The following is a 72,089-nucleotide window of genomic DNA, read 5'->3' as shown; positions in this document are numbered from 1 at the left end:
TTACTGTCCTAATTCTTCATTTGTAGGTCACCAAAGAAGAGGGCTAATAAAGTTGACGCACAAGTGATAAAGGGTGAGATGACAAAATCATCTGGGAAATGGTATTATCAATTCACATCCTCAATATTTATTAGTGTTCTTTGTTCAAGTACCATTGTATGCTAATCATCTTATGCCTAGAATTGCAGAGGTTAAATTATGTCAATACTAAGGTTTTTAGCATCAATTGGTCATGCTAAGTATAATAGTTGTATCATGAATCCTTCTGAACCAATATGACTAAGATTCTCGGAAGAAGACTAAACCATATCATCTGTCTACTCCCTCTTTATATAAGAGTTTTTCAAAAAATGAGAATGAAACATTGATTATTACTCCCCCCTCAATGTAAAATTCTCATTGATTGCATTTTGTAAAGTTTTAAGTCACTATCAACCTCTATATCATTGTATTCTTCTTATCATCAAATTACACAACAATGAAAATATGAACGATGACTTCTTCACATGAACTTGACAATTATAAATGCTACACCTTAATAAATGTTTGGGCTTGGTCTTTACCATTCGAGCTTATAATACAATACATTGGCTTCATTTGTATTTGGAAGTATTTATTATGTTTGTTCCAAAAGTCATTCTTCATTTGCCAATATGAAAATGCGACTATCATGAAAGCCATAGTCTTATAATTTGTAATTTGTATAATGGTATAAAAGCTTGGTTGTGGGTTTGAATCCATTGTCCCCATGACCCTCCTTCCCATGACCCTCCATTTCAATTAGTTGTAAATCGAAAGGAATTATAAGTAAACTATATCAATATAATAAGTAACTTAGTAATTATATCAATATAATTTAATTACTAAGGAAATGAATTTATTACTCTAACATATAGTACATTATTTTGTTGACAAAGGTGTTGAATTTGATGCTTAATAGATTTACATACATGTGTAATAAATAATAAGTGTTGTAGCTTTGCGATCAACACTATAAAATGAAGGATGTCATACTACATTCACAGAGGTACCAAAATATTTTATTTGATATGGAGACAAAAGAAAATGTGTATTCTTCATAACTGCATTTGAGTCTCATGTATTATCATTTTCAGCTATTGACATCAGAGATACCTTTACATCTTCATCATTGTATTGATCAACGAGTCCTTATTGCACTCACTAGTTCTAAGCCAATGACTAAGGTATGAAAGAGTTTACATTAAAATTTCATTAGTACTAAAATTCAATATAAAATTCATAGGCACAATCGAGTGGTAACTTTGATGGTTTTTGTAGGGTCTTACTATTCTTGACCATCAGTGTATCCCTGAGGTGTATATAAAGAGGAATTATCAGCTAGCTATAAGAAAATATTAAGTTTTATGTGTAAATATATTTTATTTTTTTATATAAAATAGTTATTTATTCATATATAATTTTGATTGTAACATGTTGAGTTACAGAAGATTCTAGACTAATGGACTAGTGAGCATGTTAGTAATACCTGGTTATATACATTGGTCATCTCTCACTTGTTGGCAATTAAAGACAATTAGGAATTTATTTTGTTCCCCTAGTTGGAAAGAGTATATATCTAATGATGTACATTTTACACCTATATGGCATTATTGGGCATATGTTTTGTATAATTTTTTCTATGTATGTCATTTTTTACATATATTTCATGTATGACATTGTTAGACATATGCTTATGATGTTTCAAATTTTTTATAAATGAATTATATGATATTGTTAGACCTTATGGAATCAACTATGATTTTTGTTATCACATTGGTTTGATTCTTGTATTCAATCAATCAACATATTTTCCTTTTAATTCTTCCACATTTGGCATATCCATCTAACAATGAACTTATGATACTCCCATCAAGAAGTGCATGATTGCATGGTTTTATGGTGGATGTCCCTCTCTTTTTTAAATTCAAATTTTATTCATCTACATGAGTAAGGGAGATCAATTCCATTTCTTTCAATTTTATTTAAAGTTCATTGAAGTTTTTTCAAACAATGTGATTAAATAAATATTATTCAGCATTTACCTCTATCATCAAGGTTGATTCATTCGTCCCCTTATTTTACCAAATAATTTGGATGAATCACCCATGGCTCCTTACATTTCTTGAAGAAATTTTTCAAATACTTTGCAACATGTCTTCTCTTCTTCCATATAGTTCATGTTCATTGAAGACATTTGGTCAAACAATATATATGCTTTGTATATTCTCACAACACCAATAGTCATCGTACAATGCTTACAAGATCCATAGTTGAAGAGAAGCTATGTGAAGCTTCTAGAACCATGGACCTATACTTAATTTAGTATTATTGCATCCATGTTACTTATGAAAGTGGAACTTTAACATAGATAAGTAGGGAAACCAAAATTGAAAGCCAAACTTAACATAGAAAAGTAAAGCAAGCCTCAACTATATTCTCATTAAACACTGTGAATTCTAATATCTTTGACGGGGCATATCTCGAAGCTCATGCAAGATATGGATGAGGTTCTAGTTCCTACAAGACCATGTTGCAGAGACCTACAATAACCTCTCTCAGTTTTTGGAGATCGCATTTTATTTTCATTCTACAACGCCATCTCGGGTGATGTTGAAACTTGCAGTGTTGGCGAGTACAAAGTTGCCAATTGCCAAATCTCTCATATTTCATCGTGGGATCAAACTGTCTGCTCCATTAGCTCTGAGTGGCCAGGTAAACCCTATACCCAACCTCATCTTGTCCCCTTCAGTGCTCAAATGTTCTTAGGCATGTTGAACCGGAATGTCCCTAAGGGTCACTAAATGCAACATGGCTGCAATCTTTGACGGGGCATATCTCGGAGCTCGTGTGAGATATGGATGAGATTCCAATTACTAAAAGACCATGTTAAAGAGACCTACAACAACCACTCTCACTTTTTAGAGATCGCATTCTTTTTTCATTCTACAATGCCATCTCAGGTGATGCTAAAACTTGCAGTGTTGGCCAGTACAAAGTTGCCAACTACCAAATCTCTCATCTTTCATCGTGGGATCAAACTGTCTACTCCATTAGCTCTGGGTGGCTGCGTAAATCCTATCACCAACCTCATCTTTTCCCGTTCAGTGCTCAAACATTCTCAGGCGCGCTAAATCAGAATGTCCCTAAGGGTCACTAAATGCCACAGGGCTGCAATCTTTGATGGGGCATATCTCAGAGCTTGTACAAGATATGGATGAGATTCTAGTTCCTACAGGACCATGTTACAGAGACCTACAATAACCTCTCTCACTTTTTGGAGATTGCATTCCATTTTCATTCTACAATGCCATCTCGGGTGATGCTGAAACTTGCAGTGTTGGCCAGTACAAAGTTGCCAATTGCCAAATCTCTCTCATATTTAGTCGTGGGATCAAATTGTCTACTCCATTAGCTCTAGGTGGCCGGGTAAACCTTATACCCAACCTCTTCTTGTCCCCTTCAGTGCTCGAATGTTCTCAGGCACGCTGAACTAGAATGTCCCTAAGGGTCACTAAATCCCACAGGGCTACAATCTTTGATGGGGCATATCTCAGAGCTCGTACAAGATATGGATGAGATTCTAGTTCCTATAATATCGTGTTATAGAGACCTACAATAACCTCTATCACTTTTTTGAGATCGCATTCTATTTTCATTCTACAATTCCATCTTGGGTGATGTTGAAACTTGCAGTGTTGGCCAGTACAAAGTTGCCAACTGCCAAATCTCTCTCATCTTTCGTCATGGGATCAAACTGTCTACTCCATTAGCTCCAGGTGGCTGGGTAAACCCTATCCCCAAGATCATCTTGTCCCCTTTAGTGCTCAAACATTCTCAGGCACGCTGAACTAGAATGTCCCTAAGGGTCACTAAATCCCACAGGGCTGCAATCTTTGACAGGGCATATCTCGGAGCTCGTGTGAGATATGGATGAGATTTTAGTTCCTACAGGACCATGTTGTAGAGACCTACAATAAAATATCTCACTTCTTGGAGATCACATTCCATTTTCATTCTACAATGCCATCTCGGGTGATGTTGAAACATGCAGTGTTGGCCAGTACAAAGTTGCCAACTACCAAATCTCTCTCATCATGCATTGTGGGATCAAACTGTCTGCTCCATTAGCTTTGGGTGGCTAGGTAAACCCTATTCCAACCTCATCTTATCCCCTTTAGTGCTCAAACATTCTCAGACACACTGAATCGGAATGTCCCTAAGGGTCACTAAATGCCATAGGGCTGCAATCTTTGATAGGGCATATCTCGGAGCTCATGCGAGATATGGATGAGATTCTAGTTCTTATAGGACTGTGTTGTAGAGACCTAAAATAACCTCTCTCAATTTTTAGAGATCACATTCTATTTTCATTCTACAATGCCATCTCGGGTGATGCTGAAACTTGGAGTGTTGGCCAGTACAAAGTTGCCAACTGCCAAATCTCTCTCATCTTTCATCGTGGGATCAAACTATCTTCTCCATTAGCTCTAGGTGCCTGGGTAAACCCTATCCCCAACCTCATCTTGTCCCCTTTAGTGCTCAAACATTCTCAGGCACGCTCAACCAGAATGTCCCTAAGGCTCACTAAATGCCACAGGGCTGCAATCTTTGATGGGGCATATCTCGGAGCTTGTGTCAAATATGTATGAGATCCCAGTTCCTACAAGATCATGTTGTAGATACCTAAAATAACCTCTCTCACTTTTTGGAGATCACATTCCATTTTCATTCTACAATGCCATCTCGGGTGATGCTGAAACTTGCAGTGTTGGCCAGTACAAAGTTGCCAACTGCCAAATCTCTCTCATCTTTCATTGTGGGATCAAAATATCCACTCCATTAGCTTTTGGTGGCTGGTTAAAACCTATCCCCAACCTCATCTTGTCCCCTTTAGTGCTCGAACATTCTCAGGCACACTGAACTGGAATGTCCCTAAGGGTCACCAAATCCCACAGGGCTGTAATCTTTGACTGGGCATATCTCAGAGCTCGTGCAAGATATGGATGAGATTCCAGTTCCTATAGGACCATGTTGCAAAGTCCAGAGATCAGCCAAGGATAAGGATAGCATAGTAAGAAAATGATTATTTATCTGGTGGATATAAGTCTTTTATATAAAAAACCATTTATATGCATAGTAAAAGAACTGAATATAGATTTGAGACATATTGATCACCTGCAGTCTGATCATCTTCACAAGTATGCAACTTTTGTTTCAATATTTTGTGCGAGTTTATTTAACTTTCTTTATGAGGTCATTTATAAATGGGATGTTCAAAGGTTGAGTTCCTATGGGCTATCAATACTTTGACTATACTTTAAGTCAACGATTATCAATATGGGAAAAAATGGAACTCATTGTATTTTGAAGTACTGAGAAGATGGCCTTGCCCTTCCCTAGGAGTTTCAAAAATGGGAGACATTAGGTAAGAGAGTGAAAATTTTACTATTGCTTCAACGCACATGACACAATTGGAAATGAAAATTTTGATGCTAATCATTTTGTGATAAGGGAGAGAATAGGGATGATCATTGTTACTATCTCTTTAGTAGTGGATTTTTGTTTTCTCTTGAATTTGGTGGTGGGGGATCAGTGGTAATTCTCCTTGGATATTCCTTCTTATGATGTTAGTGACAAGTGTTACTCTTTGAAAACACTTGTATAATCTTTTTTAAATTATTAGATAAAAACAAAGAATTGTAAGTATTAAACATGATTAGCCTTTAGTTCCTAGAAGATCTTTATTTCCCCATCAATGCATTTAGAAAGTTAAGTTTTAAGAAGATCATAAATAGAAAAAATTAGAGAAGCAATTTAAACATTTGTATTGATTGGAAACATGTGAGTCTTGAGTTTCCTCTGCCTTTTAAAGAACGTTCCTTAGATAGCATACCTAATTCCACATTCCATAAGAGTGTCATTGCGCTAAAGATTTAGGAAACCAACTGCTCTAAGATAAAGCTTCCTGGTCAATAATAATCTAGCCCATTGAGGTACATAATACTTCTCAATTAAACTTGTGTTAATTCAGTATTAATTTTGTAATTAACTACAATTTCAGTATCTGTGTATAGGGGGTGACTGAGAAGCTATTTGAAGTCCAATTTGAAAATATATTTGTAAGGATCTCGACCAAAGTTCACAACTTTGATGATTAATACATTCATTTAGGCTAGAACCTCACTACAAAAAAATAATATATAAAAAAGGTAGTGAATAACGTCATGTCTAGACCCAAATCAACCAATGAAAGTCAAATCAGCATAATCTGGAACAACAATGTATGCATTGAGTGGGTTGTCATAGAAGAGCTTCAGAATAAAATTCATGTCTAGAATTAAAAGACATTAAAGAAAATTTATGCTTGTGACGCAAATGGCCATTCAAAATTGAATATGATTACAATATGTGAAATAGCATTACAAGAAATTGTAATGCTCTTGTGAACATCGTGTTAATTCTTGTAAGAATCCCTAAGATGCTTGTTATACTCAAAATTTTGTTGAAATTGAATTAATTTTTATCCTGTCGGTTAATTGGCTTAGGGTGATATATGCTTCATGGATGGAATAATGAGTTCATGATTAACTATGTATTAAGATTCATAGCATCTTCTAGTTATTTGCAAAGGAAATTTATAAATTAAGCTAATGTCATATGGCTTGCTTGAGAAAAATGTCAGTGTACTTATTGATGGGTACTAATGACTTTCCACATTTAGTTCTTCAATATCCTATTTGACAAGCTTTCCATAGACATTTCTTTGCCATACTAAGTATTTTTGAAAACATATTTGAGTAGAAGCACTATAGTAGATACTACATGATGTTTTAACAAATAAAGTAATGGGTTAAAGATTATTATTTCCAAGGTATTATGTCATAGTATTTTAATTGTAATGATCTTAGAATAATGATATTCTTGAAGGTAACTTTGACATGTAGCAAGAAAGACAACCTACAGCCAAGGCTATATTGTGCCTACAACCAAAGCCATAAATGCTCACAGCCAAAGCCACTAGTGCACATAGCCAAAGCCATGGATGCTTATAGCAAAAGTTACAAGTGTTCGCAGAAAAATCCATGAGTACATGAATTCGATGATCACAATTGTTTAGAACTATTCACCAAAAATAGCTTCTTTGCAATTTTTGAGAAATACTAATAAAGCAAAAAATAACATCTACTAGTTGGTAGACATAATGGCAACTCTCTAGCAATTGAATTTAATTTCATACATGCACATATCTAATTTAATGTCATACACAAACATATCTAATTTAACATCATACATGAACAAACATATAATATAAAATGATAACCAATAATGTCATATACATTAACAAACACATAATATATTATGATAACCAATAATGTCGTATATGAACAAAAATATCATATATTAACCAATAATGTCATACATCAAATATAGAATGTCATATGTACATCAAATGTATGTTGAATATGTCTCTCTGATGCCTATATATATACATGGGGAAACAAACAAGTCTCTCTCTCTCTCTCTCTCTCTCTCTATATATATATATATATATATATATATGTATGTATGTATGTATGTATGTATTGAATATCTCAACTACATCTTTTCCTTCCCACGAGGGGAAGGAAACAAGTCTCTCAACGTCCTCTACCGTTGTGTGGAGGGAGATAGTGGAGATGGCGGGGCCCTCCTGACACACTCACTTGACCTCTTGTTGAGGCTCTTCTCCAGGTCCAACTGATATAAAGAAAGTAGATATGAATCAATATTTATTATACTTTGAAATCAAATATATGTACACCCAAAATCAATTATTTTCCTACTACCAACAAATAGTCACTCTGTAAGTCCACCTCAAATGCTCGTGGACAATCAGGCGTGACAAGACCCTACAACAATACAATATATATATATTCACTTATAAATAACATTAGAAATATTGAGATTAACTATTATAAAAAACAACTAAAATGAAGAAAATTATTTCATACCTCTGTTAGTGGCTGTGAGCTAGCCATAGCTGCAGCCACTCCACTATCAACAGACTGTCATAGATGAGGAGGTGTGTCTGACATCATGAACTGCATGTCATACAATACACGTTATATCTAACATGAAACATGGAATAAATATAATGAAATGAATTAAATTAACATGAAACAATTGTACCTGTGTGAAGCTCGTATGATGTCTTTGCTCCGTCTCTGTGGTAAAGGTTGAGGGTCCTATGGAGAATTGATGCACATGCATGATTTTTTTTGTCAATCCTTAATATGATTACGTAATAAATATATGTATTAATTAAAATGATTAAATTGATACATACCTCAGGACTCGTCGAAGGGACAAAAAATGGGCCTGGAGGATCGCTGCTAGGCCCAACAACACTTTGACCCTAAATTTTGAACAATGTCAATAAATACTAATTAATTAATTATTCACTATACATATAAAATGTGATCAAATTAGTAATTTACCTGTGTGTCAATGCCAAATGTCTCGTTCAGGAAATCATCGATGACAAGCCCATCATTCACAGCATCTCTGGCATGAGTGCCAAATGTGCATTGGGATATGCATGAAGTGCACATGTGACCGTGATGCATAGAAGGCTCCCCCTCAGCTAATGGGCTCATGGAATGGATGAGGGTCTGCGTCAAAGCATTAATGGTCCCTAGAGTGCTGGCCTCTACATGTTCCTTCACAACTGAAGGAATAATCACATGCTCGTGTTGTGGATTGACCACAGGTGCCCTAACTACATTAGGGTCATGACGTGCTCCTAGCCTCTCAAATGATGACCCCCCACCTCTACCCTAGGAGTCTAACATATCAAAATAATTGGGGATCTCCCCAAGGACAAACTCACAATATAATTTCTTCAAAAAATACATGGGGACCTTGTGATTTTTGCAAGGAGGGGCATCAAAAACCATCCACCATGTATCCCAAAAATTATTTCTAATAGCATCATCTATGCACCAATGGATGGGGAATCATTTAGTACCCTCTCTAATAGTATTTGGCTCACCAGGTTTTCTAAATAATGCACATATACTACCTTTTGATATTTCTTTTTTTTAACATCTTCATATGACAATTTATTTGCATCGATTTTTTTTTTTTCATCCCTCTTAGCCTACCAAATATCTAACTGACCACTAACTGAGGCTATCTGAGTGTTAATGGATTCAAGGGATGATGCCAATTGAGCCCTCATTGGATTGGTTTGTCCGGATTCTTTCAACCGAGCAATGAGTCTTTCTAATTCAATTTTTCCTCTCTGTATTTCATTTCTTATATTTTCTTGTGTGCCTGGTGGAGGTCTTGCAATTGGTTCGGGTTGTGGAATTTGTTGTTCTTCTTGAGGAGGGTTTTCATTTTGAGGTTCTTGAGGGTTTTGTGGATTTTTTTGTTGATTATGGACATTTCCTGATAAAAAATCAATTGAAATCCAACTAAATAAACAAATCTAAATGAAATATGTAAAAACCCTACAAAAGAATATCAAAAACCAATAAAAGAATATGGAAAACATATTAAACAATGCAAAGTTAAGTTTATATCACTTACTTCGTCGTCGTAGGTGTGCTCGTTGTCTTGGATTTCGTCGGTGAGGAGGTATTTTGGCAAATGGTGGTGAATTTTTGCTGTCAAAACCGCATACACACGGTTGGAGAGCCAAAAAACAAAATGAAAATGATGGGTCACGAGTCTGTAGCACATCATATAACTTTTTGGAAACTAGAATAGTGGGTATGTGCTATAACGCGTACGCACTATGGCTTGGGTGACCCAAGCCATAACGTGTATGCGCTATAGTATGTACACGCTATCAAAAATTAGAAAAAAAAAAACTTATCATCTTTTTGGCACCACAATTTGGTGCATATGCCCCTCAATCTTTCTACTCTAGATGGTATAGTACACCTTTTTACCAAGCTTGCAATCCAAATTAAGTAATTGGATGTTGCATGTGATAACTAGAATTTAGCTCTAAGGATAATAATGGATGTCTAATAAATCATTTTTGGAAAAACACACCATAATTGTATAACCCATTTGACATTAGTTTTAAAAAGGGGGAGAAATAAGAATGGGGGAGAAATATCATATGGGGGAGTATGAACAAAGGGGAAGATACACTTTTTTGGTAAGAAAGCAACAAATAGGTACATATATCACCTAAGAGACAGTATATCAGATTTAGCATATTGAATTCAAAGGAAGCATAGATTTTGGATACAAATCAAACACATTAACTAAGGGGGACTTATAAAATTTTGATGTATACAAGTTAGTACTCATGTCAAAGTGGGTGATTGTTGATCTCAGTTTTGTTTTGACAAGTGAGTGTCAACACACTTAATCCATTTACATGCCAAACTAGTAATGCATGCCAAGCACAATTTGTAAATATTAGACCATATCGAGCCACTCATGTCCTGAGTCACTCAAGCACTAACCAAATAGACCATGCTAAGTGATTTAGAAGCCAAGTAAATAGTGGATGTTGAGTGATTCAAGAGCCAAGTAAACAATGGATGCTGACTAATACAAATGTCAAGTCAAAGTAAAATAAAGATCAATGCATGCTAAGCATCAAAGACTTCATATGCCAAGTGACATAGTTTTGACATTTTTTTTTTTAATGTAACAAACAACTATGTAAACCATTTTTGAGCCAACTTAATATTATATTTTGATATTATGGATATAAGGGAAAATCTATATTGGGATTCCTTATGCAATTATATGTATCCAATCAACAAAAGGAAAGGTTTAGGTAAAAATATGGATGAATCTTTGTCATAGATTCATACCTAACCCTAAGCCACCTAAGTCTTCTTAAGGAGAAATAAAACCTAAACTCTTTATGAGAGAGGAGAGTGAATGTGGAAGGAATTGATGGTGAAAACAAAATAGTTTCCATGTAGAGGATTCAAGGTGACTTAGAAGTTATGATGAAAGAGTGAATTATAGAATCAACTAGAGAAGAACATAGGATATTGCAAAGGATACAACATTGAGACATATGATCATGAAGGATCAATAAGATATTATGTAGAGGTAATCTTTCGTCAGGAAACCAAGTGCCAACTGTAGGATTTATGCTAAAAAATTTTGACAGGTAATTTTAGTTAAATCTCTTAATAGAGTAGTCCTAATAGGTTGTATTAAATCCTTTAACAGGGTTCTTACTTAGTTGTAAGTTGAATTCCTCTAATAATGAATTCTTCTAATAGGGTGTTCAAATCCTCTAACAAGGTGAGACCTAATAGTATTTGTAAGCCTTTGATAGGGTAGATCATGTTTCATGTTCAAGTCATTGTAACCTTCATTGGATAAACTTTATTACTACTATAATAAAGATTTGTGGGTGTCATCCCCACCCCAGTTTTACCTTCTCACTTGGAGGGTTTTTGGATAATCATATCTGGTGTTATGATTGTAAATTGTTTCATGGTTATATGACTTAAATGCATATGCTTTATATGCTGTTTCAGCTTACTTATTGAATACATGTGATGAATTTATGGTTAAATTTTTATGGGTCCAAGGTTAAACTACTAATTCACCCCCACCCCCCTAGAAGTTTACCTCCCCTCTTGTAATTCCAACAGCAAAGTGGTGAGAATGTACTCAATCAAAGAAGGAGCTTTTTTTCCCACAATGTTCAGATGTGAATATAAGTGTTGTGATCTAATAATTTATGATGGAAGTACTAACAATCTTTGTCAGGAACAATGGTCAAAAAGTTGAAGCTAAAGAGATAGAAACACTCACACCCATACCATATTGTCTGGGTGATAGATGACCACAAGGTCATGCAATGTTCAATGATGTTCAAAATTGAAAGCTACTAGGATGAGGTACTTTGTGATATCATACCTATGGACATATGTCATATGTTATTAGGTAGGTCATGGTAGTTTGACATACATGTTGTACATGGTGGGCAAGAAAATACCTACACTCTAACAAAGGATGAAGTGAAACATAAGTTGAAATCATTGAAAGATAAAGAAGAAAATGTATGTAGTGTTGCCAAATTTTTTTTTTTTGATGGAAAGAGTTTCTCAAAATAATAAAGCATGAGCATATGTGGTTTTCCATAATTCCAAAAGATAGTAAAGAAGAATTAGAGGAGGTACATGCAAAAATTGTAGATATGTTGGTAGAGTTTGATGATATTGTTTCAAATAATGTACTTGATAGATTACCCCCAATGAGGAAGATCAATCACCAAATGGATTTAATTCTAGGAGCTAGTTTTCCAAACAAGGAAATACATAGAATGACACAAAAAAAAAATGAAGAATTGAACATACAAGTTCATGCATTATTATAGAAGGGTTTGATTTGAGAGCATCTAAGTCCATATGTTGTACCAACCATATTATCACCAAATAAGAATGGAGGATGGAGGATATGCATAAATTCTCAACCTATTAACAAGATCATAATCAAGTAGAGATTTTTATTGCGAAGGATCGATGATATTATGGATTATTTGAGTGGGGTTGAGTATTTCACAAAGATAGATCTGAAGAGCGGGTACCATCATATTTCTATCAAAGAAGGTGATGAATAGAAGATTGCTTCCAAGACAAGGGAAGGACTATATGATTGGTTAGTCATGCCTTTTGGGCTAACCAATGCACCAAGCACTTTGTAAGAATTTTCTTTAGGGAAAAATTCAGCCAAGAGCTAAGAACTCAAACACAAGCACAACTATAGACAAAAAATAGAGAGTATGATCAGAATGATGATATATTCATTCAATATGAATTAAGAGTACACTAGGAGTGCCTATATATAAAGGCCTCTAAGATGCATCTAGAATGCCTTAGAATTAGCTACATGATAACTCATACAAGTACGCACATGTCAACTAGATATGGGTTATCCTCCATTAAGCACGGAAGTAAGTGCAATGATGAGAGTATAAGCCTACAAGGGTGTAACATGAAAATTAGTGTTGTAGACAACATGTGCTAAAAAAGAAGTGCAAATAATTGTGTTTTCAAAATGAAAACTCAGAAGGCTACAAAAACTTGTAAGTGTCTCATAAAATAAAATAATGTATTAAATGAAATAAACTTAAGTAAGTGTAAATAGTAAATACATATTTACACCAACACCCCCCTTTAAGTGCAACTTAGAGAAATTCCCTTAAACTTATGAAAACTAGGATGAAATGCAAGATGGGTCCCGATTACTAGACCACATTTGGTACCCATGTACATAATGAAATGCAATCTCTCATAAAGCATTGAAATAGGGAAAACCCCATGGGAGAAACCCTCCCACAAAAAGAGAGATGAAAAGAAAGATACATGGATGGATGGAGTAATCAAGACACCCCCATTATGAGATACATCCAATATATACAAATGAGAAGAATGAGAAGAACAAGACCTCGTAGAGGATAAAGTCCCCTTCATAAGAAAGAAGAGGAAGAGAGAAAAGGTAGTTCCCCCCAATGAATAATGTTGACCATTGAGTGCTACTCCAAGGAAGAAGCTTTTCCATGAAAGCAGAATGATGTTCCTCCCCTTTGGAAGAAACAATGGCAAAGGTACAATCCTAAAGATGTATGGTGGCCTTGAAACCTACTCAAGTGTCCTTGTGTTGATGTTGATGGTTTTCCCTTCCAACTATGCTAAAAAAAATGAATGAAAATCTAGTAAGGATGTTTGTTGAACCTATTCCAATGAGCCATCTATCTCCTCAACTAATAAAGAGACATCCAACAACTACTATTCATAAGGATCCACAATCATGCCAACTTGTAAAGATTGATCATGTAGAGAAAGGGCATGAGGGTTAGAGTGAGCCCTCACAACAACCATAGAGAGAACATTTTCATCACTAAGAAGATGTAAATCATCAAGGCTATCTCCCAAGTCTATGGTGTGTGACTCCACAAACAAACCTCCAATTTCTTTCATGTAGTCATCAACTCAAGCTAGAGTTGGAAGATGATGTGTACCATGCTATGCTAGACATTTCACTATGGCAATGTAAGTATGTAGACTATACTAATGATGTGACCACTGACTAAAATTATCAATAGAACTCCACATGTCTAAATCTATTGAAGCATTATCATTGGTGTCACTATCAGTTTCCATTGTATATTAAGGATAAAGAGAATTAGAGGATAAGCTGGGTGAACTTTCATCAAAGTGAACATCCTTCTCCACAAAAATCTCATGAGTCTCTAGATCCATTAGTCTGTATGCCTTTTCATTGTCTTCATATCCTATGAAAGTACAAGGCCTAGGTGACAGTTCCTTGCATCCCCTAGAAGATAGGTTTACCCATGCTAGAAAACCAAAGACTCAAAAGTGACTCACAACTAGTTTTCTAACACACCATGCCTCAAAAGGAGTTATTCCATCTAAGGCATTATGAGGAGACCTGTTAAGTATGTGAGTAGCACTGCTAATGGCTTCAACTTCTAATGTAGGATCAAGAGACATGGATTTTATCATGCAACTTGCAATGGATTTGAGAGTCCTAATCCTTAGTGCTACAACTTTTGTCTTGTGTGGAATAGAATGCTAGTGGGTTTTGAAGATCAATCCCTTCGTGTTTGCAAAATTCTTTGAGTCTTCTATTGATGCATTCATTCTTATTATCTACCTGTAGAACCTTAATGGCTTGCCTTGATTTGTGATCAACATGAATCTTGAATGCTTGAAGCTTATGAACCACTTAACTCTTGTGATTAAGGAAGCAGACCCATGTGAATCATGAAAAGTCATCAACAAAAGTAAGGATGTAGCAACCTTGGCTAACTAAAGTCACTACTAAAGGACCTACTAAAACTATGCGAACCAACTGAAGAACAATTGGAGCTCTTGAAGATTTCCCTTTATCATACTTCTCTTCGAGATGCATATCCACTGAACATGATGAACACTTACCCTTATAAAAGTTGATGTTAGGTAGACCTTTGACCATGTGTTTTGAGAAAATTTGCTAAAGAGAGAGCAAGGAAAGATGATAAAATCACTCATGCCATAGTTCAGTTTGTTAAATAGAGTGAGTCAACAAGGCTTGAGAAGGAAACTTAGGGACAAAGTGGGAGAAGGAATAAAGTTTCTTGTCATGATTGACTTTCTCTACTACAACCAATGAACCATCTCTAAGACTGTGCACCATCACTAAATCTAGAAGGAACTCAACTTTATGACCATCTCCAAGGTGATTGATTTGGTAAATTGATAGGAGATTAGATCTAAGGTTTGGAACATAGAGAACATCTTTAAATTCACCATTGTCCATTTCCACATGTCCTTTTCCTTCAAATTCTATTTTAGTATCATCTTCCACAAAGATGTGTGGTACCTTTGATTGTGTCAATGAAGAAAGTCTCCCTTTGAAGAATCCATATGATAGTAGGCACTTGAGTCAAGAATCCATTCCAAAGAAGAACTTGTGTTGGCGATAAATGCTTGCCCATTTCCTTTTGAAGAGGTTTTAGTTGAATCCTTGGACGAAACTGGCACTTGAATTTTATTCTTCCTGAGTAGGTTTTGCAACTCATTGATTCTTTTAGTCTTGCAATGATGCTCATTGTGATTTGGACTTTTCCAGTATGCACAGAAAAGTTTGTCCTTCTTTTTATTGCTTCCCTTCTTGTTGGAAGAAGAATTTCCTTGCTATGAGGAGGATTATTGTGTCTTAGATTGTGATTTTTGCTTCCCTTGCTTCTTCTTATTGTTGCTTTTCCCTCCTTGACTTGATTGGTGCTCATCACTAGCCACCAATGCCTTGGTCTTTGATGTCATGAGAAGTCCCAAATCCATGAAGTGAGATTTTTCAACAATCAACATCTCTGCAAATGCATCAAATGTAGGCTTCTAGTAAGTAGTTCCCATGATCAACTTATGATTATTAAAACTCAAAACAAAGGAAACATACTTTGAAGGTAGCCTCTTCAAGATGCGATGAATTAACTTTTCATCCTTCATGGGATTTCCACAATCTTTAAGTAGTTCCCTATACTCATTGCCTTTTTTGATGTAATCTTGAATTGTTTCAAAGTTCTTTGGCTCCAAGACAAGTAGACGATCCTCAACCTAAAATCCCTTTTCTTCATCCACCTTACCATACAATGTTTCAAGTTTATCCCATGCTGATTTGGATTCTGTACAATTGATAACATGAAAGAAGAGATCTCTATGTACACAATTCCTTATAGATCCTAAAGCCTATTGGTCTTCTTGTTTCAAATTAATGGGTTCTTTAGCATTAGTGGGTTTGGGTACTATACCATCAACATAAAGAACATAACCTTTTTTCATTAATCTACACTAGGTAATATCTTTCCATGTAGAATGATTATGGGAAGTTAGAAGTGGACACTTAGGTGAATGTATGATGCAAAAATGAAAAGAGCAAAAAGAGAGACACAAGAACATAGTACAGACACCCCTTTTCACTCAATCAAAAGACCCCCACAAAAAAAGATGCTTTTGGCACTTTATAAGTAGTGCTTGTACAATGGACCACTTATCAAAATGAATAAAGTGGACGTTCTAGTTTTTCTTTTCCAACTGCATTTTGAGGCTCAAATATTTCACTGAGCACTGTATCTTAGATGTACAATTTTTTTGAAAAGTAATCAAACCTTTACAATGTAGAAAAATCCCTAGTTTTGAAAGTGAGATTTTTATCCAGAAAATCCTAGAATTTGACGATAGATCTAGAAATTATATGAAAAATAATGCACTTTCAAACAAAACAAAATATATTTTTATGTTCAAATGAGCCAGTATGAAGTGTTTGAAAAATCCTTTCACCAAAACCAGAAACGAACACAACCACTAGAAATTTCAACAAATTCTATCCAATTTCAAAAAAAATTACAACAAATTTGGAGTCTAGATGATAGAGTTATGGCTTCTCAAAGTCAAGTTGCCAAATCAAAAAGTAATCTAGAGAGGGGTCTAGTAGAAAAACCACTATCTTAAAATTGATGGTTGAATGACCGTTGCAATAGTTGAAAAAAGACTAGCAATGAAATGTTGAAACTAGCAAAAAATCTATCTGGTCAGACATGTCAAGTGGCTAGACCATATGGATGTGACGTGGCACTTGTATGGTCGCACAGAAATCATAGACATGTATAAGGAATGAACACAAAGACTGCTATTTGTAGTGGCTAGAAAACTTGAGGCTAGGTCAAAATTGAATGTCATCAGTGTGGTTTAGAAAAACTAGTAAGTGGGAAGATAATCCCACATCTAGTGTGTGGAAACACTTACGAGTGTTTAAAAAACACAAACTACACCATAGAAAATAATAAGCCACTGAAATTTTTTTGACTAGGTCAGTCTAGGCCTTCTTGCTAGAGTCTATGCAAAATTTGTCTTCAATGGGGTGCAAAAATTAAGTGCAATGCTAGCTAGATTTATATTGAAGATGATCATTGATTATAATATTGTCTAACAAAATAATAACAAAGGAATATTACTCTGTTTAGGCCTAGGATCTTATAGCCCAGTACCTAGAAAAAATAAATCTACTACCTACCTTGAGGGCAAAAAAAATTCAAAAAAATATAGTAAAAAATGTAGAGAATTAAATTATAGACTTCAAAAATTAATCAAATAGATCTACAAATGACCATACTCAAAATGAAAATTGAGGCCTTTGGGTGCCAATATGAAATTTTTTTTTGCCTCATGGTCAACTTTGGCCTAGGGTAGATGAATTTATATTCAATCTTTACTGAATCAGCATTCCAAATGCAATGGCAAGGTCAAATCTGGCTCTAGACACTCTCAATTTTTGTAGTACTCCAGATTCAGGCTGAAGTGTTGAAACAACAATGTTATCAAATGGCTATGTGATAAGAAAATCTCCAAGCTTTGATACCATGTAAGAATTTTCCTTAGAGAAAAAATTAGCCAAGAACTAAGAACTCAAACGCAAGCACAACTATAGACTAGAAAGAGAGAATATGATCAAAATGACAATATATTCATTCAATATGAATTAAAAGTACATTAGGAGTGCCTATATATAAATGCCTCTAAGATTCATCTAGAATGCCTTAGAATTAGCTACATGATAAGACATAAAACTAGGCACATGTCCACTAGATATGGGTTATACTCCATTAAGCACAGAAGTAAGTTGATGATGAGAGGATAAGCCTACAAGGGTGTAACATGCAAATTAGTGTTGTAGACAACATGTGCTAAAAAAGGAATACAAATAATTATATTTTCAACATGACAAATCAGTGAATGATACAAACTCCAATGTTGTAGGCACCATGTGCTGAAATAGAGTTGCATACTTCTATGTTGTCAACATGACAACTCAAAAAGGTACACAAACTCCTAAGTGTCTCAAAAAATAAAACAAAAAAATAATACAAAAAAATAAAACAATGCATTAACCTAAGTAAACTTAAGTAAATGTAAACAATAAATATGTATTTACCCCAACACACTTTCATGAGGCTCATAAATGAGGTACTGAAGGGTTTTTTAGGTAAGTTTGTTATTATTTACCTAGATGATATTTTGATCCTTATTATGACATTGGAGGAGCATTTGATTCATATTTTAAGGTGTTTGGTAAGTTGAGGGAAGAAAAGTTGTTGATAAACGCGAAGAAGTGTAGTTTTGTAAAGAAGGAGTTAGTGTACTTGGGATTTGAAGTATTGATAGAAGGTTTGAAAATGGACCCAAAGAAAGTGAGGGCTATCCTTGAATGGCCAACTCTAATTAGTATGATAGAGATAAGATCTTTAAATTGACTAGCTAGGTTTTACAAAAAGTTCATAAATGGTCTTATCAATATTTCTAGACCCTCGACTAAAGCAATGAGAGGGGATAGGAAGGAATTTAAGTGGAGTATAGGAGTAGATAAGAATTTTAGTTTGTCAAAATAGAAAGTTATTAAACAACTTATTTAAGAACTTATTGATTGTAATGAGGCATTTTAAGTAGACTTTGATGCTAGAGGTATTGTAATAGAAGCTATTTTGAGCCAAGAAGGTAGACCTATTGCTTATTTTAGTGAGGAATTGAATGATGCAAAAAGAAAATGTTATGCCTATGATGAAGAATTTTATGCTATAGTTCAAGCATTGAAGATGTAGAGACATTATCTTCTTCCTAAGTAGTTTGTTTTGTATACTAATCATCAATATTTGCAATATCTAAATAGTCAAGGAAAATTAAACAAAAGGCATTTGAAGTGGGTTGATTTTTTGTAGAGATATACATTTTTTTTGAAACATAGGAGTGGGAAGTCTAATAGAGTTGCAAATGCTATTAGTAGAAGACAAATTTTGTTGATATAAATGTAGATAGAGGTGGTGGGTTCAAGAAACTTAGTACTCTGTATGCAGATGATCCTTATTTTGGTGAAGCATGGAAGGCTTGTATAAAACTTGTTAGACTTGACATTAAAAAATGGTTAGATTTCATGATCTAAGATAGTATGTTGTCTAAAGGAAGCTAGTTGTGCATTCTCATAATTTGAATGAGAGTGAAACTCATCAAGGAGAAGCATAGTCGATGATTGTTTGGACATTTTGGCAAAGATAAAACCATAGCTGCAAAAAGATGTGAAGAAGTTTTTACAGAGTTATAGAGTATGTTAGATGGCGGAAGGACTGGAATAGAATATAGTGTTGTATTAGCCATTACCTTTCCTAGAGACACCGTGGGAGGACATCAACATGGATTTTGTTCTTGGATTACCAACAACTCAGCAATGACATGATTCTATTTTTGTGGTTGTTGACAAGTTTTAAAAGATGACAAATTTCATTCTTTGCAAGAAGACTAGTGATTTTTTTCATGTGGTAGAGTTATTTTTTATAGAACTAGTTGTGAGACTACATGGTCTTCCAAAGAGTATAGTTTCATATCAAGATACCTAATTTTTTTGATACTTATGTTGTACAATGTAGAAGAAATTGAAGATAGATTTGAAGTTCAATTCATCACATCATCCACAAACTAATGGACAAAAAAAGTGGTGAATAGGAGTTTAGGAAATTTACTAAGATGTTTGGCTTGAGACAAGCCAAAGGGATGGGATATAATTCTAGCACCTAAAAAATTTTCATATAATAGTTTGATCAATCAGAAAAATGGTAAATCACCAATCCATATTGTATATGGGAGCAATGCCAGATATGCTTCTGAATTAAGGCAATTAGTTAAAGGAGAGATAAGTAGTGTTGAACTAGAATATTTTGCTGAACATTAGAAGAATATTCATAAGGAGGTGAGGAAGCACATTGTAAAGATGAATAAATAGTAGAAGGCTAAGGAAAATGTTAAAAGGAGGTAAAAGTAATTTTAGATTGGAGATGAAGTTGTGGTTCATTTGAGGAAGGATCATTTTCTAGTGTGTATGTATAATATGATGAAGATGAAGAAGCTTGGACCATGCAAGATAGTGAAAAGGCATGATTCTAGAAATGCTTATGAAGTAGAGTTGCCTGCTCATTTTAAAATTTCACTTGTATTTAATAATTCAGATTTGATAAAGTATTATTAAGGAGGTGATGGAGATGAAGTTGCTTAGAAGTACAATGAAAAAAATGGAATACCTTAACAAATAGAAAGTGAGGCCAGTAGAGGAATCATCATGGCTAGCATGAGAGGATTTTAACTATTTTGGTTTTCCTCTAAACGCCTAACATGTGATAGAGTCACTTCTCAAATTACCCTGGGTGTCTGATGTAGGAGCATCCTAGCTATAAGAGAAATCTTGCATCTGTTGGAATTATAGATGGAGTAATTGAGGGGGAGGGGGTGGGTGGGGAGGGGGTGTTTAATCAATTACAACAAAAAAAAATCCATAGATCCCTTAGATGTCTTAAACTTAAATACTACTATTACTCAGTAGCTATATAGAAAAATGTTCTAACTCAGTAGATTAACTTGTTACTAATCTTTAAGCATTCACAATTATTAACATGCATGCAAAAGTAAAATACATGAACACAAGAGATGCTAGATTTAACGTAGAAACCTAATATGAGAAAAACCACCAAGTAACTAGCTACAAATTTTCACTTTTCTCAAGTGAGCCTTGTTAGGAGCCAACCCTGTTAAAGCTTACAAAACACACTATTAGGTGTGACCTTGTTAGAGGATTTAATCACCCTCTTAGGAGTGGCCTTGCTAGAGGACTTTAGAATAATTTAGTAGAACTGTCCACCTTGTTACAAGATTTAAAAATGGTTTTTAAACCAACTTTACTAAGAGATTTAGGAAATACCGGTACAATGGTGAGAAAGTAACAATAATTGACCTAAATGAGATTCAACTAAACTTTTTTATTATAGATCTCTGCTCTACTTCAATAGATCATCATTGATCAAATACAACTTTGCTACTCCTCAAGGATATTCAATCCTTCTTCAAATTTTGCTTACACTTTCTCTTCACACAATAAACTCATTTGCATGCTCATTCATTACAACTAGAATCCACAACTTGACCTTTTATTTATACATTAGAAATTGTCAAGTCAGCTCATTTAAAATTTACATTTACCAATAAACCATACATCAGTCAGCTATAAACATTACATGAAACAAATAAACTTTATTTTCCAAAATAATGAAATCCTTCATTGGCTGACCCAGCTCAGTAAACACTACTCCAAAAATGATTTCCATTGTTAAGCAAGTGAAGCTCGGTAAATACTACAAACTTTGCAAAATCCTTTGGAGACTGAGTGAACTTAGTAAGAACTAACTTTCCTTCACTAACTTGTGAGCTTGGTAGAAATTGATTTTTTCCATAGAAGCCTTCAATGCCTGAGTGAGCTTAGTAGAAACTATCATCACAGTGTAACCTCTGGAAATGCTCGATAGACTCTATCTTTTGCCTTGCTGACCAACTGAGCTTGGTAGACTTTGACTGATAACTAATATGACATTTGTGTAACATCAAAGAGAATGCACATTTGAACAATCGTATCCAATAGCATCACCCAAAAATATTTTTATTTTTAGTATTTTTTGTTTCAATAGGGACTAGTAGACATGGAGTTACTATGTCAAAGAACTTGCTATTCTTAGTAAGTTTGACATAAAAACTTGGAATGTTCCAATTTTCTACATGAAGGTTCATATAAGAATTATAAGCCTAACATAAAAATTGCATTGCTCTAGCTTAAGGATCAGAGAAGTTATTGCAGATTTTTGGTGGAAATGTATGGAAAAAAATATTTGAGCTTAGTTTTGGAGGCTTTAGAGGCCCTGAACAAGGTCTAAAAACTCGATGGAAGGACACTTATGCAATTCAAAGCCTTTACATTAGGAGTTATCATTTTGGACAAGTGGTTATAATAGCTAATTGAAGCAACAATTTGAGAGTCATGGCCTTCCAAAGTTGAGCTACCAAAAATTTCTAAAATAAATGTCAATGATGTAATTAGCTGACTATATGTGTATTTTTAGGGTTTTTTGGCCCTAGGGATTAAGTTTAAATGTCTAGAACCTTCCTAGGCAACATAAAATTGCCTATTTAAGAAAGGAACGAACATTATCTAGAACAAATTTGGACGGTAGTTAACAACATAGTCTTGTAGATTACTGTAATGAAGGCATCCATGTGAGTTAGCATATTGTACTTGTGAATTTTGTAATTTAGCATTTGTAGTGATAATAAGAAGTTTATATTTTGTTTTCACATTTGTTGTTATTTCTTTGTTTTTTTTATGTGTTTATGTTATTAGGTGTTACATGCTTTATTGGATTATCACCTTCAAATTTACTTTGAAAAGAAATCCAAATTTTGTGAGATAGTCATAAAGATCTTACCTATTTGAATTTAATTTTAAGAAGAGTTTATAATAGTACTTCTCTTGCCAACATATTGAACATGAATGCATCTTTATGTGTTTCATCACAACCTTCAAACTTGTTCTTTTCAATCAAATCCTTTTACTATTACTAATCAACTAATAACTTGGGTCCATGCATAAAAAAACAAAATTCATCTTTCCTTCCAACACTCATAGGTATCATAGTTAAATCAATCAAACTCCATACTTTCTTTCCTAAAACCACACCATAGATTTTCTTAAGTTATTAATTTTTTCTTTCAAAAAAATTATGCTCATATATCAATTGCAAGAAAGTAATTTCCACCAAGATAACTAAGGGTTGGGGGGGAGGATGTAGGGGATGAATCATTTATATGTAATTAAAACAAATCTAAATATCCTTATTAATTCAAAAACATGTAAAAAATAGATGGAACAACCATAGAATGATAACCATTAACCAATAACAACATATTTGTTAACTAGGAAAACCTTCTATCAAAGGGAAAACCTCACTAGGTATGGTACCCACAAAAATTATGTGGTAATAATAAATTTCCTTGTGAAAGGATGCACCTTGTCAGTAGTCAATGAAATACATTCAGTACATATCATGCCATGTTAGGAGACTTTAAGTCCTTGTTAGGAGATTTCAATATTGATAGAATTTTTTTAACCATATTAGGAATTTTTAAAAAGACAAATGGATGCACTATCCAAATAGCTTCAATACTATCCTCACTAAATAATAATATGGTATATTAGCATTATCGAACAACAACTTCTTTGCTAGATATAGTTCATTTTTAGCTCATTGCGCCTTAACTGTGTGAACCATTTCTCTTATCTAAATTGTATTTACATGTATGTTCATACAATATAATATCTTATTGATTCTTAAATATTCACACTAGATGTTACTCTCAAGTTTTCATATCATAAAATATTCTCACTGATAATTATAATGCACACTCTACCGTAAGGAACACATCTTTCCTTTCTATCAAGTGCTAAAACAAATTATAGATTTGGCCTTGAGGCTTTCCGAATTTACAATAATAATATAGTACCAACTTAAGATATTACATTTACACATTGCATTATAAAATAATATAATTTTTACATTTACTCTCAAAATAGAGCACACAATCCCCATAACTCTTCATGTGCTACTCATCTCAATATGCATAATTAACCTTAGCGTTTTCATCATGTCTTTGACCTTTATCTAAGTTTGGATACAATACAACTTATCTTTGTTAGGAGATACAATCCAAACACCGTTAATTGCTACCAAGGAACACATTTTAAATGATGTCTTCATCAAATCAATCATAGCTTTGTCCAGTTTTTATATTTCCATATGCACAATTAATTGTAGCATCTGTACTCTTCGTATAACATTATCCAAACCACACATAGTCTCATTTTCATTCCTTGGACCACAATAAGAAAAAATCTATTTGTTTCTCTACTAGTCTTCACAAAATAACTAGTACATTGAAATCAATGAAAAATACTATCATGAATGCAATAAAAAACCTTTGAATCATGTCTCCATCAATGCTATGATACTCCTCCATAGGAATACCATCAAAATTCATTCTTAGCATTTGAATCATATGATAATAACCCATGTTCACCCACTTTTGAACAACCTCATAACGTGACTATTTGACATCTTAATTTACATGTACAACTCGTACATTTTCCTTGCATCTTCTATTGGTTCTTCCTTTATGTTGATAAAACTAATAAGATCTATTTCATTTTTATATGAATGGAAACATGTACAATAAAATACCCCTCTTAATGGTCCTTCTCCTCTTCCTCTTCCTCTTTAATCCCTATTAGTTAGATCACAGGTGTATTTAAAATTATTTCCCACTTGATTCTAATTGGTACTCACCTCATCACTCTTTCTTTGATTTTTATTTCAGCTTCCATAAGACACTTCATTAGATTCTCCAACAAAACCTTTTCTACCTTACTTTTTTTCAAACTTATTTTAAAAATTTTCCTCCACTCTTAATGAAAACTAGAATGCCTCTTCTATACTATACATTCTAAGTATACTTAACTCATAATGAATTATTGGCCTTAACCCATTGAGGTAATGAGAATCTTTCTCCTTTTCAATTTTCACATGGCACATTCTTAGGAGGAATTGTTAGAAATATTTTGTATACTCATCATTAGATCTTCTTGCTTTCTCAAAACCTTGTATTTATTTAGTAGATCAATTACTTAATTAGTAGGATTAAATTGTCTCTTTAATTACTCTACCATCCAATCTCATCCTGTAATTTTCTCCTTTCATTTTTTATTTCAATCCAACTAAATATCCTGCCACCAAATATTTGCAGGACCCTTCAATTTGTCATTTATAAATATGACCCTCACGAGATCTTCAACATCTTCATAATTAAAATATTACTCTAATTGATTGATCCATTACATTGGCTCTTTGGAGTTAGTATTTACCAAGAGTATGGGGTCTTTAATCATGAGTATTTTTCAAATCCTTAAAATGGTAATAGAAAACTTGTTTTCCTCAATATCTCAAGCTACTTCTACCCATTCATTCTCAATATTCTATTCTTCTTTAAATTGATCCCCACTTTTATCTCTCACTATAATATTTATTCTTCTAAAAATCTTCTCTTGTAAATAGTTAACTTTTCTATTGAGGGCTCTAAAACCATCTTCTATCACACAGTTGCATTGTCCACCATACTTTCTTTGTAGAGGCATATATGCAATTATCACTTGGACATCTCACAACCAAAGTTCTAATGAAAAACACCTCAAATTTGAAAATATATATACACATCCTTGAATGTTTACTCTTATACTAGTGGATGAAGGGTACTCCCTTTAATAAAACAAAGATATAATAGAATAAAGAAATGACTACAATTTTCAAGAATAGAAAATTAGATTTTTATTATCACCAAAAGTATAAAATTACAAACTATGAAAATATAACTTGGATGTCACATGGGTGTTTTACTTACAATATCCTATAAGCTAGAGCCACCAAAAATATCACCCAAACAATCCTATACATCCCTACACACCTTATTTATATAGGAAATTTCCCAAAACTAAATAATATTCTAAAATTTATAACCCTATACCTTGAGGCTAACCAGCCATAAAATATTATATTTGTTCATAGTTTATTACAATAAAATAAGATACAATAACTTTTGAAACTCAAAAAATATTTTGAAGAAAATTTATTTTTATCCATTTTAGGTGGTATAACTTTTGAATACCATAACTCATCACTAATTTCCTTGATTGAATACTATGACCCCATTTCAAAAATTCTATGAACTGTTCTATAAAACCTAACTTGTGCAAGATCTAGTTAGTTAAGATTTGACCCATTTCTAGAGCCCTTAAAGCCTTCAAAATTAAGTTCAATATTTTCATAGCCTTTTTCAAAACTAAAAAGTATTTATAGATTCATAAATAGAGTTGACATTTCAATGAAACTTTACAAATATGTTGATATATCTAAAATTATCCTCCAAGGAATAAATTAAAATATTTTCAGCTTGAAAGAAAAAATTAAAAAAATAATAAACCACCAAAAATAGAAAATGTGTACAATAAGATAGCCCTTAGTAAAAAACCAATCAAAAATATTTTTAGCTACTGTATTAATTCCCTTACATCCAAGAGGATCCTTCATCATAAGTGTACCATAAAGAAATGATTCTTGCATTTTACATTGCAACGATTACATTCACTAGTCGCATGTATATATACATTGAATGAAACATTTTAAAGGAAGGAAATAGTCACTTAGGATCAGAAACCTAGATCTTTAGTGAGAATGTTAAACATATTATAATATTCTTTAGGGTGAAGTGAAATAGTAAAAATAACCATTGCATATCAATATTTCTTAATAAAAGGTCAATTATTTTTAAATTCGAGGATCTAACTCTTGCTAGAGAATGTTGGTATCAAATCTAAGGTTCTATAATCATCTTGAAGAGTTCATAGACCACCTATATGAATTGTATAAATATTTAGAGATGGGGAAGGAGATGTAATAAGATCAATTGGACAAGGAGCATTATCCTTTAAGGTTAAACTTGAGAGAATAAAGTTATCATGGTCACCTTTTTAAATAAAGCCTAATTTGATTTGAGATGTACCTTGAATGGAATAAGACAAAGAATTGAGGGTGTGATCCTCTACTTCTAAGGTAATCTTATGGGGAGGAAAAAAATAACTCATCAATGCCTCTCCCATACATTGAACATCAATTAACTTCCTAGGAAGTGGTTGATTGTGATGATAAAGGGTCATGTTATCACCAGCTTGTATCAAGATGGAAGGATGAGGAAGGGGACAATCCATATCCTTATCCAAGGGTTTATCCCAAATATGAGAATCATCATTGGGAGGAATATTGCGTTTAAAATGGTACACTTTTAGAGATGAATAATCATGACTAAAAATAAATTCATTAGGGAGATACATATAGTAGAATGATCAACATCATTAATCAAAATGTCCCCTTTGAGGGGAGGTGCTTTGAAGGAATGCACACTTTTTGTGATCAAATATTTTTATTTGTAGGATTGATGTTGGGAAGTCAAAATTAATTATGGAAATAAATAAAAGTAAGAAAAAATAGATCATGACATCAATGAAAAGGAAATAGGAAAAAGTTTGAAATGCTTGAGATCAGACAGAGGTGGTGAATTTACATCAAATGAATTCAAGATATTTTGCAATGACAAAGGAATCAAGAGACAAACATCAGCCCCAAGAACTCCCCCAAAAAATGGAATTGCAGAGAGATGAAATAGATCTGTGATTGACTGTGCCAAAAAATTAATGATGGAAAAGACTATTGCTCTAAAATATTGGAGAGAAGTTGTAAGTGTGGCAGTTCATACACTGAACCGAGTACAAGTCAAGAAAGGTACAAATGCAACACCTTTTGAATTATGGTATGGTCACTCACCCAATGTAAAGCATTTCAAAGTATTTGACTGCAAATGTTTTATCCTTAAAGATGCTAGAAATGGAAAATTTGATGCAAAAAGTGATGAAGGCATATTCCATGGTTACTCCACTAGAAGTAAAGCGTACAAGTGTTTAAATACTAACTCTAACAAAATTGTGGAAAGTGTAAATGTAAACTTTGATGAGCATGTAGATGTCCAAGTTGAAAAACCAATGAAAATGGATGAGTACAAAACCTTCATGTATTCTTATGAAGGAATTCCTATTGACAAAGATACTGCCAATCAAATTAGAATTCAACCACAAGTTTCAGTTTTAGCCGAATCACAACTAGTGAATGCCAAGTTGCATTCAGAAGTCGAGTTGTAGAATGAAGAAAATACTCATTCTGACTCTGAAGTTAGTACACATAACAAAGATGTAGAGCTACCTAACAATGAAGTGCATAGTGATCCTGAATCTGAAAGATCAAATATGGAAACAAGGACAGAACCAAGATTGTCCAAATATGTGAAGAGGCATCACCCAACTGAACAGATAATTGGTGATAAATATGCAAGACCAATGACAAGGAATAGACTAAGAAATGAATCATGTTTACTAAGAAAATTTGAACCTAAGACAGTTTATGATGCATTACAAGATGGTGACTAGTATAAAGCTATGGAAGAAGAAATTGATCAAATAAAGAACAAATCCTGGAGTTTATTTCCCAGACTAGTTGACAAAAATGTGATTGGCACCAAATGGGTTTTTAGAAACAAGCTAGATGAGAATGGTGAGATTACTAGAAAGAAAGGTAGACTAGTATGTAAAGGTTATGCTTAAGAAGAAGGATTAGACTATGTGGAAACATTTTCCCTTGTTGCAAGAATGGAAGGGGTAAGAGCTTTACTTGCATATGCTACATATAAAGGTTTAAAGTCTATTAGATGGATGTAAAGTTTGCTTTCCTAAATGGTATATTGGAAGAGGAAGTCTACATTGAACAACTAGATGGTTTTGTTGATGAAAACAACAAATATATGGTTTGTAAACTACATAAAGCACTCTATGGTCTAAAACAAGCACCTAGAGCATGGTATGAGAGACCTCACAAGTATCTAGTGCAAATTGGATTTGAAAGAACTGATGATAGCAACAACGTGTACATCAAATTTGAAGAAGGTAAGGACATTATTGTATCTAAAATCTTTGTAGATGACATAGTGTTTGGAGGAAAGGAAGTTCTTTGCAAAAGTTTTGCTGACAAAATGAAATATGAATTTGAGATGTCTATGTTTGGAGAAATCAAATTCTTTGTTGGTTTACAAGTACATTAGCTAAAACATGGTATATTTATGACACAATTGAAGTACATTAAAGAGATACTTAAAACATTTGGATTGGAAGACTCCAAACCTGTCAGCACACCAATGGCAACAGGACATAAGCTATCCAAAAATGATGTATCAGCTGAAGTTAATAAAAAAAAATATAGATACATGATTGGAAAACGACAATATGTTGTACATAGCAGACCAGACATAGCATTAGCAGTTGGAATAGTGGCTACATTCTTTGCTAATCCTAAAGAGAACCATCTCAAAGCAGTAAAAATAATAATGAGATATCTTAAAGGAACTGATGACTTTGGCCTATATTATAAAAAGAATGAAAAGTTTGAGCTCAATGCATACATAGATGCAGATTGGGGAGGTAACATTGATGACAGAAAGAGCACAAGTTGAGGAGCACTATTTTTAGGGAAAAGATTAGTTACTTAAACTAGCAAGAAGCAAACATGCACATCTCAATCCACTACAAAATTAGAATACATAGAAGCACCAGTCAATTGCACAAATATTGTATGGCTCACACATCTATTGAAAGGAATGAAAGAAGAGGTAACCAAACCTATGATATTGTATTGTGGTAACACAAGTGCTATAAACATATCTAAGAATCTATTAATGCATGCAAAAACCAATCATATTGCAATCAAGTATCACTATGTCAAAGAACTAGTAGAAGACGAACAAGTGAAGATGGAGTATATTCATACTAAGGAACAAATTGCAGATATCTTCACCAAACCATTTCCCAAGGATGCTTATGAATATCTAAGAGGCAAGTTGGGGGTAATACCCCTAACTCAAGCAGTTTAAAAGCAACAAAGATGTTGCCCTGCATCAACAAGAGTAGATCATTCAAATATCAAAAGAATGATGCAGAGGATGACAACAGAAATAAGAAACTTCAAATCAGTCACAAGCATGTGACAGAGGGAGAAAATATGAGATGCAAAGCTTATATTTCGTATGTTAAAGATGCTACATCTTTGGCATTTATGTCAAAGAGACAGATATATGTTGAAACTGATCAAAAAAAAAAAAGAGAGAGAGAGAGATACTCATGAGGGAGATATATATGAAAGAGGGAGACTTATGAGAAATAGAAAGTGCTAGAAAAATGTATGTAATTTTTATGGTAACTAAGTTGATCAAATGATTAGTTTGGTTTGCCATCAATGCCAAAGAGGGAGATTGTTGGAAATAATTGAATAAGATCATGAATGAAGAATGATAGAACTAGCAAAGAATGTTTTCAATCATTTTTTTGTCATTGATGTCAAAATTTCTACTTGTAGGAATGACAATTGTTTTAGTGATCCAAATACTATCAATTGGTTGATTGACAAGGAGGTAACAATCAATAAGATGTAACTAGAGTACCTAGAAAAAGGTTGAAGTTATGATGTTGTAATGAAGTACAAGGATTAGCTAAAGCCATTGATGAAATAATGTATTTTTGACATACTCTAAGACACAAATAATAGGCACACTAAAACATATCAAAGATGTAAGGGTTTAGCTAAGTAATTTGTGTAAGCCTAACTAAGCTCATAAGAGAGTGCTGAGCAAGCTAGTTTGTGCCAAATAGATTCTTAGTTGAAGCTAAGCAAGTTCACTTTTAGAGAGTGCCGAGTAAACATCTAGTGTTGAGCAGAAAAAAAGTGCCAAGAAGAAAACAAGCGTTGAGTAGAAAACAAGTGCCGAGTAAATATCAAGTGCTGAGCAAAAAATTGATAATGTTGAGTAACATAGAAGAAGCCGAGTATCAGTAAACCAATAATGCCGAGTTGCTGCATTATTTGGAAATTGAAGATTTGCCAGATCTAAGCTGACAAGGTTGTTACCTAGAAGTTTGTACACTAGATAGAAGATAAGAGTGATGAGCTGGTGGCAGAGAACACCATGTAAAACATTTTTTGGCAAATACAACTAGACGCTAGACAAGGTTTTCTAGAAGAAGAAGAAATATGGGTAGATACATTGTATCCTACCTAATCCATTGAAACCCTAAAGTTGGAGAGGGAGAATTGAGCGAGAAAGATATTTCAGATTTGTATTTAAGAAGTTATAAGGTCATGAAGTAGATGTATGGTGGTAAAAAAAAGTATGAAAGCATGAAGTGTTGAAGAAAAGTACTAAGGAGATAGAAGGAACATATACTCTATTTCGCTGGATGACCACAGATATGATTGCATTGGTATGATGAGTAAGAAGACTCAAGGAAATGAAGCTTGAGAGGAGGAAAAGCTAACAAAATTGAATTGATTAAAAGCCAAGAAAAGGATTGAACTAAAGTGTGATATGTAATCTACAAGTTATGTTGTAAGTTGTATAAGATCAAAAGCTATTGTTATTACTTTCTAGCAATTGTAACAGTTAAGATAAATGCTATGGACGTAGGTTGGTTAAATAGCCAAGTTGCAAATCCTTTAATAAGGTGACATTCCAAGTGAATGTTCCAAATTCCTTTAACCAGGCCCAGTCCTAATAGTTTGGTGAGATCCTATAACAAGGTCACATTTAACAATGTGTTGTAGCCTTTAACAGGGCAAGCTTTTCATAGGGCAAACCATCAAAAGTGGTTGAAATCAATTGCGCAGTTATTTTGTGGGTATCATCCCCACTCCAATTTTACCTTCTTACTCCTGGAGGGTTTCTGGGATATCAAATTCTTAGTGTTATGGTGTGATGCATGTTTACTTTTCATAGTTGTTTCAACATTTAAAATTGCATGCATGATAAGTTCAGTTATGCACCATTAAGGATTTGTAGAGAAAGAAGAAAAAGTTTTATTATGGCATTTGGACTTTGAATAACTGATTCACCCCACCCCGCTTTCATTTATTCTAAAGAATGATAAAAATTATGAAAAAATACTAGGCGAATATATACTCACCAAGATACAAAATTGAAAATAAAATACCAAATAGAAGCCAAAACTAAAACTATCAGAATTTTGCATTATACTAGACTAGATCTACAAACCCAAAACATTCAAAGAGCTTGGGAATAGGATGACTTACAAGTTCAAGGATAACTTGGGTTCAAGGACAAGTTGTTTCAATATTGAGATATGTAAAACTAATAAGTCATGTTGAAACTAAAAGCTCTAGATGTACATTTACACAAAATAGAAATGAAATAGTTATTTGTGGGAAGGGGCTTGCCTTAGTCAAACCCTAGTTGAAATATAAACCTTAAATTGAAATTGATTCAAATAGAGGAATTCTAACATGTATCAAAAGAAAATTTAGAGATGAATAATTCTATAGAAATGTTGATGCAATTATGTTTGATATGTGACCAAGTATATTGATGCAACAATTTTGATTCAACAAAAAGAACCAAAGGAAATAATATAAGACAAAAAATCATGTATGTGTATGCTTTCAATATGCCTTCATGATGGATTGAAGAACTTGAAGTCATTAAAATGGACCTTATATTTTATGGTTAAACTCCACTATATCTCCAATGAAGAAAAAAGTTAAATCAATGAAAAGAAATGCATAATGGATAAAAGATATTGAATACCTAAATGAATGTATTTATTTCTTGAAAATAGATATGAAAATTATTTATTTATTTCTTGAGTGTGGATTTATGATGTGATTAATGGATGATGGATTGAAATGTGAAGGCCTCCTTGTATATCAATTTTGGGCATAAAAACTAAAAGGAGTAATTACACACAGTGTGAGACAACAAAATTTGACATTGGCTTGATATTTTATGGGGAAATGAACCTATTTAAGGGGTGAATCTATTCATCATACCATGGTAAATAATGATCGCATTAGGTAGGGGATGAGCTCCTCCTTGAATAGGAGTTATAAGTGATATAGATTTGGAAAATAGTGTGGGATTATGGAAAAATCATGGAATATGAAATAAAATGGTTGGATATAAACTTAAAGTATGATTATTTATTTGGGAGAACATAAGGGATTCCATCCATTTAAATTTGTGATAACTTCGAGTTTGGAGTTAGATTGAAAGTACAAGGAACCTAGATTTAAATTATTTAATGCATCAAGAGGTCCTAATGTTCCCAATTGTAATAGGGAGGGATAAAAGGTCTTATATAGAGAGTGCAAGATTTTTAAAATGATACCTTTTATATCCTCCACTATTATAATAAAATGTAACTCATAGTAAAGCACAAAACCACATTAACTATTTGGCCCAAAAATATTTTCCAATGTACAAATTTTATATGGCACTTAACCCTCCATAGGAATATGCATATAATGTCTTAACTATTTGTCCAATACATATCCATAATAGCATGTCATTAAAAAAATATAGAATATAAATTGAGTAAACTGAGGCAAATATAGACAATAAAGTCAAAATAGTTAAACATGATTTTAGTAGTGACTCCTAAAGAACCAAAATAAAATATAGATCGAATGATTAGTAGACAAATTTTAGGATATTTTCCACTACCCCAAACTCTTTGCATTATCAAAGAGGGGAATTCATCAAACTATTTATAGCCAATCATGAGACACATCCTAATTATCATTGAGTAATAATACATAACTTCAACCCCTATTATTTTGTTGACCTAAAAATAAGATAATCTAATATCTATAGACCATACAAGATAATAAAAAAATACAAGTTGTCAACTTTTCATGTTGAACAATGTAAATTGTTCTCCCATAAGGACTTGAAATACTCTTTCCTAAATATCTTAACTTCAGACATTTCCAAACCTTTAGATTCAAAAAATAATTACTCATCATAATATCAAAAAATCGGAACAAGATCTCAATATCCAATTCTATGCATTAAATAATATTTGCTTCATACTTTAATAGCCAATATACACTAGGCATAATGTTGTTGGATACAATTGTCTAATTGTGTGTTGTCTTTTATGTTACACAAATGTCATATTAGTTGGTAGACAATGCTTACCGACCTCACTTGGTTAGCAAGGCAATTTTCTATGTCTACCGCACATTCCTCGAGATTACTCTATGTGGACAACATCTACTAAGCTCACTCAGGCATCAAAGGAAAATATGGTAGATAGTAGTTTTAACCAAGCTCTCATGGTTAATGAAGGAAAGTTGGTTAGAGGTTAGTGTTTATCGAGTTCACTTGGTTTCCAAAGGATTTTGTAGGATAGCAGTGTTACCCAAGCTTCTTTTGCTCAACACTAGAAATCATTTCAAGATCAGTTTTTACCAAGCTAAGTTAGCCAATGAAGGATTTTGTTAATTTAAGAAATGAAGTTTAATTGTTTCAAGTATTGACTCATGCTGAATAACATAATGATTATTGGTAATTGTAAGTTGTAATTGGGCTGACTTGATAATTTGAATGGTATAAATGAAATGTCAAGTTGAGATTCTAAAGTGTATGAGAAAGTATCCAAGTGTATTGATTTTTTGAAGACAAAAGTGTGAGCAAATTTGAAGGATGGTTAGATATCCTTGAGGAGTAGTGAAGTTATATTCGATCAGGAAGAATGTAGTGTGAAGTAGAATAGAGATTTTTAATTGAACAATTCAATTGCATCTTATTTAGGTCATTTCATTGTTACTTTCTTACCATTGCAATAGTGTTTCCAAGATCTCCTAGCGGAGTTGGTTTAACAGCCAGTTTTAAATCCTCTAACAAGGTGGTAGTTCTATTGAATTGTTCTAAAGATCTTGTGCAAGGCCACTCCTAATAGGATGATTAAATCCTCTAAAAAGGGCATAGCTAATAGTGTGTTTTGTAACCTTTAACCAGGTTAGCTCCTAACAGGGCTCACTTTAGAAGAGTGAAAATTAGTAGCTAGTTACTTGGTGATTTTTCCCATATTGGGTTTCCATGTTAACTCTGGTGTCTCATGTGTTCATGTTATTTATTTTATCCTTTCATGTTAGTCACTATGAATTTTTAATATCTATTAAAGTATAACATACATTGCATTTATTAAGTTATTGCATTTTAGGTATATTTATTGAGTGATTACAATAAATAGTTTTATCAAACATCTAAGGGATCTATGGATTTGTTTTTGTGGTAACTAATTCAACCACCCACCCACCCCCCCCCGCCCCCTCTCAGTTACTCCATCTATATTTCCAGCAATTGGTATTAGAATACTTGGTGCTTGTAAGAAGGCTTTCAAGGACCTAAGCTAAAGATCAGGATATCTTACAAGAGAGAAATTCCAAGGCTCAACATAGATAACTTTTCACCATGGTAGGGTCTCATGAAGCTTCATCTAGTTTTTATTGGTGATTTAGGATTGAAATACCTTAATGAAGAATACACAAATCCTTTTAGTACATTATCTATCGGTGACATTGCTAAGAAGGAGACTCATAACACCATGATGATAGACATTTCATCTACTCTAAGCTATGTAGAATTTGATGATATCAAGGACTACAAAACTTCCTTTAAAATGTAGAACAAGCTAAAAGATATCTACGGTGGTGATGACAATGTGAGGAGAGAAAAAGTAGAAAGCCTCAAAGGATAATTTGATTAGATGACAATGAGAGAAGATGAAAACATTGTCAAATATGTTGAAAGGGTCAAAGAAAGTGTTAATGCAATCAATTCTTCTAGAGGAGAGATCAAGGAAGAAACAATTGTAAGTAAAGTTATTAGAAAATTGCTTCCTATTTATGCAATTAGAGTATCTACAATTCAAGGAAGAAGATGTGAGACAAATCACAAGATAACTTTGGATACCCTGGTAGGAAGATTGACAGCCTTTGAGCTAGATAACTATGACAATTATGTTCCAGCTTCCAAGAATGTTGAATCAAGATTTGAGGCCAAGCTTTCACTTAAAGAAAATGGTAAGAAAATAAATGACACTCAATCAAAAAGTGAAGAAGAATTAGAGGAAAATTTTGATAGTGATCTTGAAGTTTTTGAAGCTCTACTTGCAAGGAAATATTCTATAGGTAGAGAAAAATACAAAGGTAAAGTTCCTCTAATTTATTTTTCTTGTGAAGAAATTGGTCATATTGCAGCCAAGTGCCCAAACAAAGAAAGCAAAGATGAGAAGAAAGGTAACAAGTGTAACATTTGACAAGAAGGACTTCAAATCATTCAAGGAAAAAGGTAAGGAAACATGTTATATGGCTAACGATTTTGATAATAGTGAAGATAAAATAGTTTACATTGTTGTGAAAGATGAATCGAATGATGATTAAGAAGACAAGATGACACTTATCTCTCATGTGAACAAAAATGATAGATGGATCATAGATAGTGGATGTTCACATCATATGACTAGTGATAAAACAAAGTTTGATCACTTTGAAGACTATGATGGTGTTAGTATAAGGTTTGGAAACAATGAAACTTATTGCATAAAAGGGAGAGCTCAAATCTCATTAACCAAAGAAGTTGTATGCGATAATGTCTATTGGGTTGGAGAAATAAAACATAATCTATTGAGTGTGGCACAACTAATCAATATTGGATTCAAGGTGGAATTCATGCATGGCAAGGCAAGACTACTGAATGAAAAAGGAAAACTAATTAGATAAGGTAAAGAAATGAAAGGTAAATTGTTTTACCTTGATCTTGTTGAGTGCTTGTGTTTTGTTGCTCAAGTTGAAGAAATTTGGTTATGTCATATAAATTTTGATAACAATGTGAAAATAAAAAAATTCAAGAAAGTTAGAGGAATTCCTAGTTTGAAGAAACCTGATGTTGGCTTATGCAAGAATTGTCAAATTTGGTAAAATAAGAAAGACTAGCTTTAAAAGAAAAAACTATCAGTTAGAAGATATTTTAGAAATTGTGCATATTGATTTGTGTGGACCTATTAGAATGGAGAGCTATAGTGGAGAAAAGTCTTTCATTCTTTTTGTTGATGACTACTCTAGAATGATGACTATTATGTATCTAAGAGAGAAGTCAGAAGCATTTGAGAAATTCAAATGGTATTTGGAAAGGGTAGAGAAGGAAATAGGGAAAAGATTGAAATGTTTAAGTTCAAATAGAGGTGGTGAATTCATCTCCAAAGAAATCAATAACTTTTGCATTGAAAGAGGAATCAAAAGATAGGTATAAGCCCCTAGACCTCCTAAGTAGAATGGAATACCTAAAAGGAGGAACAGAACTATCATGGATTGTACAAGGACTCTAATGATTGAAAAGAACATTTCTATCAACTGGAAGGAAGCTCTTAGCACTATAGTTCATACCTTAAACTGAGTATAGTTGAAGAAGGACTCATTCAAAACCCCCTATGAGTTATGCTATGGCTATAAACCCAATGTGAGTTACCTAAAAGTATTTGGAAGTAAATGTTACATCTTGAAAGAATATTGAAAAGAAAAATTTGATGTGAAAGGTGATTAAGGTATATTTTTAGGATATTCTTGCAAGAGTAAGGCATATAGATGTTTGAATTTGTCTACTCACAAAATCATAGAAAGTGCACATGTGAAAGTGGACAAGCTTGCAGAAAGGATTGGAGACGAAAGAAAAAAGGAACTAGAAGATTATAGGATATTTGTTTACATTGAACCTAACACATTACTAGACACATTTGTAAATCAAGAGACTTCTACTCTTGAGTCTTCATTAGTTATTGATTTGCAAGAAGTTCAAACTAAGTCACAAGGACCCAATTCACATTTTGAAGCTATTGAGCCAATGCCTACCGAGTTAAAGCAACCAAAACCAAATGCTAAAGTTCAAGAGGATGACAATGCAATTCACTCAAGAGGAAAGGAACATGTATTAGCCAAGTATGTTAGAAGGCATCATGCACCAGATCATATTATTCAAGATAAATTAGAAGGTACTATGACAAGAAGTAAGCTAAAAGGTACATGTTTACTTGCTGATTTTGAACCTAGAAATGTCAATGATGCATTGGAAAATGAAAGTTGGATTGAGGCTATGAATGAAGAGATAGAACAAATAGAAAAGAACAAAACCTAGACTCTTGTACCTAGGCTTAAAGATAAAAATGTGATTGGAACAAAATGGGTATTTAGGAATAAGTTGAATGAAGATGGTAAGGTATTAAGAAACAAAAATAGATTGGTGTGTAAATGATACTCTTAAGAAGAAAGAATTGATTATAGTGAGACTTTTGCTACTATTGCAAGATTGGAAGGTGTCAAAACCTTACTTGCATATGCAACACACAAAGGATTTAAGGTATATCAAATAGATTTTAAATCTTCATTACTCAATGGTATTCTTGATGAAGAAGTCTACATTGAACAACTTGAATGTTTTGTTGATCTAGACAAAATGGATATGTTTTGCAAATTACACAAAGCCTTGTATGGAATAAAAAAAGCTCCTAGAGCTAGGTATGAGAGGTTTTATAACTACCTTATTTAGATTAGTTTCCAGAGAACTAATGATAATAGTAGTTTGTACATTAAGGAAGGACTAGATAACTAGATTATTTTGGAAAAAATATTTGTGGATGGTACTTTTTTTATCGGGAATGATGATCTATGCAAAGAATTTGAAATGTCTATGTTTGGTGAGATTAAATTCTTTGTTGGTGTTCAAATACAATAGAGCAAGAATGGCATCTACATCACTCAGTCTAAGTATATCAAGGAGATACTCAAGAAGTTTGGTATGGAAGATTCAAAACTAGTTGGAACACCCATGTGTATTAGACTAAATATTACCAAATATGATGACTCAAGAGAGGTAGATTAGACCTTATATAGATCAATGATTGGAAAATTATAGTATGTAGTTCATACAAGGCTTCATATTGCTCTTGCACTTGGTATAGTGGCAAGATTCTCAGAAAAACCTGGAGAAAATCATATAATGGAAATCAAAAGAATCTTGAGATACTTGAAAGGCATTGAAGATTATGGCCTATGTTAGAAATTTGGAGGGAATCTAGACTTAAAAGTATTTACTAATGTCGATTGGGTAGGAATCATTTGTGACAAAAAGAGTACAATTGGTGGAGCATTCTTTCTTGGAAAAAGGTTAGTATCTTGGACAAGTAAAAAGTAAAATTGCACATCCCAATCTATAGTAGAAGTAGAATTTGTTGCAGCACTAGTAAATTGTTCTAATATTGTTTGGTTTAAATAGTTGTTGAAAGGCATGAAGGTTGAGATCAAGGAACCAATTGTTATGTTTTGTGATAATAGAAGTGCAATTAACATATCAAAGAATCTAGTGATGCATTCCAAAACCAAGAACATTGATTTAAAAAACCAATTTGTTGGAGAATTGGTGTAGGATAAGAAAATCAGATTGGATTATGTCCATACAAAAGAATAGATTGCAAGCATATGCTTGTATCTAAGAGGTAAGTTAGGGGTCATTCCCCTATCTAAAGCTCACTAAAATAAAGTTTTAGTGATGCATCAACAAGAACAAGTTGAAGATCTATTAGTTTATGTAGCATAGTAAAGAGATCATTGCATATGAATTAGTACTTGAGGTACATTGATACTCATTTGGTATGTGTTGTCTTTGGCATGTGTTTTCAAAGAGGGAGAGTTTACTATCATATCTTTCTAAAATTTGTTTTAGGGAAAGTTTACTATTTGGAGAAGATTTTATGTAATTCTAGCATAGAGGGAAACTACTGCACTAGAGAAGTTTGTGGCATAAAATCTAAGAGGGAGAAAATTTCAGTTGAAGGAAGACTTGTTTTCAAATTTCATTATGCTATGATATGTTGTGTTTCCATCAATGCCAAAAAGGGAGATTGTTGGATATAATTATGTAATTGTGTGTTGTCTTTGATGTTACAAAAATGTCATATTAGTTGGCAGATAGTGCTTACCGAGCTCACTTGGTCAATGAGAGGAACCTCCTTATAGCAATATCGTGAGAATGCTCGAAATAACAGAATACAAAGTGATAGCAGAACTCAAAATAAATCTACTGATCGCAGGCCACTTCGAGGGGGTAACCTCCTTTGAGCAAGCTCAATACAATAAATTCGTCCGTGCCCATCAAGGGCCTCAACCTATTCTTATATACTGGGTACGATCTAGAAAAGTAATACTACCTATGCATGTGGGATAATAAAATAAACTCACGGGACGACTTACAAAGCATATGCGTCCAACAATTCTACTCTAACAAAATAAACAGAAGGAACACACAGGTTCCTAACATCCCCTCTCCCTTAGAAAAAAGCTTTGTCCTCAAAGCTTAAGGTGTGGAAATTGTTGTTGAATCTGAAGAAGGGGTTCCCAGGTAGCATCCTCTGGTTGCATGCCATGCCACTGAATCAAGACCTCAGAGATGGAGCGAGAGCGAAGCTGGCGAGTGCGCTGGTCAATGATTGCCACCGGCTCCAAGATAATGGATCCTTCCGTATCCATTTCAGGGAGAGTAGTTTGTGCTCTGACAGTGGTACCCAGAACTTTCTTGAGACAAGAAACATGAAAGACTGGATGAATGCGGGAAGAAGGAGGAAGTTCCAGTTTATAAGCAACTGAACCAATCTTCTGCAGAACCTGATAAGGCCCATAAAATTTTGGGGCCAGCTTATGACGCCCTTTCAGCTTTAGGGAGGATTGTTTGTATGGCTGTAGACGAAGAAAAACCATATCCCCAACTTGAAATGAGCACTCAGAACGGTGTTGATCTGCTTGTTGTTTCATCCGATTACGGGCCATGTGAAGATTATCCTGTAAGGTACGAAGAATCTGATCCCTGCTGCGGAGAACTATGTCAACTGCCTGGACTGGTGAGCTATTGGGAGTGTAGGGAAGGAGCACTGGAGGTGCCTGACCATAGACTGCTTCATATGGAGTCATTTTAGAGGCAGTGTGGTAAGAGGTATTGTACCACCATTCAGCTAAAGGGAGCCACTTGGCCCACTGATGTTGCTGTTCGGAAGTGAAGCAACGAAGATAAGTTTCCAAGCATTTATTGACAATTTCCGTTTGACCATCAGTTTGTGGGTGATAGCCCGAACTCATCTTCAGTTTGGTGCCAGTTTTCTGAAACAGTTCAGTCCAAAAATGACTGGTAAAAGTTGCATCACGATCAGAGACAATGGAAGAAGGGAGTCCATGAAGACGAAATATCTGGTCCATGAAGATTTGTGCAACAGAGGAGGCAGTATAGGGGTGGCTGAGGGCACAAAAATGACTATATTTCGAGAGACGATCAACCACAACCAAGATCACTGTCTTGCCACCGGATTTAGGAAGCCCTTCAATGAAATCCATAGAAATATCAGTCCAAATCCGTGTAGGGATGGGCAATGGTTCGAGCAAGCCAGGAAGGAGGGTCGTTTCACCCTTGTGGCGTTGGCAAGTATCACATTCAGCCACCATCTGTTGAATCGTTTGTTTCATTCCTTTCCAAAAGAAGTTTCTCCTTGCTTGCTCATAAGTTTTGAGGAAGCCTGAGTGCCTTGCTGAAGGAGAAGCATGGAGTTCATAAAATATAGCCTGATGTAGAGCTGGGTTCTGAGGAAGCACTAGCCGACCCTTGTATCGAAGAGAAGCACCATCCCAAGAGTAATGTGGTATAGCAGAAGGATTATTGGCTAGCTGGTGAATGATTTAAGATAGAGAAGAGTCACTGTCATAGCCCTGCTGAACAGACGCTAACCAATTGGGAATGGGCTTAGAAATAGCGGAAAGGGAAGCTTGATTATCAAATGTGCGAGAAAGAGCATCTGCCACAATATTCTCCTTACCCTTCTTGTAGGTGATCTCATAATCATACCCCATGAGTTTGCTGACCCATTTTTGTTGTGTAGGAGAGGATACCCGTTGTTCCAGGAAGTATTTCAGACTTTGGTGATCGGTTCTGATGCAAAAATGACTCCCTAAGAGGTATGGCCGCCACTTCTATACAGCATGCAAAATAGCCATCATTTCTTTTTCATAAGTAGAGAGGGCTAGATTCTTACCAGAGAGGGCTTTGCTAGTGAACGCAATAGGATGGTCATCTTGCAGGAGAACAGCACTCAATCCATTGCCGCAAGCATCACTCTCAATAGTGAAGGGTTTGGAAAAATCTGGCATCGCGAGAACAGGTGTACTGCACATAGCCTGTTTCAGTTGTTCAAATGCAGTCTCAGCAATAGGGGTCCAGGAGAAGGCATCCTTTTTTAACAGAGCTGTCAATGGTGTTGCAATTTTCCCGTAATCTTTGACAAACATGCGGTAGTAGCCAGTCAACCCCAAAAAACCTCGAAGGCTCTTGAGAGTTTTAGGATGTGGCCAAGTTTTCATGGCATCTATTTTTGTAGGATCCACCCGCACTCCATGGTGTGCAACAATATGCCCGAGATACTCCACTTCCTCCTGGCCAAACACACATTTAGATAGTTTTGCACAGAGTTGATGATCAGAGAGAAGTTGCAAGACAAGCTCCAGATGATGGAGATGCTCAGCCCAAGTTTTGCTATATATGAGGATATCATCAAAGAAGACTAGAATGAATTTCCGGAGGTATGGTCGAAATATGTTATTCATCACTGCCTGAAATGTTGAAGGAGCATTCGTGAGGCCAAAGGGCATGACTAAAAATTCATAGTGACCATCATGTGTGCGGAAGGCAGTTTTAGGTATATCCTCCTCATTAACCCGAATTTGATGATACCTAGAACGAAGATCTAACTTGGAGAAAAAATGAGCCCCATGAAGTTCATCAAGAAGTTCATCAACAACTGGAATGGGAAACTTGTCCTTTATAGTGAGATGATTAAGTGCTCGGAAATCAATGCAGAGTCGCCATGACCCATCTTTTTTGCGAACAAGCAGAACTGGAGAAGAAAAGGAACTGGTACTAGGGCGAATAATACCTTGCTTCAGTAAGTCACGGACAAGTATCTCGATTTCGGTCTTCTGATGAAATGGGTAGCGGTAGGGCCTGATGTTGGGCGGAACACTGCCAGGAAGGAGCTGAATACGGTGGTCCTCTGGACGAGAAGGAGGTAATCCCACAGGTTCAGCAAATATACCAGAATACTTGTCCAAAATGTGTTGGATATCGGCAGGAGTGCTAGAGACTGCTGATGGCTGCATCTGAATGGAATGGAGCTGAGCAATGACACCATGTGAATTCTTCTTAAGAAGTTTTTCCATACGGTGTGAACTGATGATGCTGAGAGACCCTGGTTGTAAGCCTTTCAAAGTGTGTTGGTGCCCCTCGGCTGAAAACTGCATCCAAAGTTCAGCAAAATCCCAGAGAATGGGGCCAAGAGTGCGTAACCATTGGGCACCCAAAACCACATCACAGCCACCTAAGGGTAAGGCAAACATGTCAGAGCGCATGTTATAATCTCCAATAGAGAGACGCACATTGCGACATTTCCCTTTACAAGGTAAAGTGCCCCCATTGGCAATCATGACTTCAAAGCTAGAGGAGGGATGGATAAAGCAATCAGCCTGTTTGGCTATTCGTGGATCAATGAAGTTATGAGTGCTACCAGAATCAATGAGTATAGTAAGAGGGATCTTCTTGAAGAAACCCTGGACCCGCATGGTTTGTGGAGTAGTGACTCCTGCCAAAGCATGGACAGATATCTCTGGTGGAGCTTCTGGGGAAGGAGGTTCAGGCTGGTGAGGCTCAACCTCAGCATCCACTGTTTCCTGAGCATCTACATATTCTTCCAGTTCCGGTGGAGAATCCACATCCAAGAGATAGAGCTTTTGCTGAACACATCTATGGCCCCGAGACCATTTCTCATCACAATTATAACAAAGCCCTTTGTCTCGCCTAACTCGCATCTCTGTTTCAGACAAGTGCTTGATCGGAGTAGTTCTGGGAGCTGGTATGACTGGAGGGTTGTGAGAACCTGTATTTCTGAATGGAACAAAATTAGATCTGGAGCGTTGTAGAGCACTAATCTTGTCTTCCGCTAACTTAGCCAACCCAAGGGCTTCCATCATTGTAGTAGGTCGAAACATTTTGACTTCTGAGCGAAGTGCATCCTTCAGACCACTGACAAAACAACTACGGAAGAATTCATCAGACAAGCCCTCTGTGTGATTAGCTAATTTTTCAAACTCTGCCTGGTATTCTCTGACAGTGCCTGTTTGACGCAGTTTAGTGAGTGCTCCTGTGAAATCATCAAAGGAACTAGGGCCAAAGCGCTCCAAAATGAGGGTGCACAATTCGCTCCACGTTGGGCCTAAATTAGCCTTGATGTACCAACGGAACCATTGAAGAGCTTCATGTTCCAAATGAAAAGATGCAAGGGAGACTTTGTGGTTATCCAAAGTATTATGCAAGCTGAAATACTGCTCTGCCCTATAGATCCATCCAATCGGATCAGAACCATCGAAGCGTGGAAAATCAAGCTTTGGTCCACGAAAATTGCCAGAAGAGGACCCAATATCTCCTGAATGGTTTCGGCTCATGGCTGACTGCTGAAAGTTAAGACCCAGAATTTTGTCATCCAGATCTTGAAGTCTGGTTTTGAGGGATGCAATTTCCTCTTCCATGATTTTTGCTCCTGTACGCGTAACAACCATAAAACAAGGTTTTTTTTTTTTTTTTTTGAAATGGGTAGAAGATGAGAAACAAAAACTTTTTTAGTTACGGCAAACTTGGATTTGGGTAAAACTCATATAGGAAATGGGTGTTCGACGGGTGGTGGGAGACTATCTGGGGACAAGGGAAAAAGAAAAATGAGGGTTTCAAGGGTAGGGAGGCGAAATGAGGCGAACAGTCCAAGAGGGATAAGGGAGCAAAATGAGGAATTGAATCTTGTGGCTCAGTTTGGTGGCGATTGGATGAGAGGTGAAAAAGATAGGGCAAACCCTAAAATTAGATAAATGAGGGATTTAGGGCTTTGATATGTAAAATTTGGGGTTGGGTCGCCAAGGAAGGAAGTATGCGAAATGATATTGCAGACGTTCTGTGGAAGTATGAGCAGAAACAGAAAGCAAACAAGGAAGCTACGACTAAAAAATAGAAAAAATTTTACTCTTTTTTTTTTGTGACCAGTCGACTTAGAAAAATTCACTCACAGACTGAACAACTGAAAAGAGTTATTGCAATAACAAGAGATATTAGAAGTGAGAGGAACCTGAAGGCCACGACAGAAAAAAAATTTGATGTAATTTCCACCCAGCGAGCCCAAGAGAGTGCTCTGATACCAGATGAGAGGAACCTCCTTATAGCAATATCGTGAGAATGCTCGAAATAACAGAATACAAAGTGATAGCAGAACTCAGAATAAATCTACTGATCGCAGGCCACTTCGAGGGGGTAACCTCCTTTGAGCAAGCTCAATATAATAAATTCGTCCGTGCCCATCAAGGGCCTCAACCTATTCTTATATACTGGGTACGATCTAGAAAAGTAATACTACCTATGCATGTGGGATAATAAAATAAACTCACGGGACAACTTACAAAGCATATGCGTCCAACAACTCTACTCTAACAAAATAAACAGAAGGAACACACAGGTTCCTAACAGTCAACAAGGCAATTTTCTATGTCTATCGAGCATTCCTCAAGATTACTCTACATTGACAGTGTCTACCAAGCTCACTTGGGCATCAAAGGAAAACATGATAGAAAGTAGTGTTAATCGAGCTCTCATTGTTAACAAAGGAAAGTTGGTCAAAGGTTAGTGTTTACCAAGTTCACTCGATTTCCAAAGGATTTTGTGGGATCATAGTGTTAACCAAGCTTTTATTGGTCAACACTAGAATTCATCTTAGGATTAGTGTTTATCAAGCTGAGTCGGCCAATGAAGGATTTTGTTAATTTTATAAATGAAGTTTAATTATTTCAAGTATTGATTCTAGCTAACTAAGGCAATGATTATTGGTAATTGTAAGTTCTAATTGAGCCGACTTCATAATCTAAATGGTATAAATATAATGTCAAGTTGAGATTCTAAAGTGCATGAGCGATTATGCAAGTGTATTGATTTTTTGAAGAGGAAAGTGTGAGTGAATTGTAAGGATGGTAAGATATCCTTAAGGAGTAGCAAAGTTATACTCGATCAAGAAGGATCTAGTGTGAAGCAGAACAGAGATCTTTGATTAGAAAATTTAGTTGCATCTCATTCAAGTCACTTAATTGTTACTTTCTTACCATTGTAACAATGATTTCAAATCTCTTAGCAAAGTTGGTTTAACAGCCAGTTGTAAATCATTTAACAAGGTGATAGTTCTATTGAATTGTTTTAAAGACCTCTTACAAGGCCACTCCTAATAGGGTGATTAAATCCTCTAACAAGGTCACACCTAATAGTGTGTTTTGTAACCTTTAACTAGGTTAGCTCCTAATAGGGCTTACTTTAGAAGAGTGAAAATTAGTAGCTAGTTACTCGGTGGTTTATCCCATATTGGGTTTCCACCTTAAATCTAGTGTCTCATGTGTTCATGTTATTTTGTTTATGCTCGCATGTTAATCACTATGAATGTTTAAGATCTTTTAAAGTATAACACACACTCCATTTATCAAGTTACATAATTTTAAGTATGTTTACCGAGTGATAGTAGTAAATAGTTTTATTAGACATCTAAGGGATCTGTGGATTTGTTTTTGTGGTAACTGACTCACCCCTACACCCCCCTCTCAGTTACTCCATAAATATTTTCAACAACAATTGATTAATTGTGTGTTGTGTTTGATGTTACACAAATGTCATATCAATTAATAGACAGTGCTTATTGCTCTCACTTGGTTAGTGAAGATAGTTTTCCTTGTCTACTGAGCATTCATAGGCTTACTCTGAAGAAATAAAATTGTCTACCAAGCTCACTAAGGTATCGAAGAAATTTTGGTAGAAAAGATTGTTAACTGAGCTCACTCAGTTAACAAAGTGAAAGTTGGACAGAGTAAGCATTCATTGAGTTCACTCAGTTGCCAAAGGATTTCTACAAGTTCGTATTTTTAACGAAGCTTCTGTTGGCTAACACAAGAAATCATTCCAAAGTTAGTTTCTACCAAGTAGGGTCAACTTAGGAAGGATTTTTCCTATTTTGGCATATGAAGCTTAATTACATTATGTATTAATTATAGCTTACTATGATGATTAATACTAGATATTCTAATTTGTATTTGAGTCAACTTAACAATCTAGAAGGTGTAAATAAAAGATCAAGCTGAGATTTCTAGTGTGTGTTCGAGGGTGTTGATTGAATTGAAGACGAAGTGAACTTGAAGGATAAGTAGGTATCCTTGTGGAGAAAAAAAGTAATATTTAATTAGGAAGGATCAAGTTTAAGTAGAAAAGAGGTTTGGATTTAACAATTTAGTTGCATCACAATCGGGTCATTTCATTGTTACTCTCTAACCATTGTAGTAGTGATCTAAAATCTCTTAACAAAGTTGGTTTAATAGCCAGTTGTAAATCCTCTAACAAGGTGGCAATTCTATTGAATTGTTTTAAGACCTCTTGCAAGGCCACTACTAGCATGGTCATTAAACCCTCTAATAGGATCACACCTAATAGTGCATTTTGTAACCTTGAACAAGGTCGGCTCCTAACAGGGATCACTTTAGAATAGTGAAAAATGATAACTAGTTACATTGGTTATTTTTCCCAAAAATCAGCTTCCACATTAAATCATGGTGTCTCATGTGTTCATATTATTTCTCTTATGGTTGCAAGTTAATTACTAATAATTTTTTAAGATCTACTAAAATTAATTCACTCTATATTTACTAAGTTACATAAATTTCTATTTGTTTACCAAGCATCAACAACAACCAATTTTTTTACTCTAAATTTTATTGTTGACATCTAAGGGATGTAGAATTTATTTTAGTGGTAACTGATTCACCCCCCACCCCCCCTCTTAGTTACTCCTTTTGTATTTCCAACAATTGGTATCAGAGCTTTTGGTGCTTCCAGGAAAGGTTTCAAGGACCTAAGCTAAATATCGAGATGTCTTACAAGAGAGAGATTCCAAAGCTAAATAGAGACAACTTTTCAACATGGAAGGAACTCATGAGACTTCATCTAGCCACCATTAGTGATTTAGGCTACAAATACCTTGATGAATAATACAAAACTCCTACTGGTACATTATCTATTGGAGATCTTGCTAAGAAGAAGAACCACAACATCATGATGATTGATATTACATCTGCTCTTAGCTATGATGAATTTGATGAGATCAAAGACTATAAAACTGATTTTGATATGTGGAACAAGCTAAAAGATATCTATGGTGGCGATGACAATCTAAGGATAGCTAAAGTAGAAAGCTTTAGAGGATAGTTTGACCAAATGAGAATGAGAGAAGATAAAAATGTTGCCAAATATGTGGAAAGAATCAAAGCTAGTGTTAGCACAATCAAAGCTTCTAGAGGAGAAATCAAGGAAGAAACTTTTGTAAGTAAAGTTCTTAGAACTTTTCTTCCTATCTTTGCAATCAGAGTATATACTATTCAAGAAAAGAGGTGTGGTACAAATCACAACTTGAGTTTGGATGCCCTAGTAGGAAGATGGATAGCTTTTAGGCTAGAAAACTTTGACAATTATGTTCCAGCTTCCAAAAATGTTGAGTCTACATTTGAAGCTAAAATTTTACTTAAAGAAAAATATAATAAAATCAAGGATAACCACTTAGAAAGTGAAGAGGAAATAGAGGAAAGTTATAATAGTGATCTTGAAGTTGTTGAAGCTTTACTTACAAAGAAATATTCTAGAGGTAGAGGGAAGAACAAAGGTAAAGCTCCTTTAATTTTCTTTTCATGTAAAGGAATTAGTCATATTGCTGCTAGGTGCCCATATAGAGAAAGAAAGGATGAGAAGAAGAGCCACAAGTACAAAAGAAAGATGGAATCCAAAAGTCACAAATCCTTCAAAGACAAAGGTAAGAAGACTTACTTTATGGCTAAAGATTCTAATAACAGTGAAGATGAAATAGCGTACATTTTTATAAAAGATGAATCTAATGAAGAAGAAGGTAAGATGGCACTTATCTCTCATGTTAGTAAAAATGATACATGGATCATAGATAGTGGATGTTCACATCATATAACTAGAGACAAAACAAAATTTAAACACTTTGAACACTATGGTGGAGGTAGTGTAAGGTTTGGAAATAATGAACCTTGTTGCATGAAAGGGAAAGGTCACATCTCATTAACCAATGAACTTGTATGTGACAATCCCTATTGGGTTGAAGGACTAAAACATAACCTACTAAGTGTGGCACAACTAATCAACATTAGATTGAAGGTAGAATTCATGCATGGAAAATACAAAGAACTAGATAACAAAGGAAATTTGATTGGATCAAGCAAACAAAACAAGAGGTAACCTATTTTATCTTGATCTTGGTGATTGCTCATGTTTTATTGTTCAAATGGAAGAAAGTTGGTTATGGCACAGAAGACAATGTCATGTAAACTTTGATAATATGGTCAAGATAAGAAAATTTGTAAAAGTAAGAGGTGTTGGAATAATCAAATGGGAAGAATACTTTTGAGAGAGGGGGGGTGGTGTGAATCAAAAGTATCAAACATTTAATCCCCAAAAACTTTTAACTAAAAATGAATTTCATGCATGTATATGTATCAAAAAACCATAAAGTAAACACATGCATCACAACACATAACACCAAATTTGGTAACCCAAAAACCCTCCAAAATGAGAAGGTAAACTTGGGATGGGGATGATACACACAAAATCACTATAGCAATAATGTTTGACCACTTTTGATGGTCTGCCCTGTTAAAGGCTTTCCATTGTATCAATAGTGACCTATTTAAAGGATTTACAAACACTTTAGATGTAGTGTCACTATGTTAAATTATTTTATCACCTTTTCAAAGGATCTACAACCTAACTATTGAGCTAACCTATCAACATAGGATTTTCTTTCTAATACAATTGCTAGAGAGTATTAGACTAATAAACCTAATAGCTTGCAATCCTTGACTATTGGATTCAGGCACTTGATCTATTCTCTCTAATATTGATCCTCTAAGATCTGATATCTATTCCATGGCCTTGCTCTATTCTGATCAACTAAATACTGTAGTGTTGCACTAATCCTCTAAGTCTTTTCACACTTCCCTCTAAATTTTTCTATTGTTTACCCATACACTACTCTCATCGACACATACAATGGGGTTTTATCCTCCTTTTAAAGATATCAAAGACTCAGGGTTAGGTATGAATATATGATCCATATTTAATCTTTAATTCATGCTCATTCCTTGCACTTTTCTTATTGATTGCATGCCTTCTCCATTTTTCTTATTAGCTACATGTGTATTGCATAGGAAATATAAAAAATTCATTCTTATCCTTAATAACCTTAAAGATTCTTCTATGTCGGCTCAAAATAATGCTTTACATAGGTGTTTGCACAATTATAAACAACTATGTCCAATCTATGTTACTTGGCACATACCAGATTACTGGTGCACAACACATGTATGATTTTGGTTTTCTTGGTACCTATTTTGGCTTTCTCGGCATTAATAATGACTCAACACCTACATATCACTTAGCTCATATGATTCACTTAGCACCTCAAGTCACTCAACACATGTATCATGCTCAACACTTGATCTTCACTCAACACATGAAGATCACTTGGCATCTAGTGAAACTCTGGCTTGGCACATACTATAGCTTGGCATATATAGTGTACTCGAATTCTATGTAAAATTTGGTTAAGTGTGTTGACACTCAATTGTCAAAACCATTCCAAGACCAATAATCCCCCCCTTTAACATAAGTGTCAAAAACACTTAACTAAGTATTATACTTGATCTTATGAGTAAATTATTCAATCTATTTGGCATATATACAAAATTTCAGAAACTTGTTCAAAATTTTGTAAAGAACAATATACCTCAAAATTCTTATAACTCTCCCTGAGCTGATGTGCCATTTCTATTACTATAACCAAATTCTTGTGCTGAATTTGTCTCATGCTAATGTATCTGATATGTTGGTGTTTGAAAACACTGGAAAGTTTTCAATTATCCCAATGAGAAAGTGACATATATAGGGGCAGCTAACTCCCATTTTCAACATGTCATTTCTGACAACAGGCCAACTATAAGGCTAGATCCTTCTTCTTCTTTAGGCTCTGCAAAACCTAGGTGGGTAGACCTATAGATTCTTTATATGGTACCAGTTGTCAAAGCATACACTGAATCTATTCAAAGTAGATAAAACCCTTAAATCTCCTGATAACTCATGAAATAACATCAATCTATCGTAGCTAAATGTAGATCTAGGAACCTCATAAGCTAAGTGAGGGCATTCTATTATACCTCTTCAACATGAAAAGGGGAAATGCATTTGATTATTGATGTTGATGTTCAACAAATCCTCAAACATGCAGCAATATAACAAGTGATCCTATAACTGATCAGTGCCTAATCCATTGGGCAATTTCATGAATTCAAAACATACATCTGTGACATCGGGACATATTCTATATACCCATACATCAGATCTATCTAATTACCTTGTGATTTAGACATTAGTGTACATTCAAATCTCATTCTTATGAAATATCCTTCTCAAGATAACTAGTAATCCTGTCAAACACATCAAGCATTTACTTGGCACTTTGTTCCAATAGCAAGATATATCAAACATACAACCTAAAGGGGAAGCAAATGGATCTCAAATCTTTGTTCCAAGACCACATAAGACTACAGATTACTAAGACAGGAGACAAGAATCAAAATGAAACTAGTGAAATTACTATTCATATGTATTTGTTTCCATGAAATAATACAGCCAAATGCATGAAATCAAAACATGAAACAAACTAACATATCAAAACTATCTATATTATCTTTACACTTGATGTTCACATGAGAAAAAACTGCTAAAGAGAATGGTGTCATAGTCATGGGAATGCAACTAGAACTGGATTCAAAACCTTGGTATCACAGTAATGTGTAGATTTTTCTCCAAAAGACTGGAACAAGCTCGTTTCTTAGCAATAAAAGCTAGAACCCCTCAAATGGAAGAAAGAAGGAATAATATAGCGAGGAGATGAATTCCCAAATTAAAACTAAAGATGAAAAGTGTCCATTTGGAATTCCATCTTGTGCAACTAAAACCCTCTTTCATCTCTCTACCATTTGATCTAATTTTTTGTTTCATCATTATCTGCAACTAATTTGAAAATATCCTAGTTTCAATGATGAAATTCTTTGAATCACCAAAATATTTGGTATCTTCATGAAATACTGAACGAATCAAACTTTAACTGATTTGAAATTAGTTCCATTTGATCCCAACTGCATTTTATTATCTTTTATGCATATCTAGGTCATTTCCATGCTAGAAAATAATTTTCAACTCTGATACCTAAAATTGGTTACAATTTAGGTATCTTAGAGAAAACCCTGTGTACCTTGAACAAATGGATTATTGTGCAAAAACTAACCTTAGAATCAAAAAATTCAAACTTCTAAGATTCCAGTGGTATATGATAAGACATATTTGGTCTTCAGGAAACCCCCAGAAAACTTGCTTGAAAAAATGCTCCTCTGGTTGAAAAGTTCAGGTCTGGACTTTGAAATTTTAAATTTTTTTGAAAAATAAAATTCTAGATTTAAAACTTTAGAATTAATCCTTTTGAAACTTAAAACTTGACCCCATCTTTAACAAAAATAATAATAAAATATTATTATTTTAACTCTGCAATATTTTCCTAACCCTTTGAATCTAGGGTCAACCTTCATTTGACCTATTGCCACATGGCAGCATTTGATTTGTTGAGCCCTCTACATCATCTGATACATCAGCACCATCGGGACCCATGCCATGTGTCACAATCCTACTTTCCATAATGCAAGATTGCATTGTTCATCTGATCTTGCCACGTGGCGTGATCCTATGCAGCATCCTAAACTTGCATGTCCCCACCACGTCACTGCACTCAGAGACCAAGTCACCATGTGTCAATTGCCCACTTTCTCACATTTTTAACCTCCTCACAACTTTTTTTTGCAGGGAAGTGGGCACCACCAGATCTTGCCACTTGTCAAAATCCTAGTCCTCCTTGCCATATTATTGTTAATCCACCTTCATTTAAAATTGTGTGCTTGCTACGTCGATTGACATCATCTGGTCAGGTCCCAGCTCCATGTTTTGGCGCTGCCAAAAGGGCTTGTCTTTGAAGACAATCATCTAATTTCTGGAAGTTATATTTAGACTATTATAAACTCTCAAGCATGACGAATGTGGGATGTTGTGTTTACTGGTTTTCTACACCTATTCTCTTTATCCTGCATGAGCTCTTCTAACTAGCAGCCTTGGCTTTATTTTTTGTTGATTGTGTTGACGTGATCTCCCTCTATTTTAGCATGGGCATGTGGCCTCTCTTTGCATGCAGATGGGACTCCTCTTATGTTAGGCTACATTTTTTTATGATTAGCGGCTTTTCTTGATGCAGCTTTAGCTTATTCTTTAACTATAGAGTCTCCCCTACTATCCATGACATGTTTTTTGATGGGTTCTCTTGTAAAACATGGGTTGCCTTTGCATGAGCCATGGGCTGGATGTTCTTTTTAATTATATTGAATATTGCCTTCACCTTGCAACAGCTTCTTCTAGTGTAGGAGTCTTTTCTTATTTTGCAATGACTGCTACCTCATGCAAATGGCCTGCCTCTTTTGATGTCGTGCTCTATCCCCTACGGCTTCATTTTTTTGGTGGTTTAATGCCTAAATACATTTTTTGAAAGGTGTGATATTTCCTATCACAGCTTGCTTCTTTATTGCTGCACTGGGTATTTGGCTATGTAAATTGTTCCCCTTTTACATCTTCTCAGCTTATTACATTAATGCCACATTTTCATGCGCATGGTTCTCAAACTTTGACTATGTGTGCTAGTTGTTGTGGCTTTGATTTCTTCACTTTGGCTACGCTCTTTGCCTCTAGCCTCAAGTTTCCTTCTTTAACATCTGCGACTTCTTTGAAAATGCGTTGACTCCTATTGTTCTTTATGATGCCTTTCAACTTGCAACGTTCTCTGCTTTGTATTCGCCTGCAGATGGCTTTTTTTCTTTTGTTACCTTTTACATAAATTGCCTTCAAAGGCACGAGTCTTTTCTATATGCTAGTTAGCTTCTCTCTACATGTTTCCAATAAAGTCCACCTAATTCACTATTCTTGGATGCATGGAGTTCTTTCATTTGGCACTTATCTCGACACCTACTTTTAACATGCCACTCTTTATGTTAAAATTGTCTTCCACTTTCTTTTCACAAGGAATTAAAGCATTGTCTACAAAATATGTTGATCATATTTTTCTTGCTCCTCCATCATTCTTTGGTATTGTAATGCCTCCGTTTGCATTGTTGCTTTCTCTTTTATTAGAGACATGATCATGGCTATGGCACAATATTTGGTGGAAGGCAATAGATTTACAATGTTCAATTTTTTGAATCATAATAGCTTGGTGAAATTAGTCAGACCCCAAGTGGGTCCGGCTAAAAAAAAATTCATTTCTAAAAAATTGAATGCTCAAACTGACCTATTAGTCTCTTGAAATTGATTTGAAACCAAATTTGATCACCGAATCACAATTGAAACTCACTTTACCACTTCTTTGCAAACTATCATTTTTGCACCAAGGGGTCCATTGATTGCCCTTAAAAAATGACCTGAACCTCTGACCAGGCTCTAAAATTTGAAGCACTAATTCTTTGTTTCGTACCCTTCTACCCTGTCAAATCTCATTTCATGAAAAATTTAAGGTCAAAAGATATTCATTGTCAAAGTTGACCATTCAGCATTACCTATAGGTAAACACGTCATAAAACAACAAACTGTGTTTGGATTTGGCTCGAAAAACTAGGCAAATGAGCACATGAGAAAACAAAAATTGGGGTGTTAAATCTCTGCCATGACATGAATATGAATATACAGTTTGGGCTAATGATGAATAACAAGATACGTTTGGCAAGCATCTAAAGTTGGCTATTTAGAATTGCCAGACTGGAAACACTGACAGAAAATATTTTTTGCAAATGGAATTGACCTGGAAAAGTGTGCATATGGATTCTTAATGATTGGAAACTGACACACTTGGATTATTTTTAGAGTACTACATAGAGGTACTATCCACTTGACTTGACCAATTGTGAATCTCATGTTATAATGTCTTGAACAGGGCTTCTGACCAATCTACAAATATTGATACCAGTAAAAAGATAGAAATTCCATTTGGAATCATGCTTGAAAACTGATCAAACGGATTCATCAAGAGTTGAAACTTGAAACATAGGAAGTCTCTAACTTCTATAATGCAACACAAAAGGAATTTCAAGATTTCATGAACTGGGTCAAAAATACAATACGTCAAATAGGGCTTCTTAGAATTAAGAATTAATTGCAAAAGCATGAAAACAGTAACTGACCAACTTTGAGGGATTCAAAACCTATTCAAACAGACTCGAAACGACTCAAAATCTAAAACATAGGTTCATGCATGGACACTAAACACTCTCAAAGTAGAAATTCGCAAAACCTTACTCGGTGTGAGATATTCAGATGCAAACACAACCTCCTGTCACTGTTTGACACAGGTGAAAATGCAAATTTGGACACTAGCTCAAAATGGGACTTCACGAAATAACTCAGAATGAAAATTGATCTTCATGGAACACATAAATAGGCTGAATGGAGGGTGTTAGAAAAATTAAACACCTTAGGGGCCTCATAAGTACAACCTGGTACACATGCAATTATGGGCATTCATAGGGCTTGATTTGAATCAAAATTTTAAATGGGTGCTCAAAATGAGAATGCAATTTTGAGCACCAATAGTGGCTCTATCTGGGGATGCATGCCCCTTGCAAGCATGGAAAGATTTTAGATCTCTGGGAGAAGCAAACCAGACACCTGACAGCAAAAATTCTCTTGAACAGCTCTATTGAAAACAAGAAACTACTCTAACTATGTACACACGATGACCTCGGGCCACTGGAAAATTTTCAAAACTCCTTACCTCTGTCAAAAACCTAATTCTAATTTACATTCTCTAGAGATAAACTAAAATTATCATTATCATTTGCTTCACCAATCAGATCAGCATACTGAAACAAAAAACTTGGCAAAACAAAACAACTTCCTTCATTCTCATAGTGCATATAAAATTCAAAGACCATTTCATCTTCATGCTCACAATGAGAAAAAGCATCAGCATGCTCATGACTACAAAAACTGAAATGAGAATCAAAATCCAATGATGATTCATGCATGTTGATCGAAAACATAAAGACTTCATATTCTACATCATTCACCAAGTTGCATGTATTAAACACTTGCAACTGACCTTGTCCGGCTGCAAAGAGTGTTTGGAATCTGATTGTTGCCTACTTGCAGTCATATCATTCACTGAATCAGATTCATCCTTCACTGAAACCTCTTCACACTCAAAACATTAATTAGTCACCATACATGAAAATTCATTCTAAAAGTGTTGATCTAAACTATGCTGATCACTATCATTTTCTTGATCAAACTGAATGTCAGAATACACCTTGAACTCATCTTTAGAAGACTTATCAGCACATGAAGAAAATCTATAATCTAATTGACAACCTTCACTATTTTCCTCCTCATCATATGAAAAATCAAAACAATGTTCAACAAGATCAACATGAAAAGAATCTAAAACAGCATTAACCTTGCCTTCATTAACATTCTCTACATCTAGCAAATCATCATGTGCAAAGACATTTTGAGGTACTGCCATCTACACCTCCAAATTCTAATAAAGATTGTTCAGATTCTACCTCTTTTTCCACATCAAACTTTGGAGAATTGATTTGACTAAATGATAAAGTATTATGAGAGAACATATGAAGATCCTTAGAGATAATTATGTGCTTTTCAAACTCATGAGCCAACAAAACATAGATTTCATCAGAGCTCAAGAAGATTTCCTCACAAATCTTCTCCTGGCTATGATTGTCATCTAGATAACATGAAGAACTTACAACAGGAAGATGATTAGTGTAACAATCTATAAAATCAGAATTATTACAACATTCTTTCTTATCATGACAATCATTCCCCTTACTTTTGTTACAAATTTCTTCAACTTCATATTCACTGTAACAAAGTTTATCTTCTCTTTTATATCCATATTTTTCATGCCGATTGTTGCTACCTGATTCATTAACATTTGAATCCACCTCTTCACATTTAGAAGATAGATTATCTTGCTCTACAAATTCATTATATTCATTGTTACCTTGGCTTTCAGCACATTCATTATCATTAGAAGACATGTCATGAAATCTATAATCACCACTTTCCATCTCCTCAATGAATTTCTCAATTTACAAAAACCTTTGTAATCTTATAGGTGTTGGCCAATTGACTGAATCAAGTACTAGAAAATCAAGGAGAACACTAGGCATGGAAGATTCCTCAAGTCTACAATGAAAAGACATCTTACTGATTATAGACTTAAGCCTTAAATAATATTCTTCAGCACTTAAACCTTGAATACTTCCTACTTCAATTCTTATAAGACTGACAATCCTTTTGTAGACAAGTCTATTCAGCATAGCAATGTTATTATTCACAATTTAGAAACTCTCAAAATTTGGCAAACTAATCTCAAATCTGAGATCTGACTCTAGATCTGACTCCATTATAAAACAAAATTTCTACCTATTCTTTCTAGTGCTGAAAATAATTGAATAGAGGCAACTTTTTTAAACACTTGACTTCCATGAAAAGAAGCATGAAAATCAAAATACCTCCAGTGTTGATGCTGAACTTTGATCTGCTTATTTGGCACAGGTGCAAGACTAGAATTCTTTACACCACTAATCAAAATTTGTAGAGCTACCACCTCCTTTCAATAGGAATAAAAAAAACCTACTACTGTGATTGATTTTTTACATTTCAATTCCTTATAACAGTAGATTACAAAAACACTTTAAAAACTCATCAAGAATTTAAAACTTTCTCTTCAAGATACATCAACAGCTTTAGATCTACCCATACAACTGAAAGTCCTTCAAAATTTAGCAACGAAATCAACTAGGAACAATTGGTACAAAGATTTGGGAGTCTCCACTCACTCATGTGAGAAATAAAATTTAATTTGTCACTTGACAAATTTGAACCAGACCTTCAATGTACGAGAAAATTTCAAATCACTAACACCTTGAAAAGAAAATATACTTTATGAACCAATTCTTGACTCTGAAACATTCTCAAAAGTATTTGCAAAGACTGAACTAATTGAAGATAGACCTATGATAGTCATAGAACATAATTTTCATCCAGTTTCACAACATACTGATGTGCATGAATAAAGCTCAATTGGGGTGCATGATATTTGAGTAAGAGACCTAGAAAACACATCAGATAACCTACTACTACAACTTTTTATGCACTTCTTTTGCTATATTGAATCTCTTCTTTTAAATTCTCAAGGTTTTTCTTAAATTTGATTCAATACACTCCCCAACAGAGTCACCATCTTGTTGGTGACTCGGATGGAAAAAACCCAACTGAAAATAGGACTCAAATTTTCAATGAACACCAGCGACTCTTGTCCTTTCAACAAAATGGATTGCCATCTTATCTCCCCAGCAGAGTTGCCATCTTGTTGGTGTTTGAAAATGCTGGAAAGTATTCAATTATCCCACTGAGAAAGTGACATATCTAGGGGCAACTAACTCCCATTTTCAAAATGTCATTTCTGACAATAGGCCAACTATAAGGCTAGACCCCTCTTCTTCTTCAGGCTCTGCAAAACCTAGGCAGCTAGAGCTATAAATTTTTTATATGGTACTAGTTGTCAAAGCATACACTAAATTTATTCAAAGTAGATAAAACCCTTAAATCTCCCGATAACTCATAAAACAACATAAATCTACAATAGTTAAATGTAGATCTAGGAACCTGTTGTCACTTAGGTTTGCACCCTTGTCCAAGGCCTATGCGCGAGGATAACCTAGTGAAACATGGAAACAACCTCCAAGCTGTGCGACTTGAACTATGAGGTTGAGTCTTCGGAGAAGGCTGGCTTCCTCCTACTGTCAGGGCGCACCTATCTATTCTCAGAAGGGAAAGGGAGAAAGAGAGCGTCAAAGCAAATCTACCTAGTCTAATCTAAGGCAGTGATGCACCAAAACAGAGTGTTCAGACTCATTCTTGCCCATATATATGCTACAAAACAAGAATAACATACAAAATTCATACACATCCAGACTTATATCGATCAATAATCACATACAGATCAGAAGGAACCAACTGAATGACACTAGGAAAAGGAGATTTCACTTATGTATTATTCGATAGGCCAAAGATAGATACAGTATGCAGATCATTGATCTCAACGATACACCAATGGGAGGCAAAGTGATGCACATTCACACTGATGGCTGAAAGAGATGATACAGGCTATTACATGGCTTAGAGATAAAGGGGTTTTACACTGCAGGTTTGCAAGGAGTAGCAGAGAAAATCAGGAAGAATCGACCTTCAGAACAGATCACGAAACTGCCTTTATAGATCAGGCACAACTTAAGATTTCTGTGTTACGTTCACTTCTTACCTACTGGCATTAACTTCCTGCCTTGAGAATCCAATTGGGGATCTGGATTGACATCCTGGCCTGCATACCAAGAAGTCTCATTTCTTCTAAGAAGAGCCTGCAGAAGATAGAAACAGTGCCACAACATTCCCTGACATGGTAGATGGATCGACCAGATGGGTGGAGTGTCCTTATGTCCTGCATTCATTCTTGGTAGGTCGGAAATGATCGCAAAGATCAGATCGCAAGATACGTCGATCGCCTCTACATTTTGGTTCATGAATCATCCAAGCCTATCAGTCAACCCGATTCCTTATAAGCCGACTAGGCCATGCGGGCCAATCGTAATCCTTTTTCTTAACACCTGGAGAGTCCTTCCGCAGTTGATCGCCTTCATCGAACTAGTCACCCCACCTCAATGATGCATCTAGCAAGACCTGACCCCACCAACACGTGTCAGTCGGGCACGATGTCGCCATGGAAAAAATCTTGCAGCTTCGCTAAGGAGAACATGGCGCCTACCATTGATCTTTTCTCATCTGACGGTCACGAACTTCACCTCCCGTAACCCTCCGTTCCTACTGATTCACCGGGCCCGCCAACACGTGGCGTCCCCCTGTTAGTTTGTCAGTCACCCCACCCTATCTGCTTCTGATGACATGAAATATAGACCCGCCAGGACACGTGGCGCACGGGCGCTATGTCGCTGATGCTAAAGTTCGGGCAGCTCCTGATGGCGAGATAGCGCCAACCGTAGATCTTTGCAGATTTGACGATCAGAGCGACATCGTACTTCACTCACCATCCCTCTTGAAAACTACTGGGCCCATGGTTGCAGTGTCCTAACATATACACATGGCATCATCCGATTGGTGAACCTGAGACTTGATCCGTAGAATGGCCACGCGGTGGATGGGTGCTATGTCGCCATGATAATATCTGTGCATCTCCGCCATAGCAAGATGGCGCCATTCATCGATGTAATTAAATCTGATAGTGGAGATCGCAAACCTTGACTGTGCCAACCGTACTGATAGAGACTCCAGCCTGGTTACATGCGGTGATTCCTCACTGGCCCAGCGGAACACCACTAGGCAATCTTGCGGCTTTGTCTCATAGGGTGACGACGTGTCGACCAGGCACCATGTCGCTATGGGAAAATTGAGGTTAAATTTTCATAGCGCCATGATGCCCAACTAATGATGTGTCCTTTCTATGCATGGTTCCTTTTAATTCGCTGTCGTGACATAGGCTCTGCCAACTAGGCAGATGAGGTATGTAATGGGGCCCAATATTTTGTCTGAAGTTCTCGCCGTCTATTTTCTCCAGCCTGCCAAACTTTATTCGACTATCACAATATTTTTTCTGGCAACATGACTCGCTCGCCAATGTGAGCATCTCTGTCGGGCGCTATGTCGCCATGGAGATTTTTGGTTGGCGTGCGATAGCGCCATAGCGCCTGCGGCACCAAAAAAATTTTTGACTACCCTCCATTGTGACCCACCCATAGGGCCCACCAGACACATGTAGTTCAGGTGCGATGTCGCCGATACTATCTCTCGTGCAACTTTTGATGACAAGATCGCACCGACCGTTGATCCATCTAAAATCTGACGGAGAGAAACTTGGTGAGTCGGGGCATTAAAATAACAATTTTTTGGCTAACCGTTGAACAGGCTGTGGATTTGAATTTAAATCTTTTGGTGGTAAAACCAGAGGTAACACTTTTGGCGACTCGGAGGGGGCATGATCCTGCCCAATGCATGACTAGTGCCTGAGAATGATCCATTGGGATATGGAGTCAGAAGAGGACCAGGAGGCACAAGCTGAGAGCTGCAAGAACCCTAACCCTTAAAGAGGAAATCAAAACATTAAAACCCTTAAGGTTCTAGCTCTGCTCCTATGATTGGAAACAAAAAATAGGACCTCCTTAGCAGCATGAGACATGTCAAAAATGACTCACGAAGAGAGCCATGTGCTCATGCACTTATTGTAAAATAGAAACAAGAAGGAAGCAACTAGATTAACTATGTACATAGATTCACAACCCTTCAGAAACAGGGCTTCAGATAGATCCCATTGACTGGAATGGGTAGAACTTCACCACTTGGCCTACTTAGTTGGAATGTGTTGGCCTGTTTGAACTAGAAATCAGATAAGGGCCACTCCATAATGGGTCAAATTTGGAGTGCCTTCCTGGTTTTTCTCTGTCTGAGTCCCACTTGAGAACTAAATCCCCCTCTCTGAAGATTCTAGCCCTTGCCTTCTTGTCAAAATTCCTCTTCATCTGTTGCTGGTGAATCTCTAGAGTTTTCATGGCTTTGTTTCTCTTTTCTTCCAACTCAATTAGTTCTGCCATTCTTACTGTCATGGCATCATCTTCAACCAGTTCCAACTGATGAGCCAACTCCAAGGATGGGAACTCCAACGAGATTGGGAGTCTAGCTTCCCTACCATATACTAGCACAAAAGGTGAATTCCTAATAGATCTCTTGGGTGTTATCCTATCAGCCCATAGAGTAGTCCTTAATTTCTTGTGCCAGGTCCTCTGATTGTCTTCTATTGTCCTCTTCATAATTTTGATCAGATTCTTGTTGGAAGATTCAGCCAAACCATTACCCTGAGGATAGTAGTTCGATGATGTGCTCAGGTAGATATTGTGATTCATGGCCCATGCACAAATTTGGGTTCCAACAAAAGACTTGGCATTATCTTAGATGATAGTAGAAGGAGCACCAAATCTAGATACAATTCCATCAAGGAATTCAACAACTGATGGCTCTGTGGCATCCTCCAAGGCAACTGCCTCTGTCCACCTAATGAAATAATCAGTAGCAGCCAAGATCCATTTATGACCTGCACTAGATGGAGGATTAATGGGGCCTATAAAATCCAACCCCCACTGAGTGAAGGGCTGATCCACCTAAATAGGATGGAGAGGAAGAGCTGCAAGTCTCTATTTTCCTGAGAAAAAAGCACATTTCTCACATTTCCTCACATACCTGTAACAATCATGGAACAGAGATGGCCAATAATATCTAGCCCTCATGATCTTCATAGCAGTTGTTCTTGCAGAGAAGTGGTCTCCATCAGGGCCATCATGGAGTTCTCTAATCACCCTTTCAGCCTGATCCTCTTCAACACATCTCAACAGGGTCCCATTAAAATCCCTCCTGAATAGGATATCGTCAATCACAACATAGGGAATGGATTGTAGTCTATATTGTCTTCTTTTAGTTCTATCCAATCCCTGAGGGTATCCATTCCCTAATAAGAAATTCTTCATGTCATTTATCCAGCTCCTTGAACCATCAGCATACCTTTCCTCCTGGTGCTCTGCTATCACCATGGCAACTTCTTCATCTGAGTTTTGATCTGATAACATTTCTTTACATAATCCTCTTCCTCTTACCAATTTGTTAATCTGAATGTCAACATCATATTCCATTACCCTAGTGATCCATTCAGCTCTCTTCTCACTGACATCTTTGTTTAATAGGAAGTCTTTTACACTTGCATGGGGTACCAAAAAATGGATCCTATTATGGGATAAGAGGTGCCTGAACTTCTTCAAGGCTCTAATGACTGCAAGGGCTTGCTTCTCAATGAAGCTATACTTATCTTCATATTCCTTAAGCCCTTCACTAAAGAAGGCTATGGGTTGCTCCTCATTCCTTTCATTTGTTTGGGTCAAGACAATAGAAATACTTGACTTACCACCTAAAGTGTAGAGGATGAAATCTTTCTCAAATTTTGGGTTCATGAGGGTAGGGGCCGATGCTATGGCTGCCTTGATCTTTTCAAAACTATCCTTCCCCTCCTTGGTCCATGAGAAGACCATATCTTTCTTGAGCATGGTTGTAAGGGGTTTCACCATGGTGGCAAGATTAGGAATAAACCTTCTTACAAAATTTATCCTACCAAGGAAACTTTGTAGCCCTTTCTTGTGTTTAGGGAGAGGAAGGGCAAGTATTGCTTTTGTCCTTTCTGGATCAATGGCCAATCCATCCTTAGATACAATGTGTCCCAATAGTTTTCCTTGGTTTGTAGCAAAGACACATTTGGCTGGGTTGAGAGATACCCCAAACTCTCTACATCTTAGAAATACCTGTCTCAAATGATCAAGATGATCTTCCACATTCTTGGAATACACAGTTATATCATCAAGGTATACCAAGACAAACTTGTCAATTAATCTTCTGAAAGCTACCTCCATTGCCTTTTGGAATGTGGCACCTACATTTGTTAATCCAAATGGCATTTTGCAATAAGCATAGGTGCCCCATTTAGTAGTAAATGCTGTCTTATATCTATCAGACTCTTTAACCAGCACTTGGTTATAACCTGAAAACCCATCAAGAAAAGAGAATCTCCTTGACCCACTGAACTTGGACAGAATTTGCTCCATAGAAGGGAGAGGATGGTGATCTTTAAGGGAAGCCTGATTGAGATCCCTAAAGTCCACACACAATCTGATTTCTCCATTCTTCTTCCTCACAGGGACAAGGTTAGCTACCCATGATGAGTGTTTGATAGGAAAAATTATGTCAGCCTCAATCAGTTTGGATAGTTCTTTCCTCATTAAAGGTTCAATCTTGGGATTCACTGGCCTCTATTTTTGCCTTACTGGTTTGACCCTAGCAACTAAATCTATGGTATGCTGAAACAAACTAGGGTCAAACCCTTTTAAATCATCATATGTCCAAGCAAATACATCACTAAATTCTTGACATAGATGAATGAAATCTTCTTGCTCAGCTTTAGAACATACCTTCCCCATGTTAAGAGATTTTCCATCAGCAATGGTAACTGGGGCATGGTCATCCTTTTCTGCAACTAGATTCATCCCTTTGCCTATTGTTTGATCATCATGATTAAAGATGCCCTCCAAGGTAATGAGACCCTTGGGAAATGAGATGAATGATCTGATCACCATATTGATCTTGTAGTCTTAGCTGACTTCTCTCTAAAAATTCTGCTTCATTCTACAAGAAGCTCACGATTTGCTCATCAGACTCGAACACTTGCCAATGAGTATTATTATCAGGAACAATAGGCCTCACCACTACCCTTATTTGTTGTTTCTTTTCTTCCTCAATATTCCCTAGCACATCATAAGATGCACCCACTGCTGCAAGTCTTTCAGCATGTTTATTTTCTTTCCTAAGAATGCTCTGAATGTTAAATGCATTGAAACCCTCAAGCAAATCCCAGACTCTATGTTTATAAGACTTGAGCAGGCCATTTTTGGTGATATTCTGATTTCTCACTTGGTTCACTACCAACTCGCTGTCCCCATATACTTTCAAGGCTTGAATTCCCCTCTTTTGGGAAAGTAGGAGACCTTGGATCAAGGATTCATACTCGGCCACATTATTGGTACAACTGAATTGGAACCTAAAAGAGAAGTAGTATCTTATTTGTGTAGGAGAGATCAACATAACACCAGCCCCTAATCCATTTCTATTCCTTGAGCCATCAAAGTACATACTCCATACTCCATTTATGTTGTCATTAGTCCTAACAAGGTCAGGAACTCGAACCTCCTTCTCTATTATGCAATATGTACTAAGGCCTGTCTCAAGGGTTTCCGACATAGGTTCAAACTGACATGCATTTGCCCACTCATCCAAGAAGAAATTAGGAATCTCTGCTATGGAAGTGACAGGCTCGTTTACTATGTCATTTTCGTTCACCTCTAGGATAGGGCAATTCATATTGATGGAGTTGGGAGTGTAGGGTTCAGTGTGGTGAAGGGCTTGAGGTTCTGCTCTTATTGAAGCATTGGCCCCATATCTGGTCTTAAATGACATGTAAGACCAATCAGCAGATATGAATCCACCAATTTGGGCAGTGAAGTCTCTTGAAAGATACATGGCAAAATAGGGCTTGACCTCAGCAATAGATATGTCTTGAATCACAGTACAACCAGGGCATGCATGTAGGGCCATTTCCACACTTCTAAGGATGCCTACGGTTTTGATAGTACTCCCATCTAGTTGTAACACATCCCTAACAATAGGCTCATATTTCATCCCTAAAGCATTAGCAACACACCTAGGCATTACTGAGCTGCTAGCCCCTGAATCTATCATGCAATTATGGACTAATTTGCCCCCTATAATTAGAAAAAAACATAAAATGGAGGAGGTCTAACCTTTTTATTTGCCTCCACATCTCCTGTTGGTTGTACTAAACTGGTGGTACTCTCCATGGTAGATGACTGATCCTTGGGCTCAATCCTTTCCAATTCTTGTTGCAGCATCTTCCTCTGCATTGGTATGGTAGCAACAGCATCCCACATGGAAATGTTTACATTGGTCTTCTTCATTTTCTCTACCATACTCAATGGTGCACTAGGAATTTTGGTAGAAACTTTGGGGGCTGCACTTATAAGAGGTTGAGATGGGGCAACAAAAGGATCACTTGCATCCTCATTTCTTGGACCTTGCTTTTGCTATTGTGAAGTGTTCATCTGCTCATTTGCTATTTGTGTGTTAGGTATAACACTTGAAGTTGAGGCCTACTTAGAAGAAGGAGGAGCAACATGTTCCATAGCTCTCTTCTTGCTTCTTGTGTTATGAGCAACGGAGTCCTGGTTTACATTACAATGTTCCTCCATTTGGTGATTCATAAAAGAGCAATCACCCTGCCTCTGAACACGTGGGGCCTCCTTGGGATGATCTTCTTTGTGTGATTGCTTTAATGTGGACTCCTGGACAGTTAGGGCCAAATAAGATTCTTCTTTCTGACATAGGCAGTAGGTATAAGAATAGTTGCATGAGGGACAAAAATCTTGGTCTTGGGCCAAGTTATTTTGAGGAACCATAGCTCTGTTCTGATTTGAGCTTGAAGCAGAAGCATGAATATTCTGCCTATTCTGATCAAAAGAGCTATTCCACTGATTAGGAGGCCTACCACTGCTTGGAGCCTAATATTTCCATTGGGGAGGCTTGCCACCCTGAGCCTGCTATCTTTCTAGGGCCACCACCTTGTTACTCATCTTTTGTATTAGAGAAAAACTATCCTCTAGTTTCTTCCCTTGGTCCTTCAACTCCCTCCCTTGCTCTTGTAATATTTTATCCAGAGTCTTTTCTCTTTTATCTACATTTAGTACTAGACCTTGGAGCATTTCCTTGAGTTCATCTATTCTGTTTGAGGATGTGGAAGCTTGGGGAACTGGAGTAAGGGCTTGTGATGTAGAAATTGTAGGGAGAGGGGCCATTGTTGGTTGGTGGTTGGGAACATCAGGAAAGAAAGGCATAGGAGGCCTTGGAGCCAACTTTCCCCCTTGTATTAGAATGTTTTCAGCTTTTATGGCTGTCTCATAAGCATTCGGTAATGTATCTCCTCCCATAGTTTGGATTGTAGTGGCAATATCACTGTTAAAAGCTCTAAGGTAATGCAAGAAGGCATTACCAGGGGTAGGTTTCACTATAGTAGGTATTCTATCCCATGTCTTTTGAAATTTGTAATTAAAATTAGTCATACATTCATGGGGGGCTCTTTTTATTGTAGTCAGCTGCTCTAATAGTGACAAATGGTCACTCTTATCCTCAAAATGTTTGCATAATCCTGCTCCTAGTCCATCCCAATCAGTTATGGAACCATGAGCTAAGCCTCTATACCACTGTAATGCTTTTCCTTTTAAAGATGAGGCTAGAAGTCTGATAGCAACATCATCTTTCGTAATACCATGAATATTGCAGACATTTGCTACCTCTTGGATATTCTCTAGGGGGGAAATAGAAGCTTCACTAGTAAAATCAGGTATGCTTTTTAGTGCAGCTAGTAGTATATCATGTCTTTGGGCTAACAACAGAGGACTTCCACCATTAAAGGTGGCAAAAGGATGAACTCTTGGTTGTGCCATATAAACAAGTGTTCTATTGATGAGTGCTGATGGCAATCTAGGCTGAGTTCGGATAGTAGGAGGAGTAGAGACAGATCTCACAGGTATGTTGATTGTTACTCCACCTCTAACTGGTGATAATGAAGCTCTAGCCCTCCTTCTTCTAGGACTTGAAAGTGAGAGTTCTTGATATTGAAAATTACCTCTAGAAGATGCCCTTGTTTCAGCTCTGGGCATGAATTTCTGCAACTTTGGCCTGAAACCAGATTTGTTGATGCTCAGAGTCGCCAAGTACTTCATGAATCAGCCTCTTGAAGGCTTGAATACTGAAGCCAACACTACTTCTTCAGCATTAATCTCAGAAACTCTTTCTTCTTTTGACACCAGTAGACGTGAAATCTTCTGATATAGGTCCCACCGGGCATGCCAAAAACAGTTGTCACTTAGGTTTGCACCCTTGTCCAAGGCCTATGCACGAGGACAACCTAGTGAAACATGGAAACAACCTCCAAGCTGTGGGACTTGAACTATGAGGTTGAGTCTCCAGAGAAGGCTGGCTTCCTCTTACTGTCAGGGCGCACCTATCAATCCTCAGAAGGGAAAGGGAGAAAGAGAGCGTCAAAGAAAATCTACCTAGTCTAATCTAAGGCAGTGATGCACCAAAATAGAGTGTTCATACTCATTCCTACCCATATATATGCTACAAAACCAGAATAACATACAAAAATCATACACATCCAGACTTATATCGATCAATAATCACATACAGATCAGAAGGAACCAACTGAATGACACTAGGAAAAGGAGATTTCACTTATGTATTATTCGATAGGCCAAAGATAGATACAGTATGCAGATCGTTGATCTCAACGATACACCAATGGGAGGCAAAGTGATGCACATTCACACTGATGGCTGAAAGAGATGATACAGGCTATTACATGGCTCAGAGATAAAGGGGTTTTACACTGCAGGTCTGCAAGGAGTAGCAGAGAAAATCAAGAAGAATCGACCTTCAGAACAGATCATGAAACTACCTTTATAGATCAAGCACAACTGAAGATTTCTGTGTTACATTCACTTCTTACCTACTGGCATTAACTTCCTGCCTTGAGAATCCAATCGAGGATCTGGATTGACATCTTGGCCTGCATACCGAGAAATCTCATTTCTTCTGAGAAGAGCCTGCAGAAGATAGAAATGGTGCCACAACATTCCCTGACATGGTAGATGGATCGACCGGATGGGTGGAGTGTCCTTATGTCCTGCATTCATTCCTGGTATGTCGAAAATGATCACGAAGATCAGATCGCAAGATACGTCGATTGCCTCTGCATTTTGGTTCATGAATCATTTAAGCCTATCAGTCAACCCGATTCCTTATAAGCCGACTAGGCCACGCAGGCCAATCGTAATCCTTTGTCTTGCCACTTGGAGAGTCCTTTCGCGATTGACTGCCTTCATCGAACTTATTGCGCCACCTCAATGATGCATCTGGCGAGACCTGACCCCACCGACATGTGTTTGTTGGGCGCGATGTCACCATGGAAAAAATCTTGCAACTTTGCTAAGGCGACATGGTGCCTACCGTTGATCTTTTCTCATCCGACGGTCACGAACTTGACCTCCCATAACCCTTCGTTCCTACTGATTCACCAGGCCTGCCAACACATGGCGTCCACCTATTGTTTTGTTAGTCACCCCACCCTATCTTCTTCTGAAAGCATGAAATGCAGCCTCACCAGGACACGTGGCGCACAGACGCTATGTCATTGATGCTAAAGTCCGGGCAGCTCCTGATGGCAAGACAGTGCCAACCGTAGATCTTTACAGATCTGATGATCAAAGCGACATCGTACTTCACTCGCCATCCCTCTTGAAAACTACTAGGCTCGTGGTTGCAGTGTCCTGACATATACACATGGCATCATCCGATTGGTGAACCCAAGACTTGATCCGTAGAATGGCCACACGACGGATGGGCGCTATGTCGCCATGATAATATCTATGCATCTCCGCCATAGCGAGATGGCACCATCTGTCAATGCAATTAAATTTGACAATGGAGATCGCAAACCTTGACTGTGCCAACTGTACTGATAGAGACTCCAGCCTGGTTACACGTGGCGGTTCCTCACTGGCCCAGCAGAACATCACTAGGCAATCTTGTGGCTTGGCCTCACAGGGTGACCACGTGTCGACCAGGCGCCATGTCGCTGTGGGAAAATTGAGGTTAAATTTTCATAGCGCCATGATGCCCAACCGATGATGTGTCCTTTCTATGCATGGTTCCTTTTGATTCGCTGCCGTGACATGGGCTCCGCCAACCGAGCAGATGACGTACGTAATGGGGCCCAATATTTTGTCTGAAGTTCTCGCCATCTATTTTCTCCGGCCTGCCAAATTTTATCCGACTGTCACAATATTTTTTTTGGCAACGTGACCCGCCCGCCGACGTGAGCAGCTCTGCCAGGCACTATGTCGCCATGGAGATTTTTCGATTGGCGTGTGATAGCGCCATAGCGCCTTCGGCACCAAAAAACTTTTTGACCGCCCTCTGTTGTGACCCACCCGTAGGGCCCACCAAACACGTGTCATTCAGGTGCGATGTCGCCGATACTATCTCCTGTGCAACTTTCAATGACAAGATCGCGCCGACCGTCGATCCATCTAAAATTTGATGGAGAGAAACTTGGCGAGTCGGGGCATTAAAATAATAATTTTTTGGCTAACCGTTGAACAGGCCAAGGATTTGAATTTAAATCTTTTGGCGGTAAAACCAGAGGTAACAGAACCTCATAAGCTGAGTGAGGGCATTCTTTTATACCTCTTCAACATTAAAAGAGGAAAAGTGTTTGATTATTGATGTTGATGTTCAACAAATCCTCAAACATGCAGTAATATAACAAGTGATCCTATAATTGATCAGTGCCTAATCCATTGGCCAATTTCATGAATTCAAAACATACATCTATGGGGTAAAAGCACAAACCTGTGTTACCTTTTATAAAGAAACGTGATATCAAAATGTGACAGTTCAACATTAGTGACAAAAAAAATGGTATTTGTGTTTAAAATATGAAGATGATGTAAACTAATGAAATGTGTAGAATTGGATGAATTTTATGCTTATAATTTTTATAATTTTTTTGAGTAGGAATTTATTCATTTTATTTTATTTTGAAGTCCCTTTTTTAACTGTAAAAAATATAGGGTGTAGTTCCCGTCAAACAAGTATATGCAAATCATCCTTTTTTGTTCTGATTTGAAAATATCTTATAGATGACATGTATAGCTAGTGCACAAAAAAAGAAATAATTATATTTTATTTATATCTTCTTTGTTATAAGTACTCAAGTTTGACCTTATCAGAATCCAATAGTTTTTTCCTCCCGTCAAAACTTTCCTATCAAATCTGTACCTTCTTGAAAAAAAATTACATATTCATGAAGAGGATTCTCTCCTCTAGAGATAAATATAATTTTAAAAAAAATTTGATATGATTTACTATTTTTTTCCTTTTTTGAGGGAGCATCTTCTGAAATGTTGAAATATTGACTTATAATACTTTGAGATTATAACACATTATAACTAATGAAAACACTCAAAAATTTATATAATGATGATATTGAATCAAATATCTATAAAAGGGTATTTTTAGTTTTTGAAAAAAATTGAGTTTTGATAGAGAAATGAGATTTGACCAAAACAGGTTTTGGTATCACAAACGGTGACACAGATCTATGATTTTACCCTATGACATCATAACATATTATGTATTCCCTAGACATCAGATCTATCTAATCACCTTGTGATTCAGACATCAGTTTTCATTCAAATCTCATTGTTATGAAATATCCTTTTCAGGATAACCAACAATCCTATCAAACACATCAAGCATTTACTTGGCACTTTGTTCCAACAGCAAGATATATCAGACATACAACCTAAAGGGGAAGCAAATGGATCTCAACTCTTCGTTCCAAGACCACATAAGACTACAAATTACTCAGATAGGAGACAAGAACCAGAATGAAACTAGTGAAATTACTGTTCATATGTATTTATTTCCTTAAAATAATAAAACCAAATGCATGAAATCAAAACATGAAAAAACCTAACATATCAAAACTATCTATATTATCTTTACACTTGCTGTTCACATGAGAGAAAAATGCTGAAGAAAATGGTGTCACAGTCATGGGAATGCAACCAGAACTGGATCCAAAACCTTGGTATCACAGTAATGTGCAGATTTTTCTCCAAAATACTGGAACCAACTGGTTTCTTAGTAACAAAAATTGGAACCCCTCAAATGAAAGAAAGAAGGAATAATATAGAAAGGAGATGAATTCCCAGATTAATACTGAAGACAACAAGTGTCCATTTGGAATTCCATCTTGTCCAATTGAAAACCTCTTTCATCTCTCTACCATTTGATCTAATTTTTTGTTCCATCATTATCTGTAACTGATTTGCAAATATCCTAGTTTCAATGATGCAATTCTTTGAATCACCAAAATATCTGGTATCTTCATGAAATGCTAAAGGAATCAAACATTAACTGATTTGAAATTAGCTCCATTCAATCCCAACTGCATTTTACTATCTTTTATGCATATCTAGGTCATTTCCA

Source organism: Cupressus sempervirens, chromosome 4, assembly GCF_028749045.1.
Source record: "Cupressus sempervirens isolate cs-2001-9-10 chromosome 4, ASM2874904v1, whole genome shotgun sequence".
NCBI classification, from domain to species: domain Eukaryota; kingdom Viridiplantae; phylum Streptophyta; class Pinopsida; order Cupressales; family Cupressaceae; genus Cupressus; species Cupressus sempervirens.
Note: the sequence above shows the minus strand (reverse complement) of the source record.